Source organism: Heterodontus francisci, chromosome 35 (genome assembly GCF_036365525.1).
Source record: "Heterodontus francisci isolate sHetFra1 chromosome 35, sHetFra1.hap1, whole genome shotgun sequence".
Lineage (NCBI taxonomy): Eukaryota > Metazoa > Chordata > Chondrichthyes > Heterodontiformes > Heterodontidae > Heterodontus > Heterodontus francisci.
Genome location: NC_090405.1, coordinates 18779785 through 18851873, shown reverse-complemented (window position 1 = coordinate 18851873; position 72089 = coordinate 18779785). Strand labels below are relative to the sequence as shown.

Genomic DNA, 72089 nt, shown 5'->3' with positions numbered 1-72089 from the left:
GGAATAACAAATAGATTTGATTGGAATGTTGAAATTTTGATTGGAATGGATAAAACACCAGAAACAACAGATTAAAGTGGGATTCTCATCATTATATTGATCTGGGACAGAAAAGAGAAACTGATGGAAAGAAGAGAAGAAGGAAGAAAAGAAAGGATGGAACTGTTCAATTTTTTCAGTTTTTTCACTCGCCCATCAAAGCTGATAAAAAATGTTGCAAATAACAGAGAATTTCACCAAAAAGGGAGATTAAATGTTGCTGAAACCTTGGATCGAAGAATGCCCCAACAGATCACCTGTTTAACTGTCTCCTCACTGGGGGATTTCAATCAGTGAGCAATATTATTCTCTACTTTTTTTGTTAATTGGTCCCAGAACTGTCACTTGGAATTAATATCTGTGTTCCGACTCCTGAATAATAAAATTGTGAGTTTGTCGATATTTTCTGGACACAGTTCCTGCTGAAAGAACTAAGAACTCTTTTCTAATTTACTCAATACTCAATACACACTCATCAAGCCTGCTAAGCTAGCATCCTTGGTGCTGCTCTCTCTTCTCCCAAACTTCATCTCATGTGACTGTTCCATCATCACTCTGACAGTGGGAGGGGTTGATCCCACTATCTTCAGCATTAACCCTTTACATCCTTATACCACACTGTCTGTCCAAAAAAAATGGGTGGAGGGAACTTCCTTCATTTATCAAAACACCAACAGCAGCACAGTGGCGCAATGGTTAGCACCGCAGCCTCACAGCTCCAGCGACCAGGATTCAGTTCTGGGTACTGCCTGTGTGGAGTTTGCAAGTTCTCCCTGTGTCTGTGTGGGTTTCCGCCGGGTGCTCTGGTTTCCTCCCACCTCCAAAAGACTTGCAGGTTGGTAGGTAAATTGGCCATTGTACATTGTCCCGAGTGCAGGTACGTAGTAGGAGAATGGTGGGGATGTGGTAGAGAATATGGGATTAATGCAGGATTAGTATAAGTGGGTGGTTGCTGGTTGGCACAGACTCGGTGGGCCGAAGGGCCTGTTTCAGTGCTGTATCTCTGAATAAGAAAAGTAAAATAAAAGCTACCAGTCGTAAATCAACTCAAACCCATTAGAGAGATAGAGGGAGACTGTCAGAGAACTTCCTGCATCCAGTCCTGACCCTGTCACACTCAGCAGCTTCTCACCCAGACCCCACTCTCATCGACACTGAACATTGTTACCGAGACCCTTCAAATACTGTTTATAAAAGGTAGAAAAATTCAAACTTCATCACAGCTAGATTGAATAGAACAAAGTTTAATATCTTCTCGTCATCACTCGGTAACCACATGAGACAGTCCTTAAATCAGTAGCATAAATTATCAGCTGTAAGAATGTTTGTCATTGGGTTGAATCATTTCTGTGTGATGAATGTTCCAGCATCATAAACCAGGGGAACGTGTTGACTGAGCTGTGTCTTCATCTCTTCTGGACAGTTCACCCTTCATTCTGCTCTGATTCACTTTCCCAAAGCGGATCTACAGATTCTCAAATCCAGAGACTGGGTTTTCTTATTTTGTTCCTTTTGATTTTTCTTGCTCCTGAATGATAATATATTCCAACCTCGGATCAAACTTGGCCTGTCTCCCAGTCTCGGTTAAAAGCGACAAATAACGGCACCAACATTCTGAAACAAACAACACGGTCACATTCTGCTTCAGTGAGATTAATGCTGAGGCAGTTTCCGTGTCGAATGCGATTGTGAACAAATTTCTCTCAAGGAAATTGTGAGTGATCAAGTATTTGCACTGAATTTCTGTGCAAGAAGGGACAGTTTCAAACAGCCATTCCCAAATCACTTCCTTCACAAAGAAAAAGACTATGCTGTCTTAACGTGTGACTCAACTTCACAAACAAATTTGAACTCGAAGTTCAGGAGAAGACAGAGATGTGAATGATTGACAGTGTAATCTTTAAATCATAATTTTCCATTTCTTCGTTGAAGTGAGGCTCAACCCTAAGCCACTAGAGATCGCGGAAAGCTACAAACTTGGATCCAGAAATCAGAAAAGTAGTGAAACAGTTGGTGAGTACATTGTGACACTGAAGAATTTATCACTGCATTGCAACATTGGCACATTCTTAGACCGTACATTATGAGACAGATTTGTGCTTATATTGGTGGATGAGGAAAGATACTAAACACATAAAATCCCAATTTGAGCTAGTGTGTAAGATTGCTCTTTCCACGGAGATAGCATCAAAGAATGCTCGTGAATTTCGTCCTATGCCAGTGACAGTAACACACTTCAGAGGAACTTAAACACACTGGTAAAATGGGCTTTCACACAACAGATAAAATTTTACACAGAGAATTGTGAAGTGATACAGTTTGGGAGGAAGAATGAGACAATGTACACCAATCTTTTTTGATCAAGGTTTGAAAAGGTTGCTAAGAGCAAACAGGACACTTGGCTTTATTAATAGAGGCATAGAGTAAAAGCAAATAAGTTATGCTAAACCTTTATAAAACACTGGGGCTGAATGGCCTACTCCTGTACCTCCACAGAAAGCTTCCACTCCAGGCTCAGACACCCTTTTCAGGATCACTCTCCATACATCCCGCCACTCCACGCACGGATATCTCCCTCAGGATCAGATCACAGCTCCACAGTCCTGCCACATCCAGTCGTGAATGGTGGTGGATAATTAAATAACTAACAAGATGAGGAGGCTCCAAAACATTCACATCCTCAATGATGGTGGTGCTGAGCAAGTCAGTGCAAAAGGCAAAACTGAAGCATTTGCAACCATCTTCAGTCAGAAATATTAAGTGGATTTGATCTGTGCTAATTTCAGCTCCTCATGCTCGCTGGTGCCTTGGTTCTCTGGTGCTAATTTCAGAGTAAATCATGCAGCTTGACAATTGGAGCCAAAGAAAAAGACACAGGAGAGGTTGAAAGTGCCAAAACCTGGTATTGAACCAAGAACTGTTTAACTGTTAGTACAGCACGAACTCAACAAAGCTATTTCAACAACACACTAAAGCCACCATTCTGTCACTGCTTTGGGAGACAATATATACATTAAAGTGTTTGTAAAAAGTTACAGAACACAACATGTGAGTAATATTCCCCATTGTTTTCTCAGTACTGATGGACTGTGAAGTGGGAGACAGCCAGAAGTCCCACTGTGCCACACTGACCCTGAGCTGTGAGTGAAATGAGATAAAGTTCAATCTTTAGCAGAGAGATTCTGGAGAGAGGTAAGAGTCCTGAATCAAGGAAAGACTTTCTGACACAATAAAAGCAAAATACTGCAGATGCTGGAAATCTGAAATAAAAACAAAAAGTGCTGGAAATACTCAATAGCTCTGGCAGCATCTGTGGTGAGAGAAACGGAGTTAACATTTCTGGTCTGTGACCTTTCATCAGAACAGACACAGGTCAGAAAAGAATTAGGTTTTAAACAAGTGAAGGGGAGGGGCATGTGGGAGAGAACAAAGGGGAAGGTGTTTGATAGGGCAGAGGGCAGGAGAGATTAAATAACAAAGCTGTCCTGGGACAAAGTGTGTTAATGCTTGTGGTTGCCTGACACCAGTCATGCTCTGAAGTTATTGAACACAATGTTCAATCCACAAGGCTGTAGAGTGCCGAATCAAAAGGTCGGGTGCTGCACCTCGAGCTTGGGTCGATTTTCACTGGAACACTGGAGCAGGCCAAAGACAGAAATGTTGACATGAGAGCAGGGGGGAGTGTTGAAATGGCAAGCAACCAGAAGCTCAGGATCATGCTTTCGGCCTGAGCAGAGGTGTTCCACCTAATCTGCTTTTGGTCTCCCCAGTTTAGAGGAGCCCGCATTGTGAGTAGTGAATACAGTATACATAATTGAAAGAAGTACAAGTAAATTGCTGCTTCACCTAAAAGGAGTGTTTGGGGCTTTAGATAATGAGCAGAGAGGATGGAAAAGGGCAGGTATTATATCTCCTGCGATTGCATGGGAAGGTGCCTTGGGAAGGGGAAGAGGTGTTGGGGTAATGGAGGAGTGGTCCAGGGTGTTGTGGAAGGAACAATCCCTTCGGAACGCTGACAAGGGAGGGGAAGTTGCGTTTGGTGGTGGCATCACGCTGGAGGTGGCGGAAATGATGGAGGATGATCCTTTGGATGTGTTTATGTTTAGAGATACAGCACTGAAACAGGCCCTTCGGCCCACATGGTCTGTGCCGACGATCAACCACCCATTTATGATAATTCTATACTCCTACCACATCCCCACCTGTCCCTATATTTCCCTACGACCTACCTATACTAGGGGCAATTTATAATGGCCAATTTACCTACCAAACTGCAAGTCTTTTGGCTTGTGGGAGGAAACTGGAGCACCCGGAGGAAACCCACACAGACACAGGGAGAACTTGCAAACTTCACACAGACAGTACCCAGAATTGAACCCGGGTTGCTGGAACTGTGAGGCTGCAGTGCTAACCACTGCGCCACTATGCTGCTGTGGAGGCAGGTGGGGTGGAAAGTGAGGACAAGGGGATCCCTGTTGCAGTTCTGGGAGGGAGGGGAAGGGGGAGGGCAGAGGTTGAAGGTCCATTCAACTACACTGGCAGGGGGGCGGAGTTGAAATCTGGTGATGTTGTTGAATTTAATTTCAAACACCCCTTGAACTCTCTGCCGATGAAGTCTGAAAAAGGGAAGAACAACCACACAACATGGGTCTCAAATCCAAGACCCTGAGATTAAAAGTCTCATGCTCTACCAACTGAGCTAACAAGGCCTGATACAGTACTTCTACTCTGTCTGTTATTGGACGGATGCAGCTGTTGGCTCCACCCCAAGGGCGGGAGTTTGTTCCACCAACCATGAAGCAGCTTCCTATCAATTCCCAAAATTATCAGTAAATCCACTTACAGATGCCCCAAAGTGTGATATATTCCTCTCACTCATCGATAATAAAACTTATAAATCTTTTTACCTTCCAAATGCTGCCATCTATTTTGTCAGTATTTATTTCTCTCTCCTTTTTATTTAGTACATGCATTCCTTTGGAATTTTTTTCCAATTATATCTGAGGGAAGAAATGAACAGATCTGGCAACTCAAAACTGGGCATCCATGTGGCACTGTGGGCCATCTGCAGCAGCAGAATTGTATTTAAACACAATATGTTACCTCATGGCCTGACATATCCCTCACTCTACCATTACCATCAAGCCAAGGGAGCAATAGTGGTTCAATGAAGTGTGCAGGAGGGCATGTCAGGAGCAGCACCAAGCAGACCTAAAAATGAGTGAAGCTACAACACAGGATTACTTGCATGTCAAACAGTGGAAGCAGCATGCAATAGACAGAGCTGAGTGATCTCACAACCAATAGATCAGATCAAAGCTCTGCAGTCCTGCCACATCCAGTCCTGAATGGTGGTGGATAATTAAACAATCAACAGGAGGTTCCACAAATATCCCCATCCTTAATGATAGGGGAGACCAGCATATCAGTGCAAAATACAAGGTTGAATAATTTGCAACCATCTTCAGCCAGAAGTATCAACTAAATAATGCATCTCGACCTCCTCCTGATGTCCCCAGCATCGCAGATGCCAATCTTCAGCAAATCCACTTCACTCCACATGATATCAAGAAATGGCTGAAGGCACTCGATACTGACAACATCCCGGCTGTAGTGCTGATGACTTATGCTCCAGAACTAGCCGCGCCACTAGCCACTCTGTTCCAGTACAGCTACAACACTGGCATCTACCCAGCAACGTGGAAAATTACCCAGGTATGTCCTGCAAACAAAAAGCAGGACAAATCCAACCCTGTCAATTACTGCCCCATCAGTCTCCTCTTGATCATCAGTAAAGTGATGGAAGGTGTCATTGACAGTGCTATCAAGCAGCACTTACACAGCACTAACCTGCTCATCAATGCTCATTTTGGGTTCTGCCAGAGCCACTTGGTTCCTGACCTCGTTGCAGCCTTGACCCAAATTTGGACAAAAGAGCTGAACTCAAGAGGTGAGGTGAGGAGACAGTGACTGCTCTTGCCAAGGGCATCAAGGAGCCCTTGCAAAATTGAAGTCAATGGTCACCAGGGAGAAAACTCTCCACTAGAATTCTTTGAGGAAGTGACAAAGTTGATTGATGAGGGAAGGGCTGTAGATGTCATATACATGGACTTCAGTAAGGCGTTTGATAAGGTTCCCCATGGTAGGCTGATGGAGAAAGTGAAGTCGCATTGGGTCCAGGGTGTACTAGCTAGATGGATAAAGAACTGGCTGGGCAACAGGAGACAGAGAGTAGCAGTGGAAGGGAGTTTCTCAAAATGGAGACGTGTTCCACAGGGATCCGTGCTGGGACCACTGTTGTTTGTGATATACATAAATGATTTCGAGGAAAGTATAGGTGGTCTGATTAGCAAGTTTGCAGACGACACTAAGATTGGTGGAGTAGCATATAGTGAAGGGGACTGTCAGAGAATACAGCAGAATATAAATAGATTGGAGAGTTGGGCAGAGAAATGGCAGATGGAGTTCAATCAGGGTAAATGCGAGGTGATGCATTTTGGAAGATCCAATTCAAGAGTGAACTATACAGTAAATGGAAATGTCCTGGGGAAAATTGATGTACAGAGAGATTTGGGTGTTCAGGTCCATTGTTCCCTGAAGGTGGCAACGCAGGTCAATAGAGTGGTCAAGAAGGCATACGGCATGCTTTCCTTCATCGGACGGGGTATTGAGTACAAGAGTTGGCAGGTCATGTTACAGTTGTATGGGACTTTGGTTCGGCCACATTTGGAATATTGCATACAGTTCTGGTCGCCACATTACCAAAAGGATGTGGATGCTTTGGAGAGGGTGAAGAGGAGGTTCACCAGGATGTTGCCTGGTATGGAGGGTGCTAGCTATGAAGAGAGGTTGAGTAGATTAGGATTATTTTCATTAGAAAGCCGACGGTTGAGGGGGGACCTGATTGAGGTGTACAAAATCATGAGAGGTATAGACAGGGTGGATAGCAAGAAGCTTTTTCCCAGAGTGGGGGATTCAAATACTAGGGGTCACGAGTTCAAAGTGAGAGGGGAAAAGTTTAGGGGGGATATGCGTGGAAAGTTCTTTACGCAGAGGGTGGTGGGTGCCTGGAACGCGTTGCCAGCAGAGGTGGTAGACGCGGGCACGATAGCGTCTTTTAAGATGTATCTAGACAGATACATGAATGGGCAGGAAGCAAAGAGATACAGACCCTTAGAAAGTAGGCGACATGTTTAGGTAGAGGATCTGGATCGGCGCAGGCTTGGAGGGCCGAAGGGCCTGTTCCTGTGCTGTAATTTTCCTTGTTCTTTGTTCTTTAGTTGGAGTCATACCTAGCGCAAAGGAATATGGTGATAGTTGTGGGTGGCCAATCATCTCAGTCCCAGAACAGCACTCAGGAGTTCCTCAGGGTAGTGTCCTAGGCCCCAACCATCTTCCTTTGCTTCATCAATGACCTTCCCTCTATCATAAGGTCAGAAGTGGGGATGTTCGCTGATGATTGCAAAATGTTCAGTAGCATTAGCAACTCCTCAGCTACTGAAGCAGTCCATGTCCACATGTAGAGAGACCTGGACAACATTGGGCTTGGGCTGATAAGTGACAAGGAACATTCAACCCACAAAAGTGCCAGGCAATGAACATCTCCAACAAGAGAGAATCTAACCATCTGCCCTTGACATTCAATGGCATTACCATTGCTGAATCCCTCACTATCAACATTCTGGGGGTTACCGTTGAGCAGGAACTGAATTGGATCAGCCATATAAATACCGTCGCTACAAGAGTAGGTCAGAGGCTGGGAATTCTGCTGTGAATCACTCACCTCCTGTCCACCATCTACAAGGCACAAGTCAGGAGCGTGATGGAATACTCCCCATTTGCCTGGATGAGTGCAGCTCCAAAAACACTCAAGAAGCTCAACATCATCCAGGACAAAGCAGCTCGCTTGATCAGCACCCCATCCACCACCTTAAATATTCACTCCCTCCACCACCAGTGAACAGTGGTAGCAGTGCGTACCATCTACAAGATGCACTGCAATAACTCACCAAGCCTCCTTCGACAGCACCTTCCAAACCCATGACCTCGACCACCTAGAAGGACATTGGATGCATAGGAACACCACCATCTGCCAGTTCCCGTCCAAGCTACACACCATCCTGACTGGGAACTATATCACCATTCCTTCACTGTCACTGGATCAAAATCCTGGAACTCCCTTCCGAACAGCACTGTGGATTTACCTACACCACATGGACTGCAACAGCTCAAAAAGGCGGCTCACCACCACCTTCTCAAGGGAAGTTAGGAATGGGCAATAAATGCTGGCGTTGCCAGCGATGCCCACATTCCGTGAAAGAATAAAAAAGAGATTTGCCACAACGGTAGCAGGGTGAGGGACTTCAGTGATGTGGAGAGATTGGAGAAGCTGGGGTTGTTCTCCTTGCAGCAGAGAAAGTTCCGAAAAGATTTGACACATTTGTTCAAAATCATGGAGGTTTTCAATAGTTTAAATAAGGAGAAACTGTTTCCAGTGGTAAAAGGGTCAGTAAGCAGAGGACACAGATATCAGGTGATTGGCAGAAGAACCAGAGGTGACATGAAGAACCATTTTTTACACAGTAATGTGTTGTGATAAAGAAAGAAAAGACTTGCATTTATATAGCACCTTTCAAGACCACTGGACATATCAAAGCACTTTGGAGACAATGAAATACTTTTGAAGTGTAATCACTGTTGTAATGTCAGAAATGCAGCAGCTAATACCCACAAACAGCAATGTGATAATGACCAACCGATCTGATTGAGGGGCAAATATTGATCACAACACCAGGGAGAATTGCTCTTCACTTGTTTGAAATTGCAGCACGGGATCTTTTACATTCACCCAAACATGCAGACCAGGTCTTGGGTTAACATCACACCTGAAAGGCAGCACCTTCAACACCCTCAGTGCTGTACTGGAGTGTCAGCTGTGAAATCTGAACCCAGAAGCTTGTGATTTCGAGGTGAGTGTGACCAACTGAGCCACAGCTTTTACCTGAGTCTCAATCCTTCTACCAACAGTTTCTCTCTATCGGGTCTGTCACGACCCCTCATGATTGTGAACACCTCTATCAAATCTCCTCTCTAAGGAGAACAACCCCAGCTTCTCCAATCTATCCACATAACTGAAATCCTAACCACACGTTGCAGAAAGGAATTTTTCCTCAAGTTCTTTCCAGTTTTGTGAGTCACTTTAAATCTGTAACCTTTGGTTATTGACGGTTCAGCAGTTAGAAACAGTTCCTCAGTAATTACTCTACCTCAAACCTTCAAGGAAGCTCTGCAAAGTAACTGAAAATCAAGTTGTCAGAAGTGGGATTTAAACACATGCCTCCAGTGAAAGCTGCAATCTGAACAGAGAAGCTGAAACCGCTCAGTCACCTCAACTGTTCAGACATATTGCGAGTGTGGTTAGCAAAGCATGTGGGATCTTGGGCTTTATAAATAGAGACATTGAGTACAAAAGCAGGGTTGTTATGCTGAACTCTGGTTAGGCCCCAATTGGACTGTTGCATCCAGATCTGCTCACCAATCTTTAGAAAGGATGTGCGGATTCTTGAGAGGATGCAGAGGAGATTTACCAGAATAGTTCCAGGGATGGAGGGTTTTAGTTTCAAGGTTAGGTTAGAAAAACAGGGTTTTTTCTGCCTGTATCAAAGGAGATTGAGGGGAGAATTGATAGAGGTGTCGAAGGCTATGACAGTTTTAGATAAGTTGGCAAGGAAAAATTGTTCCCATTAACTATTGGTACAAGGACTAGGGGATTCAGATTGAAGGTTTTGGACAAGAGATGCAGGGGGAATGTGCGGAAGAGCTTTTTTACACAGTGATTGGTAATGATCTGTAACTCGCTGCCCCCGAGGGCGGAGGAAGTGGAGACAATCGTTGGTTACAAAAGGAATTTCGATGGGCATTTGAAGGAAATAAATTTACAGGGCTAGGGGGATCGAGCAGACGAGTGGGACTGACTGGATCGCTCCATGGAGAGCTGGCCTGTACTCGATGGGGCAAATGGCCTCCTTCTATACCACAAATGACCCAATGACTCGATGAGTCTATGTCACTCTCAGAATCAAGACAACAGAGTGACAGATTTAACTCAACATTATAACATATGTTTGGTTTGACAAATTCAATAATAACTCGTCTCAACTCCTAGTATTTCTAAATCCCACACATTCACTATAATGTGAACAATTATTTCCTGTTGTGTCTCTCTCAGATTTGTAAACTTCACTATATTGGAGTGAGGTGACATCTACTGGCGGGAAGCAAGAACTGCAATCAAGCAGCAGAAACTCCACAGTCTGTCAGGGTTAAAGAAACATTGCAATATGAGGAAATAGTGAAGGGGTTTGATCGGGTTGATGGAAACATGATTCCACTTGTGGTATCGTATGAAGCAAGGGCCGGAAATATAAAATTGTCATTAATAAAAGAAATGAGGAATTCATGAAAAATGCATTTGCTTAGAGAATGGTTATAGAGATATACAGCACTGATATAGGCCCTTTGGCCCACTGAGTCTGCACTGACCATCAACCACCCATTTATACTAATCCTATGTTAACCCAGAATTCCCTACCACATCCCCACATTTCTCCTATCACCTACCCTAGGGCCAATTTACAACAGTCAATTTATCTATCAACCCACAAGTCTTTCGTTGTGGGAGGAAACCAGAGTACCTTGTGGAAGCCCACATAAACAACTTGCAAACTCCACACAGGCAGTATACAGAACTGAATCGGGGTCATTGAAGTTGTGAAGCTACAGTGCTCACCACTGCACCACCCTTAGAATGTGGATAGAGTAAAAAGTGAGATTGGATGGACAGAAGCAGTCTGAAAAGATGGCTCAAACAAAAGGTGAAAACCCTGAAATGTTAACTCTGTTTCTCTCTCCACAGATGCTGTCAGAGGTGCTGAGTATTTCCAGCACTTTCTGTTTTTATTTCAGCTTTGTAGGATATTGTTTTGATCTGAAAAAAATGCATGATCGGCTGTGGGTGCCAGTGAAATTCCACAGGAGCGAATAACAACTATGCCAACGGTGGCTCGTTGGTCTTGGGGTATGATTCTCGCTTTGGGTATATAAGTGATTAATATGTGAGAGATCCTGGGTTCAAATCCCAGACGAGCCCTTCTCTGTTGCCATTTTTAGTTTAAGGTCATCGATTGCTTTCAGCCTTCCAGAAAGCGGAATCGATTTCCAAACTGAGCCTGCTTGAGGACCGGGGAACTGGATTCAAAGAGCTTGTCGACAAAATTGAAATGAACAAAATATACAGATTGTCAAGTGGGAATATAAGGTTGCAACAGTAACTAAAGGCCTGCTCGGGTCAGCAAATGAAACCCGACCCAAGCCTGACAGCACCGCATCCGACCTGGTCCGAGTCCTTTCATTTTTTTCCCGTGCCCGAGCTGACCACCAGAATGTTCAGTTAAACTTGCTTCCGTTTTTCACTTTTTAAGCTTGTGCAGGTAAGCAACAAAAACTGTAACTGGACTTGAAAGGTTGTTTAAATGTACATTAAGATTAGAGCTACGTACCGGAGGTGATGAGCTGAAGATTGTTACCATAGAAGTTAGTGATTGTGAGGTCACTAGTTAAAGAGAAACTCATGGAGTTGTGCCCAGACAGGTTGTCCCACACTGTATTGATTAAAATATTGCCCGAAGGCTAGAAAATATCATTATACATTCCCTAGACTCCTGCTTTACAGGTTGAAATACTTTCTGCAAGTTTATCCAGAGAGCAGCTGAGATGCAGAGACCAGGAAGGTCTTGAGTGATTAATTATTATAAAATATACATTCTTATATTAAAGAGATTGTGCTCTACCTTCGATGGAATCGCTCACTGCAGACTAGTGCGGAGTGTTTCCCACCTTGACGTCCTGGCTGTCACTGGATCTTGAGTCCAGGCCTCTGGATTACTGGTCCAGTAATCTTTGAAATTTCTCCCTTGATCTAATATTTTAATCTGGTAGGTCAGATTTTAAAAAAAAAAATTAAATGATTTAAGACTGCTTCATGTTCAGCAGTGCCAAATGAATAAAGAAATTCAAATATATTCAAAATTATATATCAACTATTAAATACTAATGCCCAGCTTTGAATACAAAAAATGCCTCTAATTGTGTTCTGGTCTGGAATGGAATTCTTCAGTGTTTCTGTTTAGCTTGGATTGACTCATCGATTTTCTTATTTTTCACTTTGTCGATGCCTTTGAATAATTGTGGATCCTTCTTCAGGGTGTCTTCTTTCACCAGGTAGTTCTGACCTCTGATGATGTTGATCGTAATCAGCTTCAATTTGCTGATAGTTTTGGAAGTGAGCAGATTTCCTTTGCTTGAGTTTACAACATGGAACTGAGTCTGACGTGTGGACCCATGGGAGGATTTGAAAGCTGCCCTTGCATTGGAGCATACAGTTGCATCCATCCAAACAGAGGTACAGTAGAAGTGACATATTCAGTTCAGTCTGTCGATCATGGGACTTTTAATCTCAGGGTTGTGAGTTTGAGCGCCATTTAGTTTTTCCACTTTTTAGGCTTCATTAGCGGAGAGTACAAGGAGTGTTTGAAATGAAATTCAACAACAGTATGAGAAACGCTCTCTTTCATTCGGGACTCTTAACTCTCTGCAGCATCTCGCTGTGAAAGATTGAACTTTACCTCATTTCTTTTTCAGCTGGGAGTCAGTGCGGCTCAGTGGGACTTCTGGCTGTCTCCCACCTCACAATTCATCAGTACTGAGAAAGCAATGGGAAATATTACTCATGGCTGAGTAAGCAGAGGACACCGATTTAAGGTGAATGGGAAAAGAACCAAAGGCAACATGAGGAAAAACCTTTTTTATGCAGCAAATGGTTAAGATCTGATATGTACTGCCTGAGAGTGTGACAGAGGAAGATTCAACCATAGCTTTCAAAAGGATATATGATAATTATCTGAAGGGAAAAAAAAATCAGCTTTTCATGGAATACATGAGGATGTGGCATGAGCTGAGTTGCTTGTGCAGAGAGGCAGCACAAGCACGATGAGCTGAATCCCTCCTTTTGTGCTGTAAGTATTCTGTGATCTATGATTCTATACAAAGTGAAACCAACACTCACATATGAGAAACTGACAGGTACAGTGTAAACCCCACACTAACAAACCAGCAAATGCCAGGGACAGAGTAAAACCAACAGTCCTAGACAAGAAACTGACAGATACTGTGTGAAACCCAAAAATCACTTATCAGGATTTGGCAGTTAATGTGTAAAAACCTCTCTTCAATATCCATACTGCAAGGTACAAAGAAACTTAGGTACAAACCCAGGCTCATACTTCGAAGACTGAGAGATAAAGAGCAAAACACAGACTCACCTACAAGAGGCTGACAAGTACAGAGAATAAAATAGAGGGGGTGCAAATTAAAAACACATGCATGTAACGGATACTGATAGGGATAGATTCAAACCCTTTCTCACACATGACACGAAAATTGGTGGTGTCGTAAATAGTGAGGAGGAAAGCCTTAGATTACAGGCCAATATAGATCATCCGAGGCAGAGAATATAAGAGCAGGGAGGTTATGACGGAGCTGTATAAAATGCTAGTTAGGCCACAGCTGGAGTACTGTGTACTGTTCTGGGCACCACACTATAGGAAGGATGTGATTGCACTGGAGAGGGTACAGAAGAGAGTCACCAGGATGTTGCCTGGGCTGGAGCATTTCAGCTATGAAGAGAGACTGAAAAGGCTAGCGTTGTTTTCCTTAGAGCAGAGAAGGCTGAGGGGAGAGAAGATTGAGGTTTACAAAATTATGAGGGGCATTGATGGGTTAGATAGGAAGAAACGTTTTACCTTAGCGGAGGGGTCAATAACCAGGTGGCATAGATTTAAGGTAAGGGGCAGGAGGTTTAGATGGGATTTGAGGAAAAAAATTTTACCCAGAGGGTGGTTGGAATCTGGAACGCACTCCCTGAAGAGGTGGTAGAGGCCGGAACCCTCACAACATTTAAGAAGTAACTGATTCGGATTTGGAATGAATTGTCTGACAGGGTGGTGGAAACAGATTTAATTATAACTTTCATAAAGGAATTGGACAAATATTTCAAAGTGAATTTCTCCAGGACTATGGGGAAATAGGCAGGGGGTTGGACTAATTGCATCATTTTTTTCACAGATTCAGCACAGGCACAAAAGACCGATTGGCCTCCTTCTGTGCTGTATGATTCTATGAAATAGTGACAGTCAGGGCAAGTCTGTATAAGAAGGAGAAATGGAGACAGGTCAGGGAGAGCACATCACCAAAACTGGAGATACTACATTGGACAGGGAGGGTCGGAGGGGGAGAGAGCATGTACATACAGTCAGAATCAGCACCTTCAGGGGAGGAGAGAGAGAGGAACCAGTGAGTGTAGAACTGAACCCAGCCAGAGTCAACCTGCTGAAACACCAGTGAGTTCACACTGGGGAGAGATCATTCACCTGCTCCGTGTGTGGGAAGGGGTTCACTCAGTCATCCAACCTCACTGAACATCAACTTGTTCACACTGATCAGAGACCTTTTCAATGTCCTGACTGTGAGAAGAGCTTGAAAAGCAGTAATGATCTGCTGAAACACCAACACATTCACTCTGGGGAGAGGCCGTTCCCCTGCCATGTGTGTGGGAAGGGATTCACTCAGTCATTCAATCTGCTGCAACATCAGCAAGTTCACATGTAACTGCAGAGGTTGGATTCTGCTGTTGTTGCTGCTGTTCATCACTTTCAGAGACAAAGTTGGGTCTTACTTTATAACCAGTGTAGTCCAGAGCAAAAGCGTCTTCTTAATGTTGAGATAAACAGGAGAAGAAACCGGGAAGTGGCGGCGAAGATGGGGGAGGTGCTGCACCATCACTTTAATGGTGCACCCTCCCTCCCCCGGGGTCCTCGCTGCACGTCCGCCAGGCCTGGTGGCTCTGATTGGGGTCCTGAGAGCCCCTGAGACTCGGTGCAGCTGAGGCTGCGCTCACCCCCGCTCAGCTCTGTTGTGATATTTAAAATATGAAAGGCCTGTTGGACTGAGAGCTGATCTGGAATTTAGAAAGCAGCATTACTGGAGGCTCATTGCTGCTCAGCACAATCTCACCCCCGATCCTGGGAATTGTTGATTCTGCACCCTGTAGTTCAGTTCTGCAATTAACTCGAGGGGGAGATGTGTGAGCAGAAAAACAGAGCGAAATGAAAACACAGCTGGACAGATGTGCAACAGGTCAATCCACTGTTACAATAACTCCATCTCTGACTCCCTCCTGACAGTAACCAGCCCTTTCACAGAGACTGTGGGTGGCTCTGAAAAGAGCCTTTGGTTTATTAGATGTCATTTTGGCCGCTTTACTTTTTCTGGGAGCTCTGAGCGCTGGTTTTCTTGGGCAGCAGCACGGCCTGGATATTAGGCAGCACCCCGCCCTGAGCGATGGTCACCCCTCCCAGCAGCTTGTTGAGCTCCTCGTTGTTGCGGACGGCCAGCTGCAGGTGTCTGGGGATGATGCGGGTCTTCTTGTTGTCCCGGGCCGCGTTACCGGCCAGCTCGAGGATTTCAGCGGTCAGGTACTCGAGCACAGCAGCAAGATAGACCGGGGCTCCAGCACCCACACGCTCAGCATAGTTGCCCTTTCTCAGGAGCCTGTGAACACGGCCCACCGGGAACTGCAGTCCAGCCTGGGAGGAGCGAGACTTGGCCTTGGACCGAGCTTTCCTGCTGGTCTTTCCTCTTCCAGACATTTCCACAATCTCACAAATACTTTCACAAAGAATGGATAATTTCTCAGCTTTTGTCATAAGCTTAAAACAGCCAGGATGGCTGAGTGGTCTAAGGGGCTGTGTTCAGGTCGTAGTGTTTTCTGGAGGCGTGTGTTCAAATCCCAAATCTACCAAGTTGTGTTTTGACTGAACTGGAGGGATTTGGGAGCAGCGGTGAAGGGAAAGCATAGAAGAATATTGACAAGGAAAATGAAAATGGACCCAAAGATGTTTCTTCAATACATTAAGGTAAGAGGCAACTAAAGAAAGAGGAGTGCACTGAAAAGACCAAAAAAATCACAGTGATTTTTGACATCTTGCCAGGATTGAGTGGCGCGTGCACGGGATGATGTCATTTTGCAGCGCCAACATCATCACATTTCCGCAACAAATCCATCTTCGTGCATGCGTGATAAAGCGTCATTGAGTATCTAGCCACCCCATCCCCCCACCACTTGGCTGGAGGAAGTGGCTGAATGGGAGATTTTGAAGCTGTAGCTCTCCCCCCTCGGCAACACACTCCAGGCCTCGACGATTCCCCCCCTCAGTCACTCGCTCCAGACCTCGCTGCTCCCCCACCCCCCCACTCCCCTGGCCAGTTGTTCCTCGCTTCGCACTACCCCACTCTCTGGCCACTCGCTCCAGGCCGCGCCGCTTCCCTCCTCTCAGCCACTCACTCCTCCGTCGCCCTGTCACCCCTTGCGGCCCTCCTGCTTCTACAGGTGGCGCCTGGTGAAGAAATGTGGGAGCGAGTGTCACGGCCAGAGCTAGCAGCTGTGGGCTGGGCTGGGACAGGGTGGGGGGTGGGGGTGCGGAGAGCGAACAGCCAGAGTGCGGAATTTCACCAGTAGGGAGGAGGGGGAGAAAGCGAGTTGCAGAGGGGGGAGAGCGGTCAGTGAGGTGGGAGCTAGTAGCTGCGTTCGGGTGAAGTCAGTCCTGGTCAGTTATATAAACAAATCACAATAACGAATTGGCAGCACATTTTATCCTCTGCCCGATTTTCCTTTCCATCGATCGGGGTGCTAATTCACTATCTTCCAATGGAAATTCAATCATAAAATTCCTTTTGTATTTAATAGGATTACTGAAATGTTAAATGGATCTGAGGATTACAGTTAGTATTAGCAAACGCACCCGAGTGAATTAGCACCCCAATCGATGGAAAGGAAAATCGGGGAAAGTATAAAATGTGCCGCCAATTTCGTTATTGAGATTCGTTGAGTAATTCGATTCTGCCCAGCACTGAAATTGGCGGCTTTTTTGAATTCAACCTTTCTGCCAGGACGACAATTTAAGCCAATGATTTGCTGTATTTTCTAATTCGAGGCTCGGCAACTGGTTAAGACATGCGAATGGGAAGAGGGTGACCAATCAGAAGTGGGCTCTGGATAGCGCGGGCTCAAACTGCGGGAATTCCAGGTCCCTGAATGACTGAGCTGAAACTGATCAGTTTCACAAACCCTGTCAGTTTCAGTGCAGGAAACACCGTCTCGGGGGAAATAACATCACAAGTGGGTCTGGTTCCAGTGACCGATTCAACGGCTGCTGCAAAACTCCCGGATTCCCTCATTGCAGCGAAATCATTTTGAAATTCTATGAAAACAATGAGTGATTCTGGAGGAGTGATGTGGCTTTTCACTGAGGGCATGTGTCGACTGGGGAAATAACTAACTGTAGAGCCTCGGGCACTGTTTACACAGCCCGTTTAGAAAATCAAATCCACTGCACATCCTTGCTACAAATGAAATGTCAAATTTGGGGATTCTAGTTTTGTATCTCGAACACAGCACAGATTTATTCCAGACAGTTCTAAACAGCCTATCCCAGCTCCCGTTTCCAGGTCACTGCTCTCTCTGTGAGGCGGTGGGTGGCTCTTAGAAGAGCCTTTGTTGTGTGTTTGCTGGAAAGGGTCGAGTTGTTCAGCCGCTGAATTCGTAGAGAGTGCGGCCCTGCCGTTTCAGAGCGCACACCACATCCATGGCAGTGACCGTCTTGCGCTTGGCGTGTTCAGTGTCGGTGACCGCATCCCTGATCACATTCTCCAGGAAAACCTTCAACACCCCGCGAGTCTCCTCATAGATCAAACCCGAGATTCGCTTGACCCCGCCACGGCGAGCCAGGCGGCGGATTGCTGGTTTGGTGATGTCCTGGATATTATCACGAAGCACTTTGCGGTGCCGCTTTGCTCCGCCTTTGCCCAGTAATTTCCCTCCTTTACCTCTGCCAGACTTTCTTTTATTAATTTCCAAAATATACTTTATTCATTAAAATCTGTAAAAAAAAAAATACATTACAAAACAGTTCCAAAAAGCACCAAGTCAAACAATACAAAGAGTGCAAAGGAGATCAGTTTCCTTCAATACAGGAGTGAGTTGCCTCACAACCCTTCCATTTCATTGTCATGCCATGTACATTTTACAGCAAACAAATATTTTCTGGCTACAGTTCGAGTGGTTTCCCATGGATCCAGCCCCTCAGTTCAGCTTGGTGAGGGGACCTTACACAGTGGTCTTTCCACATTGAGCCTTTGCTGCGGCTGCCCCAAGTTTTAGTGCGTCCCTCAGCACATAGTCCTGGACCTTGGAATGTGTCAGTCTGCAACATTCGGTCGTGGACAACTCTTTGCACTGGAAGACCAGCAGGTTTCGGGCAGACCAAAGGGCATCTTTCACCGAATTGATAGTCCTCCAGCAACAGTTGATGTTTATCTTGGTGTGCGTCCCTGGGAACAGCCCACAGAGCACAGACTCCTGTGCTACAGAGCTGCTTGGGATGAACCTCGACAAAAACCACTGCATCTCTTCCACACCTGCTTTGCAAAGACACATTCCAGAAAGAGGTGGGCAACGTCTCTTTTCCACCACAGCCACCTCGAGGGCCGCGTGTGGATGGGGTGAGACTTCGGGTGTGCAGGAAGGATCTGACAGGGAGGGCTCTTCTCATCGTCAGCCAGGCTACATTTTGGTGCTTATTTGAAAGTTCTGGTGATGAGGCATTCTGCCAAATGACTTTGGACTTCTGCTCAGGGGACCATCCGACAGGATCCACCATCTCCTTTTCCCGTAGGGCCTTGAGGATATTCCGTGCAGACCACTGCCTGATGGATTGGTGGTCAAAGGTGTTTTTCCACAGAAACTTTTCCATGAAGGATAGGCAGTACGGCACAGTCCAACTGGATGGAGCATTCCGCGGCAATATGACCAGGCCCATCCTTTGCAACACCGGGGACAGATAGAACCTCAGCACGTAGTGACACTTGAAGTTTGCAAACTGGGGATCTACACACAGCTTGATGCAGCCGCACACAAAGGTAGCCATAAGGATGAGGGCGACGTTAGGTACATTTTTCCCGCCCTTATCCAGAGGTTTGAACATCGTGTACCTCCGGACTCGGACCATTTTGGATCCCCAGATGAAGCGGAAAATGGCTCAGGTGATCGCCACAGCGCAGGAATGCGGTATGGGCCAGACCAGCACCACGTACAGCAATGTGAGCACCTCGCCCTTGATGACCAGGTTCTTACCCATAATGGAGAGAGATCGCTGCTCCCACATGCTCAGCTTATGTTGTACCCTGGCTACTCGCTCCTTCCAGGTTTTGGTGCACGTCCCAGCCCTTCCAAACCATATCCCCAGCACCTTCAGGTAGTCTGACCTAACGGTGAAGGGGACAAAGGATCGGTCAGCCCAGTTCCCAAAGAACATGGCCTCGCTCTTGCCGTGTTTAACATTGGCTCCCGAGGCCAGTTCGAGCTGGTCACAGATGCTCATCAGTCTGCGCACAGACAGTGGATCCGAGCATAAAATGGCGATGTCATCCATGTACAGGGAGGTTTTCACCTGAGTGCCTCCGCTGCCTGGGATTGTCACCCCTCTGATGCTCGCATTCTTCCTAATAGACTCAGCAAAGGGTTCAATACTGCAAACAAACAAGACAGGGGAGAGAGGACAGCCCTGTCTGACTCCAGATTGGATCGGGAAACTTTCTGATTCCCACCCATTGATTGAGACTGCACTACTGATGTTTGTGTAGAGTAGTTTGACCCAATTGCAGATTCCCTCCCCAAACCCCATTTTGGAATGCACATCCATCATGTAAGTGTGCGATATCCTGTCAAAAGCCTTCTCCTGGTCCAGGCTGATGAGGCAGGTGTCCACCCTCCTGTCCCGTACATAGGTGATCATATCCCTGAGTAGCGCAATGCTATCAGAGATTGTCCTGCCTGGTATAGTATAGGTCTGATCAGGGTGAATCACCAACTCCAGAGCAGACTTGAATCGACTGGCTATGACTTTTGACAGAATCTTGTAGTCAGCATTAAGCAGTGAAATGGGCCACCAATTTCTTATTTCTGTCCTCTCCCCCTTCCGCTTGTCGATGAGGGTGATGATGCCTTTCCTCATGGATTCTAACATACTGCCAGCCTGGAGCATACTCTTGTTTACTGCCAGACATGTTGATTCTTGCCTCAAATCAGTGCACAATAAAAGAGACTGATTCCGTCAGGCTCCTTTTTATACAGGCCACCCGGACCTGGCTGAGAAAGGTAGAGTGAGAGCAGGGAGGGGAGGAGACAAGAGTGAAGATTAAACAGAGAGCTAGATGGAGGAGACACCCAGAGTGACAGACAGAGAGAGAACGGCCCCTCATCTTTCAGCTCCACCTCCATTTTCCTCCGGGCTGCCAATTTCAAACCCTTTATTAACAGTAGAACCGAAACCCAGCTCTCCACACAAACCCTTCCAGACTCGGTCTTCATAGTCAAGGCTTTCCAGAAAGCCGGAGCTTTTAAATATGGTCCCGATGCAATTAACACTCAGTAATATTCCCACCTAAACACAGTCCATTCTTTAACAAGAAACCTCCTCAGTAACATCACCATTTCCACACACATCCGCTTCCAGCAGTTACAGCACCTTACTGCAGCTGTTTGGGGAATCTCCTGTGTTAAGATTGGAGTTGGAAAGCGGCCTTTACCCGGCAGTGTTATTGTCTCACACTGAATCTGCTAGATATCCTGTTCTCTTTATTGCGAGAGAGAAAGCACGGATTTAGGAAATGTTCATTTGAATGATCTCTATTGAGAACGAGCCCGGCTGTGGGACAGGTATTCCAGTGCAAAGAGCTGTCCATGACCGAGTGTTGCAGACTGGCACATTGCAACGTCCAAGACTATGTGCTGTGGGACGGCATTAAAGCTTGGGGAAGCCACCATGGAGACTCAATGGGGAAAGGCTGCAGTCTAAGGCCCTAGTAGGCCATAGTACAGTGAGGGGCTGGAACCCGTGTAAAACCCCTCGGGCTGTTTGCACCAGAGAATGTTTGATGTGTAATGTAAATACTGTAAATATAACCTGTGCAGGCAGGGATAGTGAGATACATCATGTACATTATTGAAGGAAACTGATCTGTATTGTACCTTATGTAATATTAAAATTGAACTGCTTTGCAATGTAATTGCACAAATTATACGAATAAAATACATATTGTGCAAAAGAAAGCAGCTTTCCTGTCAACACACACCTTGTCTCAGGGCACAACTTTCCTGTGATCTTGTCATACCCAACTTCGCTCTATATCTTCTGACACACACACTTTACAGTCTGTCATTTCCAAAAACAAGCATTCTAAAATCAAAAGACCTTTTGTTTATTTCTCCTTTCTTTTCATTTCTCCTCTATTCTTCTCAATCACTCCCTTCAACAGTCCTCTTCAGATCAAGGTGGAATGTGAATAGTGTCACAACTCACCTGACACTATTATTACCCTTCTTTTCTCTTGTCTCGTTCAATGGGAAAGTTTTATTCACCAGTCTGTTGCTGTTTTACACTCTTGCCATACCATCTGGTATTGCATCTATCTGAATTCTGTGCTTTCATGGCCTTACATATCTTTTCCTCTTCTGGATGATTTGTTTGCTTCAGTTCCATTCAACCAGGCTGGACCACAGGGAAGCTTAGAACCTTTGCCTTGGACGGGTCCACGTTGATCCATTACATTCAGAATCACCTCCTTGAAATAACTCCATAGTACAACTACAGTAACCACACAGCATCTGCTTCAAACACTCCTCCACATTTTATCTGTTCTGACCGTCAACACCTCCAGCTCTTTTGTTTAAGTGGAACCCATCAGGTGTGTATAGGCTCCTTCTATTCTGAAAGCTGTAGCACTGGTTCAGGGAATTCAGCCCTGTTTCTCTACTCGAAAGGATCAGCCATGCTTGATCTGCCTCGTATTTTGCTTTTATTGCAACGTTACAAGACCTCCAATCCTCTGGCACCACACCTGTATCCAGTGAGGGATTGGAAAATGATGGTCAGACCTTCCACTATTTCTTAAAAGCAAAATACTGCGGATGCTGGAAATCTGAAACAAAAACAAGAAATGCCGGATTCACTCAGCAGGTCTGGCAGCATCTGTGGAAAGAGAAGCAGAGTTAACGTTTCGGGTCAGTGACCCTTCTTCGGAACTTCGGAGTTCCGAAGAAGGGTCACTGACCCAAAACGTTAACTCTGCTTCTCTTTCCACAGATGCTGCCAGACCTGCTGAGTGAATCCGGCATTTCTTGTTTTTGTTCCACTATTTCTTCCCTGGCTTCTTTCAACAGCCTGGGGTACATTTCATCTGGTCCTGATGATTTATCCACATTCAAGGATGCTCATCCCATTAAGACTTCCTCTCTCCTTAAGTTATCACGTCCAATACTTCACACTCCTCCTCCTTAATAACAATATCTGCATCACCCTCTCATTCGGGAAAACAGTAAAGTATTCATTGAGGATATTGGCAACATCTTCCACCCCGATACAGAGGTTACATTTTTGATCTTTTATGTGCCCTGCTGTTTGTTTAGTTGCCTCTTACTCTAATGTTTTAATGCAACATCTTTGGGTCCATTGTTATTTTGTTTGTCCATGTTCTTTCCTGCTTTTTCTTTGCTTTTTGCCGCTGCTCCCAAATGCCTCCAGTTCAGTCAAAACACAATTTGTCAGAAGTGGGATTCGAACCCACATCTCCAGTGGAGACTGCGACCTGAACGCAGCACCTTAGACCGCTCAGCCATCCTGACTGCCTGCAATGTACTATCAATGCTAAGGAAATTATTCATTCTTTGTGAAAGTATTTGTGAGATTGTGGAAATGTCTGGAAGAGGAAAGACCGGCGGGAAAGCTCAGGCCAAGGCCAAGTCTCGCTCCTCCCGGGCTGGACTGCAGTTCCCGGTGGGCCGTGTTCACAGGCTCCTGAGAAAGGGTAACTATGCTGAGCGTGTGGGTGCCGGAGCCCCGGTCGATCTGGCTGCTGTGCTCGAGTATCTGACCGCTGAAATCCTCGAGCTGGCCGGTAACGCGGCCCGGGACAACAAGAAGACCCGCATCATCCCCAGACACCTGCAGCTGGCCGTCCACAACGACGAGGAGCTCAACAAGCTGCTGGGAGGGGTGACCATCGCTCAGGGCGGGGTGCTGCCTAATATCCAGGCCGTGCTGCTGCCTAAGAAAACCAGCACTCAAGAGCTCCCAGAAAAAGTAAAGCGGCCAAAATGTCATCTAATAAACCAAAGGCTCTTTTCAGAGCCACTCACAGTCTCTGTGAAAGGGCTGGTTACTGTCAGGAGGGAGTCAGTGATGGAGTTATTGGAACAGTGGATTGACCTGTTTCACATCTGTCCAGGTGTGTTTTCAGTTCCCTCTCTGGATTTCGCTCTGTTTCTCTGCTCACACATCTCCCCCTCTAGTTAAGTGAAGAAGTGAACTACAGGGTGTCAGAATCAACAATTTATTAAATCCCGCTGCCTTCGATTTGATAAATCCCGAGATTATCCCGGTACATTAACGGGAACTGGTTCGGAGCTGATTAATTAATTTAATAATGGAAGTGTCCGGGTTAATTCTCTGTTTTTCATTTGGACAGTTTGAATTGTGTTTTTTTTTTCTCTCTGGTGATCTGAGCGCCGCTTCTCAATGAGAATCTGCTCCCGGAACAGAGTAAATGCAGGAAGGAAGAGGCCATTCTCGGGCTGTGTGTTTCTCTCCTAACCTGATCTGTTTAGACCGCACTGTTCCCATAGGACGGAATCAGTGAGAGTTGTGCACACACAGGAGCTGAGTCCATTGCAGCGCTTTAATATGTGCCATCTCCCCGGCCCTCCCTATTCTCCGGACACAGAGCTGTCTGTTTCCCCCGGCGGCGGGATAGAGTCGGGGATTCTCTCCCCGCAGTGTCAGGGTCTGCAGCCCCGAGGAACTGGCGGTTTCAGTCAGAGTGACCGAGCTGCCTTACATATCCTGTGTACTAATCTCCAATGGATTCAAATATTAGTGAACTCATTGGGTAATGTTTGTAAATAACCCTCATGTGAACGGACCCGGCTCCATTAATGCCTTCCAAATAAAACTGGGATCCATTTCTTTTCCCCAAATGCCAGCTAACGGATCCCAGGAGCGGGGTTGAGATTGTGCTGAGCAGCAATGAGTCTCCGGTAATGCTGCTTTCTAAATTCCAGATCAGCTCTCAGTCCGACAGGCCTTTCGGGAAAGTGATGTGACAAAACAGAAACCATGTGGCCGCCCCTCCAATCTAATGGGTTTGATGATGAACAGAGATGGCAGCTCTTTCCTTTGCTGATTTGGTGGCTCTGAAAAGAGCCCTTGTTACACTTGTTACTGAAGCTGGGTTTTAGGTGCGTTCCCCGCGGATGCGGCGGGCCAGCTGGATGTCTTTGGCCATGATGGACCGGGATCATTCTGGTGAATCTGCTCATTTTCCGGCAGAAGCATCAGTCGCTGTTTGAACTGTTTAAAGTCAGGGGTGTATTAGCAGCCAGAAAGTGAAGGGCAGTTCATTGCTCCCTGCAGCATTATCCGCCTCTTTCAGGAGAAAAGATCAGAAACCGCTCGTTTCTGTCAGTCCCCGAGAAGCCTGTGAGAAGCGGTTCGTCGCTAATTTGTTCCTTTTACAGAGAGGAAGCTGATATTTGTCCCGTTTTAAATTGCTGAACCGGACCTTCCTCCCGTCGCTTACAGTTAACAGATTGACAAATGAAAACGATTCCTAAAATCGCGTCAGGATTTTGTGACGGTAAATACAGTAAAACAGAACATAAAATGAGAGGTTTTAAAATTGTTGCCTGAAAATTGAAATTTTCCATCACTTCAATTCCTTCCTGCTCTGGAATTGCCAGGCTTTTTCCAATTGGAAAATCTAAGCCAATGAGAACTTCTATTTACTTATATGTGATTCTCCTATTGGTTAAGAATTGGATTGAGAAGCGGGTGACCAATCAGAGACAGAGTCAAACTGCGGGGATTCCAGGCCCCCAGTAACTGAGCTGAAACTGTTCAGATTGACAAACCCTGGCAGTAGCTTCACACATTGGACACTTCACACTGAGTCATTCAAGGGCTGGTGTGAGAGAAGCTTCAGATCCTGTCATTACTCTCTGACTCATTATTCATCTCGAACCAAACAATTAGTAAATGTGAAGCAGTGAAGAGACTTTTCGTTCTCACTGCAGAATGTGTCATCTGGGGAAATAAGGAACTATTATTTTCGGAGATTCCAGGTACGTTCCTCCCTGAACAAATCCATTCCTAACATTCCCGATCACAGCCTATCCCAGCTCCTGTTGTCACCCGACTCCAGCTGAATTGGAGAAACTCATGTGTTGGGGTTTGAGTTGTGAGGTGGGGTTTCTCCGCCAGTGTTACTGTCTTACAAACTCTCCCCCTGAATTTGTGAACTGAGACTGCACCGAACACATCCCCAGTTAGAGTGAGGGCCGGACATCCCTTTGTTTTATGACAGAGAGTGGGGAAAGGGCTGGGTGGAGGGGAGTCACCAGGGATCCTGGATTTACTCCAAATCATTTCCATGTGGAATCTGCAGGCGGGGCCTGGACAGGGATCATTTGATCAGGGGATCAGCTCTTTCCTGAGAGATGTGGGTGGCTCTGAGAAGAGCCTTTGTGTTCAGATGTTTACAAGTTTCCCGCGCTTTCACTTCTTTCCAGACCCTGCTTTCTGAGACTTCGCTGCTTTCGGCTTGACCTTGCTCTTCCATGTCTGCACTTTCTTCAGCGCCTTTCCGCCCGCCGCACTCTTGCCTTTTTTGACCTTCTTCGCAGGAGACTTTTTCTGAAGCGCTGCTTTCTTCACCGCCTTATTTGGCGTTGCCGCCGCCTTGCTGCTCGTTTTCTTGGCTGTTACTTTCTTTGTTGTCACTTTCTTGTCTGCTGGTTTCTTCACTAAAGATTTCTTGTCTGCTGGTTTCTTCACTGAAGATTTCTTGTCTGCTGGTTTCTTCACTAAAGATTTCTTGGCTGCTGGTTTCTTCACCTTCTTTCCCACTTTTCCCTGGGTTTTCCTTCTTGCTGATTTTGAAGGAGCCGGAGGCGCCCTGTCCCTTGCTCTGCACCAGGGAGCCTTTGTTCACATTCCTCTTGATACTTTGCTTGATCTGGGTCTTGAGCTTCTCCTGAGCGGTGGCAGACCTGCAAGGAATCAACTACCAGCTAGCGTATAAAGTGAGACCAAGGCTCAGGGCCTTCAGTGACCTGGAGGGGAGTCGGAGAGGCAGCGGATCCTGTGAGGAACCACAATCCAGGAAGGATGAGAAGGTCATTGTCAGGGTACAGAGGAGATTAAGTTAAAGATTTACCAGTTTATAAGCAAGCGCAGAGCCAAGGAACGGTGCTGGGGCAGATCAAATAATAGGAAGCTGTCATCAGTTGGAAGGCAAGAGTGATTAAATGACAGAAGAGATGATGGTGCAAGGCAAAAGTCAGGGAAAGAATAAATAACATTTTGCAAGCACAGATACCAGGAGTGGGGTTTGAACCCACGCAGACACATGTCTATTGGATCTTAAGTCCAACACCTTAACCACTCGGCCATCCTGGTACATTAACTCGCCACTAAAAATGAAATTTAATGTGATCCGGGTGCCATCTGGCCTTTTCCAATATAAAGTTATGACTCCTCTCCCATGCTGAATTGGACCCTTCATTATTTATGAACCTCAATCGGATCACCCCTCAGTCTAGGTTTCTCTAAGGTGTAGGGTCCCAACTCTTTTAGTCTAACTTGATAACCAAGATGTCTTATACTGGGAATTCGTCGAATGTCTCTCCTCTGTACCCTTTCCAAAGCTTCAATATCACCCATCATGTGAGGAGACCAAGACTGGATACAATATTCCAAGTGAGTCCTGACCAAGGTTTCATAAAAGGACAAATTCGGGATATCTCAGATACTGAAGGAGTCCGTGTCCAGAAGCAGCAAGACCTGGACAACATTCAGACTTGGGCTGCTAAGTGGCAAGTAACATTCACACCACATAAGTACCAGGCAATGACCATCTCCAACAAGAGAGAATGTAACCATCTCCCTTTGACGATCAACAGCATTACCATCGCTGAATCCCCCCCACCATCAACATCCTGGGGGTTACCATTGACAAAAGCTTAACTGGACCATTCATATACATACTCTGGCTACAAGAGTAAATCAGATAGTGGGAATTCTGTGATGAGTAACTCAGCTCAAGGCACGTGGTGAAATGCTCATTAGGAGAGCTGGAGAAATGGACTGGTCAGGTGGGCAGAAAAGTGGCAAATGGAACTCAACTTGGAGAAGTGTGAGGTGATGCCTTTGGTGAGGTCAAACACAGCAAAGGAATACACAATTAATGGGTGAATGCTGAGAGGTGTAGAGGAAGTGAGGGACCTTGAAGTGAATGTCCACAAATCCCTGAAAGTAGCAGGACAGGTTGATAAGTTGGTTGAGAAGGCTTATGGAATCCTTTCCTTTATTAGCCAATGTATAGAATATAAGAGCAGGGAGGTTATGCTGGAACTGTATCAATCATTAGTTAGGCCACAACTTGAGTTCTGTGTGCAGTTCTGGTCACCTCATTCCAGAAAGGATGTAATTGCACTAGAGAGGTTACAGAGGAGATTTACGAGGATGTTGCCAGCTCTGGAAAAATGCAGCGATGAGGAAAGATTGGATCAGCTGGGGTTGAATAGAGGAGGCTGAGGGGAGATTTGATTGAAATGTACAAAATTGTGAGGGGTCTGGATAGAATGGATGGGAAGGGTCTATTTACCTTAGTAGGGAGGTCAGTGACTAGGGGGCATAGATTTAAAGTGATGTGTTGAACAATTAGAGGGGAGATGAGGAAAGGTTTTTTCACCCAGAGGGCTGTGGGAGTCTGGAACTCACTGCCTGTAAGGGTAGCTGAGGCAGAAACCCTCAACTCATTTAAAAGGTGTCTGGATGTGCACCTCAAGTACCTGAACCTGCAGGGCTACGGTCCAAATGCTGGGCAATGGGATTCAGCTGGGTGGCTCGTTTTTTGGCCTGCCTGTGCTGTAAACTTTCTATGTTCTATGATTCTATGCAGACACAATGGGCCGAATGGCCTCCTTCTGCACTGCAATAATTTTGTGATTTTTGACTCTCCAAAACTTGTCAACCATCTACAAGGCACAAACCAGGATGAGTGCAGCACCAACAATACTCTAGAAACTCGACACTGTCCAGGACAAAGCAGCCGCCTTGATTGTCACCCCATTCACCACCTTAAACATTCACTCCCTTCACCACTGATGCACAGTGGCAGTAGTGTGTACCATCTACCAGATGCACTGCTGCAACTCACCAAGGCTCCGCAGACAGCACCTTCCAAACCGAAGACCTCCACCACCTTGAAGGACAAGGGCTGCAGATGCATGGAAACACCACCATGTGCAAGCTCCCCTCCAAGTCACACACCATCTGATCTGCAAATATATCGCTGTTCATTCACTGATGCTGGGTCAAAATTCTGGATCTCCCTTCCTAACAGCACTGTGGGTGTACCTACACCACATGGAGTGCAGCAATTCAAGAAGGGAGCTCACCGCCACCTTGTCAAGGACAATTAGGGATGGGTAACAAATTCTGGACTTGTCAGTGTCGCTCACATCCCATGAAAGAATATGCCTCATCTTATACTCAATTGTCCTCTGAATGCAGCCCAACCCTCTATTTGCTCCAACTATCACTTCACAGCATTGCTGCTGTAACTTTCGAGATCTGTGCACGAGAACATCCAGATCTCTGCTCAAAATTATTTTCTTTTTTCCACCTACTTTAATGTTTTTCCCTGAAGGGTGTATGAATGTTGAGCATTCGCCCTGTCCACATGAATAACACTGCACTTACCCAAATTAAACATCATTTACCAGTCATGAACCCAATCTCCCAACACATTAAGATCAGCCTGAAACAGTCGAGTATCGTCTACAGTCTAAACACTCGCACAGATCTTCAAATCATCTGTAAATTTACAGATGGTGCCCCCTACACCTACATCCAGATCATTAATAAAAATAATAAAGAGCAACAGTCCCAACACCGATCCCTGTGAGATACCATTGGTAACTGGTCTCCAAACAGATCCAGATCCATCTGTAACTACTTTCTGCCTACGTCGTGCCAGTCAGTTCCCAATCCAGATCAATATATTACCACTGATACCAGGGACTTTAATCTTATAGAGAAGCCTCTTGTGTGGAACCTTATCAAAATCTTTTGGATGAGATCAGCTAATTGAACACAGGCTGAGGATTAGGCCTAGGCCTGTCCTGCTCTGTGTATGGGTCGCAGGACCAAACAAGGTGAGATCAGCTCACTGAGCACAGGCCCATCCTGCTCTGTATGGTGCTCAGTACCTCACCAAATGAGAATAACTAACACACCACAGGCATGGAGCCTCGGCCCATCCTTCTCTGATTGTGGTTCAGTGCCAACCAGGTAAGATCAGCTAATTCAGCACAGGCCGGAGATGGAAGCTGGACCTTTCCTGCTCTGGGGACTCCGTACCATACCAGGTGCGATGAAGTAAAATACCACAGGCCGGGGATGGAGCCTGAGATTTCCCTGTTCTGTGTGGGGCTCTGCACAACAACGTGTGAGAAGAACTATCATCCCTCAGGCTGAGGAAGGAGCCTGGGCCCATTCTGTTCTGTGTGGATCCTACCACACTGAGTGGGATCAGTTAACTCAACACAGGCCATGAATATAACCAGGCCCTTTCCTGCTCCGTGTGGCTCAGTATCACACCAGGTGGCATCAGCTAACACAGCACAGGCTGGGGCTGGAGCCTGGGCCCGTCCTGCTCTGTGGGTTCAGTAACAACCCGTAAGATGAACTTTTTTCAAAAGACTTCAGTGTATTTAACTCTGTCCAACACTCTGAGGCAGCTTTCTGTGTTTATAAAGAGTGTAATTTATTGACTGGTCTCTTGGATCAAACAGGGTAACAGACAGAGGTCTGTGTGCAGAGGGTTTGCAGGTGAGCTCTGATTCCTAACCCTTTCTGGATTGTGAGGAATAAAGAATGAATGAGAGAGAGAGAATGTGGGATAAGGGATGATGGAAGAATTTGTCCGTGAACCTGATTAAAAGTGGCTCAAACTCAAGATAATATTAAGATATCAAGAGCAGAACATTAACATAATCTGAGTTCCGCGATCTGGTCGGGTCCCATTCCCCTGAAGTGAGGAATGAACGCGTGGGGAAATTCCGCCTGGAGTTATATTTGTCTCCAATGAAGATGAGTTCACAGTGAGGATGGAATAGCTCAGTTGGGAGAACACTAGATTGAAGAACCAGGATACAATCCCTGGTTTCATCAGTTTTAATTTGGTGTCTCCATCAGTTTAAGTAGAGAGAATCAGAGGGGAGATTTTCCACTCTTGATCCCATGGGCTGAATTTTAAACTAACGGTGCGGCTCTCGGCAGAGGCACCGGAAGCGGGTGTCATCACCACACGAGTGAAATGTGGCCGACCGACCCCGATCACGGAGCAGCCGACCAATTAATGAAGGGGAGGCGTGGGGCCCATGTAAACAAGGACCAGAGGCAGGGAACGAGGCACCGATGGCACCGACATCTGACACAACGGCAGGTGCTGGCACCATATTGAAAGGGCTGCCAGACCTGCATTCACTGCTGCCTGGTTTAAAGGAGTGTCTTCCTGAGAGCCCTCTGCTGTCCCAGAACCCGTTCTGCTGCCTCTGCTGCCCCAGGACCCGTTCTGCTGCCTCTGCTGCCCCAGGATCCGTTCTGCTGCCTCTGCTACCCCAGGATCTGTTCTGCTGCCTCTGCTGCCCCAGGACCCGTTCTGCTGCCCCAGGACCCGTTCTGCTGCCTCTGCTGCCCCAGGACCCATTCTGCTGCCTCTGCTGCCCCAGGATCCGTTCTGCTGCCTCTGCTGCCCCAGGACCCGTTCTGCTGCCTCTGCTGCCCCAGGATCCGTTCTGCTGCCTCTGCTACCCCAGGATCTGTTCTGCTGCCTCTGCTGCCCCAGGACCCGTTCTGCTGCCCCAGGACCCGTTCTGCTGCCTCTGCTGCCCCAGGACCCATTCTGCTGCCCCAGGATCCGTTGTGCTGCCTCTGCTGCCCCAGGACCCATTCTGCTGTCTCTGCTGCCCCAGGATCCGTTCTGCTGCCCCAGGACCCATTCTGCTGCCCCAGGATCCGTTCTGCTGCCTCTGATGCCCCAAGACCTATTCTGCTGCCTCTGCTGCCCCAGGACCTGTTCTGCTGCATCTGCTGCCCCAGGACCCGTTCTGCTGCCTCTGCTGCCTGATAGGTAAGGAGCTGAATGCGAGCCTGCAGTGACCATGGTCCCACAGTTTAGCGATGCCTTCCTGCAGGTTCGCCTCCAGGTGGCAAGAGATAGGTGGAAGATCCTCTTTCCCAGGGATGGGAGGTGAAGACCTGCCCACCTGACCAAGTAAAGCTGGCTGGAGATAGTAGGTGAAGTCAGCAGCTGTGGGGTCACCCCCAGGACATGGATCCAGTGCAGGAAGTGGGTCAATGACCTGATCCAGGCTGCTCAGGTGAGAACTCCAAACACTTTGGACCCTTTGGACATTGCATGTGGCAGAGTGAGAGGGAGTGTTTGGTGGAAAGGGAGTGACCACTAAGTCATGTGTATTGGGGAAGGGCAGCAGGACATGCTGCCTGAGGCTTGGCTGCATCTCGGTGAGAGGTGCACGTCAGTCATTGTATAAACTCACACAGTCCCTCGAGAGGGGGCCACATGCAGGAGGAATACGTGTGTCCCCATCATGGACTGCTGGACTATCACCATCAGAGATGTTGGGCTTGTCCCCGCTGGGAGACTAACTTTGTTCATCATAGTGGCTGCAGGAGAAGACAGCCCACAATCGGAAAGAGCGTGTCAAGACTGGCGGTGGAGTGCCTTATCTCCGTGTCCTCATCCCGATGGAGGAGGAGGCCATGGAACAGGCCGGGCAGCAAGGCAGCTGCTCCATAGCTGATGGAGAGACAGGGTCACCTACCCAAGAGAGTGACTGAACATCTCCTGGGGCACAAGGGAGCATCCGCTGCAAAGGAACCACACTGCACATCTGTTCACCACTGCATCAATGGAGCTGCACAGTAGGGGTGGTTGGAATGTCGCGATGGGCAGACCCTAACCCTTCAATGTCACTGTTTTTTCATGCAGGCTAGGATGAACGACAAGCATGAAGAGCTGGAGAGACTGGGGGACAGCCGGACACCTCTGAGGAGGAGGTGGGAGCCTCAGAGGGTGCACCGTCACATCATTCCCCTGCACCCTCCACCAGCACAGAAACCCTCACTCGGTGGGAATCCACTCGCTGTTAGATTTGGTCACACAAGCTGGTGAGCACGTCACAGACAGGCCCGGGCAGCTGACGGAGGCTGTGACAGCCGAGGCCACTGGCAGTTGGGAGTCTGTGGGAGGCCAGGCCCATGCTGAGTCCCAGGCTGATGACGTGCCTCTGGTGTCACCAGCAACACGGGAAATGCTGCAGCTGCAGCAAGAGGTCAGGCAACATCTGGCAGAGTTGCCGGAGGTTATGTGTACCCAAGCTCGGATGATGGAGGAGTCCATCCAGGCCTTGCATGCTGTACTGTCTCCGATGGGGGTGTGTCTGGCTTCCTTCCTTGAGAGATTGGTGACTCTGATGGAGAGCCAGATCCAGCCGACCAATCAGTGGCTGCCGGAGATGTGCGCAGACCTGCACTCCATCACTTTGTCCATGAGCTCCATCCAGTGGTGACAAGGCGAGAGGGGGGACGAGGCACCTGAACTCTCCACCAGGTCCACGTCCCTCTCAGGTCAGCAGGGAGGTACAAGTGTGTCTTATAACTGGGGAGGAGCAGCTGGCTGCTACATCTGGGGTCTCCTCTCTGGGTGCTCCTGGTGTGGACAGTAGCTCTAAAGCCCCTCTGCCAGTGACACCAGTGATGCCAGTGCCTGCCTCCATCACCCTCGATGACAGAGGGGGGTCTCTGTACCTGTGCAGGAGGCCCTCAGTGTGCCGGGGCCCTCCAGGCCTCAGGCAGCAAGAGGACGGCCACCAATGTCATCCCAAGCAAGGTCAGCAGCCTGTCTCCATCTCAGCTGACAGAGCAGGGGGAGCACCACGTAGGAGCACCTGGAAAAGATTTCAGAAGAGCACCTAGATTCACTTAGGGTTCATGGTGAATGTGCATTCCAGATGGATAGGGTTGCGTTTGGTGTCACACGGAAGAAAGAAATGATGTTCTCTCACTATGTCTCCTTCCTATTGTTGATGCCCTTTGGGACTTCATTTAAACCCTTCCTCCCAAGGGGCTGGAAGTGAGGGACCAAGCCCTGAGTTCACAAAGCTTCGGCCTTGTCACTGTGCGATGTGTACCTGGACTCTGCAGTGCAGAAGGAAGGAGGCGACAACAGGGCTGCTTAAAGCTAAGACTTTATTGCTGTGGTTCCAGAAGGTGGTAAGGCTCAAAGGAAACTTGAATGTATAAGGGTGTCTCATGTCTCCCTTGTGTGTATCTCATGGCCCCTTTCCTGCTGTGCGTGAGGTTCTTCATCTGGCACTGCTTGGGCAGCATCCTCCTCCACATCCTCATCATCAGAGGAGACATCACACTCCACGATATCCTCACTAGTCAACACCTCACCCCTCTGTAATGCCAGATTGTGCTGTGCACAGCAAACCACCACGATATGCGAGACCCTCGCCGGGACATACTGAAGGGCTCCACTGGATCGATCTAGGCACCTGAATCTCATCTTCAGGAGACCAATGGCCTCCTTGATGGTCGCTCGGGTTGACCCGCAGCAGGTGTTGTACCTCTCCTCTGCATCCGTGCGTGGGTTCCTCACAGACGTCAGTAGTCACGTCCTCAGTGGGTAGCCCTTGTCTCCAAGGATCCATCTCTGAAAGCGGATGGGGCCGCGGAAAGGTTCTGGCACCTGGGAGTGCCTTGGTATGCAGGCGTTGTGGCTGCTTCCCGGGATTTGTGCACACACCTATGGGATCCATTTGCAGTGGTCGCAGACCAATTGCACACTGAGCAAGTGGAAGCCCTTCCTGTTGAAGGCTGCTGGCTGGTCTGCAGGAGCCTTGATGGTCACATGGGTGCAGTCAATGACACCCTACACCTGGTGGAATCCAGCGATGGCCCCAAATCCTATAGCTCTCTCAGCTTGACTGTTTGGATCAATGTGCACATAGTCACCGGCCCTCCTGAACAGGACATTGGTGACCTCCTTGATGCACTGAATCTCACAGACTGTGAGATTCCACACATATCTCCAGTGGATCCCCACAATGATCTGGTGGTGCAGAAGTTCAGTGGCACGGTGACCTTCAGTGACACTGGCATCAGGTGCCCACCAAGTCGCATGGGGCACAGCTGCATCATGGCAGAGAGATCAGTGACGACCTCCGTGGAGAGGTGCAGTCTGCGGAGACACTGTCACTCAGACATCTGCAGGTAGTTGAACCTCGGCTGACGTGTTCCTCTGCCTCCTTCTCCAGCCTCCTGTTCGAGGCTGGCCTTCCTGTGGGCCCCCAAGCTGCTGTGGTGCCCCTGCTGGTGCCTGCGCCTCCCTCCCTTCCTCTCGACTCCTCCTCCTCCTCCTCAATGGGAGCCTTTAATGAGGCCCATGACAGGTTGCCCCTCCCTGAGTGCAAGGCCTTCACAGTAAACAACACCCAGCCACATTTACCTCATTTGTCATCCTCAATGAAGTGGCACTGCCCCAATGGCACCCTGGTGTTGTTCCCTCTGCAGAGCTGGCACATTGGCCCCCACTCCTGACAGTGTTTCCCGATGCCCTTTCCCCCTCCACCCTTGCTGCCAAGTGACGCTGCCTCACCCGATAGCTTCCCAGTGAAGACAACACTCAGCTCCCACCTCCCAGTCACCTCCTTTAACCAGGCGAGGCTCTGAAGCCCCGTGGTTCCCGTGTTCTATTAGTTCAATTGGATCCAGTGAATAAAATTGCTGACAATTGGATTCATAAATACTTTAAATGCCTTCTTGCCGTGTGGATGTGCGAAGTCTGCCCTCCATGTCAGCCGCCGACAGAAAAATCCGGTCCAACGTCTTCCATTCCTATTTTATACACCCCCCCGCTCCTCCTCCCCGGCCTCCATTCCCGTCTCCAACGGTCCCTTAAAATTCTGGTGCATGTCTCTAAGACTAATGGGAGTGAAACCAGATCTGCTCCTTAGACTGAACAGGGAGAGCTGCTCTCTCTGTGTTTAAAGTGAATGAATCTGATCTTTACCTTGTCTTACTGGAACGTTCACTGTCTGGAAATGTCTGTTTGAAAATGTTTTCCTGTTATATTAATGGAGCAGAGGAGCAGATCTGAGGTACTGTTGAACAGAGAGGTTTGGAAGTGGGTGAAGGGGTGGAGTGACGGTGTGAGTGAGAGTTGCAGTGAGTTGGCCATTCTCAATAGAGTGTCAGGAATGAAGGTTAGAGGAACAGACCAGGCAGGAAACACAGAAAGAGCGAGGAGAAGCTGGTGTGAAAAACAGAGATTAAACAACGGGCTTGTTCATTTGGTTTGGGTCTGGTGTTTAGAATACCCGGAATCTGGGTTCACTTCCCTTCCAACTCAGCGAATTGTACCAACATTATGTTCATAAAACCATAGAATGATACCCAAAGAAGGAGACCATTTGGTCCATTGTGTCAGTGCTGTCTCCTGTAATCTGTACATTTTTCCTTCCAGTATTTATCCCAATTGCTTTTCAAAGTTACTACTGAATCTGCTTTCAAGTCCCGATCAGACAGTGCATTCCAGATCACAACACATCACTGTATAAAAAATCATACCTCATTTCGCCTCTGGTTCTTTTCTCAATCACCTGATAAATACATCCTCTGGTTACTGACCTTTTTGCCACTGGAAACAATTTCTCCTTATTTAACTTATTAAAAACCTTCTTGATGATGTCACATACTAGACTGCCAGTAAAACTGAAGCCCATGGAATAAAAGGGACAATGACAGCATGCATATGAAGTTTGCAGACTGATAGGAACATAGGAGCAGGAGTCGGCCATTCAGCCCGTCGAGCCCACCCTGCCATTCAATATGATGATGACTGATCGTCCACTTCAATGCCTTTTTCCCACACTATCTCCATATCCCCTATGTCATTTGCATTTAGAAATCTGTCAATCTCTGCTTTAAACATACTCAATGACTGAGCTTCCACAGCCCTCTGAGGTAGAGAATTCCAAAGATTCACAACCCACTGAGTAAAGAAATTTCTCCTCATCTCTGTCCTAAGTGGCTTTCCCCTTACGTTGAAATTGTGTCCCCTGGTTCTAGACTCCTCAACCAGGGGAAACATCTTAGCTTCATCTACCTGTCTATCCCTTTAAATATTTTGTAAGTTTCAATGAGATCACCTCTCATTCTTCAAAACTCTAGAGAATACAGGCCCAGTTTCCCCAATCTCTCTTCATTTGACAGTCCCGCCATCCCGGGAACAAGTCTGGTGAACCTTCGTTGCACTCCCTCTATGGCAATGATATCCTTCCTAAGGTAAGGGGAACAAAACTTCACACAGTATTCCAAAGTGCAGACCAACCAAGGTTATATACAATTGAAGCAAGGCTTCACTACTCCTGTACTCAAATCCTCTTGCGATAGAGGCTAACATATCATTAGCCTTCCTAATTGCTTGCTGCACCTGCATGTTAGCTTTCAGTCACTTATTGACAAGGACACCCAGGCCCCTTTGTACATTCACACTCTTACCATTTAACAAATAATCTGCACATCTGTTTCTCCTACCAAAGTGGATAACCTCACATTTTTACACATTATATTTCATGTGCCACTTTCTTGTCCACTCACTAAGTCTGTCCAAATTCCCTTGAAGCCGCTTTGCAACTTCCTCACAACACACATTCCCACCTAGTTTTGTGTCATCTGCAAACTTGGAAATACTACATTTGGTCCCCGCATCCAAATCATGTGAACAGCTGGGTCACAGTGTGGTGGTGAACAGTTGTATTTCTGTCTGGAGGAAGGTTTACAGTGGGTTCCCCATGGTTCCTCATAACTTCAGTTATGTGCAGACACTGGAAAAGCTGGGGTTGTTCTCCTTGGAGCAGAGCAAGTTCAGAACAACTTTGACAGAGTTAGAATCAAGGAATCAAATGGTTACAGTACAGAAGGAGACCATTCAGTCCATCATGTCCTTGACAGCTCTTTGCAAGAGCAGATCAGCTAATTCCACTCCTCTGCCCTTTCATTGTCGCCCTGCAAATTTTCTCTATTCAGGTGTTTATCCAATTCCCTTTTGAAAGCCACGATTGAATCTGCCTCCAGCACACTCTCAGGCAGTGTATTCCAGATCCGAACCACTCACTCTGTCCCACACCCCGGGACCATTGCAGAAAATCTTTTCTGTTCATTTCATCCCTCATAAATAATTGAAATGAAATGTTTATTAGGAAATGCACAACATAAAAAGGAGAGAGAAATAAATGCTGAGTAAAATAGAAGTCAATGTTTGGAAGGTAGAAAGAGCAAAAGATGTAACTTTTATTCTGGATGAGTGAGAGGAATATATCACACTTTGGGGCTTTTGTAAGAGGATTTACTGATAAACCTGGGATTTGAGAGGAAGCTGGTTCATGGTTTACAGAACAAATTCAGCCCCTGGGGTGGAGCCAACAGCTGCACCGTCCAATAACAGACAGGACGGGGACACTGTCTCAGGCCTGGTGAGCTCAGTCGATGAAAGCATGAAACTCTGAATCTCAAGTTTTTGAGTTTGAGCCCACGGTGGGTGTTTTCTATTTCCTTTTTAGGCTGATTTTACAGGCGTTATCCAGCTCTGAATTCCTCGGCAGAGAGTTCAAGGAGTGTTTGAAATGAGATTCAACAGCAGGATGAGAAAGTCTCTCCTTGATTCAGGACTCTTACCTCTCTGCAGCATCTCGCTGCTGAAGATTGAACTTTTTCTCATTTCATTCTCAGCTCAGGGTCAGTGTGGATCACTGGGACTTCTGGCTGTCTCCCACTTCACAATCCATCAGTGCTGAGAAATCAATGGGGAATATTACTCACATGTTGTAATGTTTTATAAATACTTGAATGTATTTCACACTGTGTCCAACAGTGTGAATCTCCCCTGGTATATCAGCTCACCAACACTTCAACAGAACATTCACATAATGTGAGCTCTGAGATCTGTTCAGATCCCATTCCCAAGACCTGGAAAGTGGGATTGGGCTGGATCGCTCTTTTTCAGCTGGCACAGACACGATTGCTAAATGGTCTCATTCTGTGCCATAAATGTTCTCCATTTTCTATGTTCTATGAAGTGAGGTGTGATTGGGAGGGGCAATTCCACCAGGGTTATATTTTCTACCAAAACAATGACACAAGGGATACTTCACTTTTTTATTCATTCATTCATGCGATGTGGGCATCGCTGGCTAGGCCAGCATTTACTGCCCATGAGAAGGTGGTGGTGAACTGCCTTCTTGAACCGCTGCAGTCCATGTGGGGTAGGTACACCCACAGTGCTGTGAGAAAGGGAGTACCAGGATTTTGACCCAGCGACAGTGAAGGAACGGCGATATAGTTCCAAGTCAGAATGGTGTGTGGCTTGGAGGGGAACTTGCAGGTGGTGGTATCCCCTGCATTTGCTGCCCTTGCCCTTCTCGGTGGTAAAGGTCGCTGGGTTTGGAAGGTGCTGTCTAAGGAGTCTTGGTGCATTGCTGCAGTGCATCTTGTAGACGGTACACACTGCTGCCACTGTGTGCCGATGGTGGAGGGAGAGAATGTTTGTAGATGGGGTGCCAATCAAGTGGGCTGCTTTGTCCTGGACGGTGTTGAGATTCTTGAGTTGGAATTGCACCCATCCAGGCAAGTGGAGAGTATTCCATCACACTCTTGACTTGTGAATTGCAGATGGTGGACAGGCTTTGGGGAGTCAGGAGTCATGGATGAGTGAGAGGAATATATCACACTTTGGGGCTTTTGTAAGAGGATTTATTGATAAACCTGGGATTTGAGAGGAAGCTGCTTCATGGTTTACAGAACAAATTCAGCCCCTGGGGTGGAGCCAACAGCTGCACTGTAATTACTCATCTCAGGATTCCAAGCCTCTGACCTGCTCTTCTAGTCACGTTATTTGTATGGCTACCCATGGTAACCTCCATGATGTTGATGGTGGGGGATTCAGTGATTGTAATGGTATTGAATGTCAAGGGGAGATAGTTAGATTCTCTCTTGTTGGAGATGGTCATTGCCTGGCACTTGTGTGGTGCGAATGTTACTTGCCACTTATCATCCCAAGCCTATGAGACTGAAATAGCTCAGTTGGGAGTGTGTTGGACTGAAGATCCCTGGTTCAATCTGGGGTTTTGGCAGTTCTCCTTTATTCTGCATCGCCCTTTGGTTTTGACTCTTGAGCTGCACAATTTACACTGAAATTATTTACCCAACTCTGAAGGTTGGATTGGAATAGAGAGATATCAAGGATGGGAAATATTTACATTGTCTGCTTTAGCTTATTCTCTATCTCCTTGTGTCCTTTTCCCCAGTTTTTGAATCTTTCGGGGCCGGGTGAACATTTGATTTGCTGCATATGTCCCAAACTGAAGCCTTTTCCACATCTCTGGGCGGTCAGACTCGCTCTGTCTGTTTTTGCTGCTCGTGACCATTAACGAGAACAGGCCACGAGTTCAACGTTTATCAGCAAACGGAAGATAATTGGAAAGAATTCTGTGTTACTCCAGACCAGTGACAAAGATACAATGGATGTTATTCAAAATAAATTCCCTTTGACATTTGATGTAAACTTGTTTGCATCTAAAAGTTGGATTTTAAGTGTTACAAAAATGTGTCAAATTAATGACTGACCATGTGACAGCACACATGGGGATCAAATCCACAGCCTTGTTGTTATCAACACTGCGTCCTAACCAACTGAACTAAGTGGCCGATAGACAGAGCCAGGTATGGGTTTGAGCCGCACGCTGTGCGGTTTGTGTTTTATTTCTCACACTGGGTGACAGAGCGATTGTACAAACAATGGACACATCACATCCCTGAAACATTGTTCTGATATAAAACAGTGTGAAATAAGAACTGAGCATGGAAATGGAACGGAACCAGAAATCAGGACTTTAATCTATTAAAGTTGATCTTGAAATTCAACCATGCACGAACATTCCAAGAGAACGAACTCTCTTCTGATATAAAATCCAGGAACTTGAACTGCTGTAAAATATAACTGAGCCTGACGTGATTTGAACACACAACCTTCTGATCTGGAGTCAGACGCGCTACCGTTGCGCCACAAGCTCACAGATAAAGCAAAGTCTTCCATTCCTGGCAGATTTAGTTCTTGTTTAGATTCAGTGATTGAAATTAATTCAATCCTCATCTGACCTCCGCTCTGTAAAGGCCTGCCACCCGACCTGAACCCAACGGGTCCCGACGACCTGTGTCGGGTCCGGGTCGTGTTGGGTCACTCTTCCGGGTCTGGCTTTCGGGCTCGGGTCAGGTCGGGCCAGGTTCGGGTCGGGCTGGGTCCAGGTCGGGCTGAGTCCGTGTCGGACACACACAGTAAGTATTACATTTAACTCTGCTGGGAAGTTGAGTTTAATAAGTGTCAAAAGTTGAAAAGCCAACCTAAGCTGGGAGTCCGGGTCATCAAGGAGGGAAACTCTGAGTCTGCTCAGTGAGCAAGTGAGCATCTCTATGACGTCATTGCGCTCATGCTGCAGCTTCCTGTAGATTCGGAATCAGGAGGTAGATAAAGTGAACATTCCGGTGGTCGGGTAAGGCTCGGGTCGGTTCGGGCGCGGGAATAAATGGAGATACTCGGGTCGGGTCGGGCTTGGGTCCAATGTGGTTCTGTCAGGTTCGTGTCGGGTTTTTTTTCCTGACCTGAGCAGGCCTTTACCGCTCTGTCAGTTCAGTGCCTTATTTAAACTATTACTTGGAGTTCTGTTTTACAGGGTCTCGGCTGTTTAAGTGTTTCCCAGACCCACTACTCTGATTAATCAGACATTTTGCTGCTAACTGCTGCTGCTACAATTGAAATGTAAAAAAGAATTTCCAGTGACCTGCAACCAATGGACAAATACATTTCAGAAAGATAAAGCTCATTCACCAATCCACAAATGTGTCTTTCTGCTTATATTTATAAACAACTCCTTCTCTCCACTATGGGAACTATACAATCACTACAGTTATTTGAAAGCTAGTATAAGATGTTCCAGTTCATCAATTTTAAAACTGCAGCAGGTATTTTCCAGAAAACTTCTCTGTTGGAACCTCAGTCCCATTTAGATTGAAAGTGGACAATTAATGTATTCACTTGTTCATTGTGGACAGGTGTCTGACTTAGAATAAATCTCATTAACTTTCAATGAGGTGGCAGTATTTCTGTGCTCCCATTTTACACAGTCTGTCCTGTTCATGCACCATGTTTTTATTCTCCTCTCCCATTCTCCACAGGATACAGATTACAAGCATCATCAATCGAGCTGTTGAAAAGCATTGGAAGAATCTGGTCACACAGGTATTGAAACATTCATTATCTTCCATTTTACAAGTTGGTTGCTTTAAACACAGTACGATGTGTAATCATCTTGAAAAGAGATTCTCTTCAATATCCAATACAAATTGAATTACAAACCTGACAGACAAACACAGGAGAACAAGTGACTAGTGAACACAAACCTCGTGGTGCTCATTTTCAGATTTATTGCAGTCATCCGACAAAACAAGTGAAAGAATATTCCAATGAAATGATTTGGAAAGTAGGTGTGACTTTTGTTGGTGCCTTTCTTTGCTCTGTTGGTGAAACTTTCTTGCACCTGACTCCTGTTCATGTCTCTGTTTCCTCTATTGAATGAGGAAGGAGGTATTTGATCAGAAATCAACTGGATTGTGTACCTTTGAGAGGGGATTTCTGCACCATCAGGGCTGGAAACAGGAGTGAGTGAAAGACAATGTGTGGAGTTTGATTTTGTACAGAGGGAGAGCAAATCTAACAGGACTGTGAGATATCGGCCTGGATTTTACAGCCCCAATAGCGGTGAATTCTGAGACTTTCACTGCTATTGAGGGTCTGAACAGCACTGCAACTGCTGGTACATGCACACACTAACACCAGCATCTGGAAGTTGTGGTGGTGAGAAATGTGCTTAGAAGGAGCCTCTGATCATAATCGCACCAGCCCACTCTTTAAAGTGACAGGGACCTGTAGTTCAGCAATTTGGGCTCATTGCCCACAATGTACCCTGATTTTTACCTGGGTTGGATTAAAGCCTGTACCAACAGGCTCAGGGCTGCTCGGGAAAGACTTTTCTGTTGACACAACAGCTCCACTATTCCAGGAAGACACCGGCAGCAGCAGGGGTCAACTTTCAGAGGGAGTTCAGACATTTTAAATGTTGTATTTTATTTCTTAATTGCATGTAACTTTTTAGCATAGCCTGATCAGAGTTCTTAAATTTACATCTGACTTTTTATTAACAAGATTGAAGTGCTTTTAAAAGATCTCTAAATGTATATGACTTTTTATCAAGATTTACTTGGCTTCTTTGTAAAGACTCTTGAGCAAGATTGAAGTGACTTTTAAAAACTACATCTTATCCTTTAAAATCCTGCTTCCATGTAGATGACATTGGAAGATGACTTCAGAATAGCTTAGACTATCTTTCTAACAGGTACTGCAACAGCTTAAGACCGACTTTTCTGCAAAAGCTGGTGAATTACCTTCCGGGAGCGGAGAGGAGCGGAGCGGAGCAGACCTATATGGACCGATATGAGGAGAACGTTGAGAGCGGAGTCTATAAATCCAATCCGAGGATCGAGGCCCAGTCTCTTACCTTCCAGGAGTGGAGTGGAGATCTTCCAGTGTGCTGGAGTTTTGAAAAAAAAAGAAGCCAACTGTGATGTCAGAGGAGAGCTGCAAGGTGATTGGTTGGTGAGTCACTGCTGTTAGTGTATTTAAATATCTTAAAGAAAAGGGCAAAGTTTTTTTACTTGAAAAAAAAACCTCTGCTGATAAGATGAGTACTACTAAAGTGTTTTTTTTATTCAGTGTAGCTTATGAAGGACTTTAGATTGTAGTGGGTAGAACAATGCCCCTAGTGTCATTAGTATTTTTTAATTAAGGGAGTAACTAATTAATCTAAGGGTAAGTCATGGCAGGAGAGCTCAGCCCCGTGATATGCTCCTCCTGCGCTATGTGGGGATTCAGGAACCCTCCCAGTCTCCATGATGACCATGTGTGCAGGAAGTGTATCCAGCTGCAGCTACTGGCTACTCGCATTATGGAGCTGGACCTGCGGGTGGTTTCACTGTGGAGCGTCCACGAAGCTGAGGGCGTCATGGATAGCATGTTTAGTGAGGTGGTCGCACCGCAGGTAATGGATGCACAGGCAGAAAAGGGATGGGTGACCACCAGATGGAATAGTAGGAGCAGGCAGGTAGTGCAGGAGTCCCCTGTGGCCATCCCCCTCTCAAACAGATACACCGCTTTGGTTACTGTTGGGGGGAAGACCTCCCAGGGGAAAAGAGCAACAGCGCGGTCCGTGGCACCACGGAGGGCTCTGCTGCACAGCAGGGGAGGAAAAGGGGTGGAAGAGCTATTGTGATAGGGGATTCTATCATAAGTGGTGCAGATAGACGTTTCTGTGGCCGCAAACGAGACTCCAGGATGGTATGTTGCCTCCCTAATACTAGGGTCAAGGATGTTTCGGAGCAGCTGCCGGAAATTCTGAAAGGGGAGGGTGTGCAGCCAGAGATCGTGGTCCATATTGGTACGAACGACATAGGCAGGAAGAGAGATGAGGTTCTGCAAAGTGAATATAGGGAGTTAGGCAGAAGGTTAAAGAGCAGGACCTCTAGGGTTGTAATCTCAGGATTACTCCCTGTGACACGTGCTAGTGCGGGTAGGAATAGGAGGATTAGGCAAATGAATGCATTGCTGAAGACTGGCGAAGGCGGGAGGGCTTCAGGTACTTGGATCATTGGGATCTCTTCTGGTGCAGAGGTGACCTGTACAAGAGGGACGGGTTGCATCTGAACTGGAAGGGGACCAATATCCTTGTAGGGAGATTTTATAGCAATACACTGGAGGGTTTAAACTAGTCTTGCAGCGGGGGTGGGTCCCAAAGTAGTAGTCTCTCCGATGAGATAGTTGAGGCAAATGGAGAGGTTAAAGCAAGCAAGTCCAGTAGGCAGGCCAGGCAGGGGCAGGACAGGGAGCGTGGAAGGTGTGGTGGGCTAAACTGCATTTACTTTAATGCAAGTATCCTTACAGGTAAGGCAGATGAACTCAGAGCATGGATCGGTACATGGGATTGTGGTATTGTAGCTATTACGGAAATGTGGTTGAGGGATGGGCAGGACTGGCAGCTCAATGTTCCGCGGTACCGATCCTTCCGGCGTGACAGAGGTGGAGGTAAGAGAGGAGGGGGAGTTGCACTATTGATTAGGGAGGACATCACGGCAGTACTTAGAGAGGATATCCCGGGGTGAATGTCCAGTGAGGCCATACTGGTAGAACTTAGAAATAATAAAAGGGTGATCCCTTTGATGGGATTATACTATAGGCCCCCCAATAGTCAGGGGGAAGTGGAGGAGCATATATGTAGGGAAATCACAGATAGGTATAGGAATTATAGGGTTGTAATAGTAGGTGATTTTAACTTCCCTAATATTGACTGGGACTGCCTTAGTGCTAAGGGATCAGATGGGGAAGAATTTGTTAAGTGAATCCAGGATAGTTTTCTGAAGCAGTACGTGGATGGCCCGACTAGAGAAGGGGCTACACTCGATCTCCTCTTAGGAAATGAGGATGGGCAGGTGGTTGATATGGCAGTAGGGGAGCACTTTGGGACCAGTGACCATAACTCTATTAGCTTCAAGATAGTTATGAAAAAGAATAGGACTGGTCCTCAGGTTGAAGTCCTAAATTGGGGGAAGGCTAATTTCCATGGCATCAGACAGGAACTCTCAAAAGTTGAATGGGAGAGGCTGTTTACAGGTAAAGGGACGTCTGGCAAGTGGGAGGCTTTTAAAAGTGAGATAGGAAGAGTTCAGGGCCAGCATGTTCCTGTTAGATGGAAGGGCAAGGCTGGCAAGTTTAGGGAACCTTGGTTGACGAGGGATATTGAGGGTCTGGTCAGGACAAAGAAGGAGGCATACGTCAGGTATAGGCAGCTGGGATCGAGCGAGTCCCTCGAGAAGTATAGGGGATATAGGAGTATACTTAAGAAGGAAATTAGGAGGGCGAAAAGGGGCCATGAGATTTCCCTGGCAGATAAGATAAAGGAGAATCCTAAAAGATTCTATAAGTGTATTAAGAGTAAAAGGGTAGCTAGGGAGAGAGTAGGTCCCCTTAAGGATCAGTGTGGCAATCTATGTGTGAAGCCACGCGAAATGGGTGAGGTCTTAAATGAATATTTCTCGTCTGTATTTACCGTGGAGAAGGTCATGGAAGCTAGTGAGTTCAAGGGAGGGAACAGCGATATCCTGCAGCATATCAACATTACAAAGGAGGAGGTGTTGGAGGTTTTGAAGCGCATTAAGGTGGATAAATCCCCAGGGCCTGATCAGATGTATCCTAGGATGCTATGGGAAGCAAGGGAGGAGATTGCTGGCGCGCTGGCAGAGATTTTTGTATCATCGTTAGCCACGGGTGAGGTACCGGAAGACTGGAGGATAGCTAATTTGTTAATTAATAAATTAAATAACAAATCATGTCGCCTCTTTCTCTTCTAAACTCTGGCGGAGACAAGCCTAGCTTGTCCAATCTTTCCTCGTAAGACAGCCCACCCATTCCATGTATTAGTCTCGTAAACTTTCTCTGTACTACCTCCAATGCATTTACATCCTTCCGCAAATAAGGAGACCAGTACAGTACTCAGTACTGCAGAAGAGGTCTCACCAATGTCCTGTATAGCTGAAGCATAACCTCCCTACTATTGTATTCAATTCCCATGGTGATAAATGATAACATTCTATTAGCTTTCCTAATTACGTGCTGGACCTGCATACTAACCTTTTGCAATTCATGCCCTCGGACACCCAGATCCCTCTGCATCTCAGAGCTCTGCAATCTCTCACCATTTAGATAATATGCTTTTTTAGTCTTCCTGCCATAGTGGACAATTTCCGACTTTCCCACATTATACTCCATTTGCCAGGTCTTTGCCCAATCACTTAACCTATCTATATCCCTTTGTAGCCCCCTTATGTCCTCTTCACAACCTACTTTCCTACCTATCTTTGTGATCAGCAAATTTAGCAACAATACCTTCGGTCCCTTCATCTAAGTCATTTATATAAATTGTAAAAAGTTGAGGCCCCAGCACAGATCCCTGTGGCACACCACTCATTACTTCTTGCCAACCAGAAAATGACCCATTTATGCTGACTATCTGTTTCCTGTCAGCTAGCCAATCTTCTATCCATGCCAATATGTTACCCCCAACACCATGAGCTTTTATTTTCTGCAATAACCTTTGATATGGCACCTTATCCTTCTGGAAATCGAAATACAATACATCCACTGGTTCCCCTTTATCCACAGCACATGTAACTCCCTCAAAGAACTCCAATAAATTGGTTAAACATGATTTCCCTTTCAAAAAACCATGTTGACTCTGCCTGATTACCTTAATTTTTTCTAAATGCCCTGCTATAACATCCTCTGTAATAGCTCCAAACATTTTCCCTAAGACAAATGTTAAGCTAACTGGCCTGTCGTTTCCTGCTTTCTGTCTCCCTCCCTTTTTGAATAAATGAGTTACATTCACTCTTTTCCAATCTAACGGAACCTTCTCGAATCTAGGGAATTTTGGAATATTAAAACCAGCGCATCAACTATCTCACTAGTCAATTCAGGACCTGGCGACTTGTCAACCCGCAGCTCCAACAATTTGTTTAGTACCACTTCCCTGTTGATTGTAATTTTCTTGAGTTCCTCCATCCCTTCAATTTCCTGATATACGGCTAATACTGGGATGTTATTTGTATACTCAATAGTGAAGACCGATGCAAAGTATCTGTTCAATTCATCTGCCATCTCTTAATTATCCATTATTAATTCCCCAGACACACTTTCTATAGGACCAACAGTCGCTTTGTTAACTCTTTTCTTTTTAAAATATCTATCGAAACTCTTACTAGTTGTCTTGAAATTCCTTGCGAGCTTTCTCTCATACTCTAATTTTACCTTCCTTATCAATCTTTTAGTCATTCTTTGCTGTTTTTTATATTCTGTCCAATCTTCTGACCTGCCTCCCACCTTTGCACAATTATAGGCTTTTTCTTTAAGTTTGATAGTATCTTTAACTGTTTTCGTGAACCATGGATGGTGAGTCCCACCTTTGGAACTTTTCTTTCTCGTTGAAATGTATCTATTCTGTGTATTCTGAAATATCCCCTTAAATGTCTGCCACTGCATCTCTATTGACTTATCCCTTAACCTAATTTGCCAGTTCACTTTAGCTAGCTCTGCTTTCATGACCTTATAATTGCCCTTATTTAAATTTAAAATACTAGTCTGGGACCCACTCTCCTCTCCCTCAAACTGAATGTAAAATTCAATCATATTATAATCGCTACTACCTAGGGGCACCTTAACTATGAGGTCATTAATTAATCCTATCTCGTTGCACAATGCCAGGTCTAGTATAGCCTGCTCTCTGGTTGGCTCCAGAATGTATTGTTCCAAGAAATTATCCCCAAAACATTCTATGTACTCCTCATCTAGGCTACCTCTGCCCATCTGAATTTTCCAATCTATATGTAGATTAAAATCCCCCATAATTATCACAGTACCTTTCTGACAAGCTGCCATTATTTCTTCCTTTATATCCCATCCGACAGTGTGGTTAATGTTAGGTGGCCTGTACACCACTCCCACAAGTGACTTCTTGCCTTTATGATTTCTCATTTGTACCCAAACTGCTTCTGCATCCTGATCTCCAGAACTCAGGTCATCCCTCTCTATTACGCTAATACCATCATTAATTAACAGAGCTACCCCGCCACCTTTTCCTAGCTTCCTGTCCTTCCAAAATGCCATGTCACCTCCAATATTCACATCCCAATCTATGTCGCCCTGCAGCCATGTCTCTGTAATGACTATCAGATCGTACTTATTTATTCTATTTGTGCTCCCAGTTCATCTGTTTTGTTTCAAATGCTCCATGCATTCAGATACAGAGCATTTAGTTTTGTCCTTTTATTATTTTTGTCACCTCTAGCCTTATCTGTCGATTTACTCTTAGATTTGTACATTCTGTCCCTTCCTGTCACAGTCTGTTTATCATTTCCCATATTTATACCTTTCTCTCTTGCCTTGTCTCTCCTCCTTGATTCACCATATCTTCCCAAATTTGATCCCTTGCCCCCACTATTCAGTTTAAAACCGTCTCTACTTCCCTCGTTATGTGGCTCGCTAGAACACCGGCACCAGCACGGTTCAGGTGTAGACCGTCCCAACGGTACAGCCACCTCTTTCCCCAGTACTGGTGCCAATGCCCCACGAACCAGAACCCACTACTACCACACCAGTCTTTCAGCCGCACATTACTTTCTCTAATCTTATTTGTCCTATGCCAATTTGCACATGGCTCAGGTAATAATCCAGAGATGATTAACTTTGAGGTTCTGCTTCTTAATTTGGTGCCTAGTTCCTCATACTGACTTTACAGAACCTCTATCCTTGTCCTGCCTATGTCGTTGGTACCGACATGGACCACGACGACTGGATCCTCCCCCTCCCATTGTATGTTTCGCTCCAGCCCTGAGCAGATGTCCTGAATCCTGGCACCGGCAGGCAACACAGCCGTCTGGACTCTTGCTTTTGCTGCAGAGAACAGAGTCAATCCACCTTACTATACTGTCCCCTACTACCACTACATTCCTTTTTTCTCCCTCTCTGAGCCGCAAACACTTACTGCAGACGTGTTTGCCCTGGATCACACTGGCATCCAGGAACTCCCACATGCTGCAGCTGTGACACATCACCTGTCCTGTCATCCTTAACGTGTTTCAATTAACTACTTAAATATTTTATTCAATTATTCATTTTATTGCATATTTTATTAAACATACCACTAGTTTGTTTACTATTTTAAATGTTAGGACTAAAATGGATCTTAATCACTTAACAGATGCGCATCAAGCAGGTCGGTTCTTCCAAACCAATCAACTACCTGCTTGCCTGTGATGTCACAGCTTACCAGATCCTCACCAAACAGCTCCTTCCACTGCACCGAAGAAAGAACCAAATCCTGTATCCTCACCCCAGCGGCTCTCTGTTTCCCTGTTCTCACTCTCCATTGTGACGTCACTCCTCGATTTTTTTCCCCTGCTCTGCTCCTCTCTCTCTCGCTCTGTCTCCCAGTCTGTGCTTTTGGCGCATTTCTTCATTTGTTGTTCCGTTGTGCTCCTCTGTTTCTGGTCCAAAATCTGACTCTGGTGGGACTTGAACCCACAACCTTTGAATATCGTCTTAATCATTATTTAGAAGTCCAACACGCTATCCATTGCGCCACACAGCCTCACACATTTTTATTAACCTCACTAAGGCCTTTGATCTTGTCAGCAGAGACGGCCTCTTCAAACTGCAATGGAACATAGGCTGCCCTCCTGACCTCTTGGGCATCATCTCTTCTTTCCACGAGAACATGCACAGTTCCATCAGTTACAATGGAGCAACATCAGACGCTTTCAAGATCAGCAGTGGGGTAAAGCAGGGCTGCGCGCTGGCGCCAACTCTCTTAGGAACAGAGGAACATAGGAGTAAGCTATTCAGCCCGTCGAGCCTGCTCTGTCATTCAATTCGATCATGGCTGATCACCTACCTCAAAGCCCCTTTCCCATGCTATCCCCATATCCCTTGATGTCATGAGTATCAAGATTTCTATCAATTTCTGTCTTGAACATGCTCAATGATTGAGCTGCCACAGCCCTCTGGGGCACAGTATTCCAATGATTCACCACCGTCTGAGTGAAGAAATTCCACCCATCTCAGTTTTAAATGGCCTACTCCTTATTCTGAGACGATGTCCTTTGGTTTTAGACTCACCAACCAGGGCAAACATCCTGTCTACATCCACACTGTCACGCCCTGTAAGAATTTTGTCAGTTTCAATCAGATCACCTCTCATTCTTCGAAACTTTAAGGAATACAGGCCCAGTTTCCTCATAAGACAATCCCACCATCCCAGGGATTAGTCTGGTGACATAAAAACAAGAAATGCTGGAACCACTCAGCAGGTCTGGCAGCATCTGTGAAAAGAGAAGCAGAGTTAACGTTTCAGGTCAGTGACCCATCTTCGGAACTGACATATATTAGAAAAGTCACAGGTTATAAGCAAGTGAGGTGGGGGTGGGGCAAGAGATAACAAAGGAGAAGGTGTAGATTGGACAAGACCACATAGCTGACCAAAAGGTCATGCAGCAAAGGCAAACAATATGTTAATGGTGTGTTGAAAGACAAAGCATTAGTACAGATTAGGTGTTAATGGACTGAATATTGAACAGCAGGAAGTACAAACCTGAAAAAAAACAGTAGGTAAGCAAACTGAACAAACTGAGATGAAATGAAATAAATGCAAAAAAAAGATTAGTCTGTTGACCCTCTGTTTCACCCACTCTATGGCAAGTGTATCCTTCATAAGATGAGGAGACTAAACTGTACACAATACTCCAGTGCGGATTCACCAAGGCTCTATACAATTGCAGCAAGACATCTTTACTCCTGTACTCATGACCCCTCGTGTGGGTACAACATACCATTTGCCTTCCTAATTGATTGCTGCACCTGCACAAGAGCTTTTAGTGTCTCAGGAACAAGGACACCCAGGTCCCTTTGGACATCGACACTTCCCAACCTCTCACCATTTAAGAAATACTCTGTCTTTCTGTTTATTCTACCAAAGTGAATAACTTCACACTTATTCACATTATATTCCATGTTCTTGCCCATTCACTTAGCCTCTCCAGGTCCCCTGGAAGCCTCTCTGCATCCTCCTCACAACTCATACTTCACCGAGCTTTGTGTCATCTGCAAACTTGGAAATATTACATTTAATTCCCATATCCAAATCATTTATATAGGTTGTTAACAGCTGTGGCTCCAACACTGATCCTTGCAGTACCCCAATAGTAACAGCCTGCCATCCTGAGAAGGACCCGTTATTCCTGCTCTCTGTTTTCGGTCTGTTAACCAATTCTCAATCCATATCAGTATATTATCCCCAAGCCTATGTGCTCTGATATTGTTTACTCACCTCCTGTGTGGGATCTTACCAAAGGAAAATACAAATACCACACATCCACTGGTTCTCCTTTATCTGTTCTATAGGTAACATCCTCAAAAATCTCAACAGGTTTTTCAAACCTGTTTTCCTTTTCATAAATCTATGTTGACTCTGCCCAATCATGTCATCATTTTCGAACTGTCTAGTTATCACATCCTTTATAATTGGCATATTCTTCTCCATGCTGCTATTGTACACTTTCAATGACTCAGATGGGGGTGTTCACCTGCACATCAGAGCTGACGACAAGCTGTTCAACTTGGCAAGACTGTGCGCCAAGACCAAAGTGGGTAAATTCCTAGTCTGTGAGTTGCTATTTGCTGATGATGCTGTGCTGACATCCCATAATGAAGTTCAGTCACAGCAGCTTGTAGATCGGTTCTCCCTGACCTGCAAAGAATTTGGACTGACAATCAGCATCAGGAAGATGAAAGTTATGGGCCAGGACGTAGAGACTCCACTTTCCATCAACATCGACAACCTCACTTTGGAGGTTGTCAACAGCTTCACATACCTTCTATCAACAATCACCAGCAATCTGGCCCTTGATGCTGAAATCAGCACCAGGATTGCCAATGCTGCAGCTGTCATGTCAAAGTTGAGAAGACAAGTGTGAACCGACAGCAAACTGACCGAAAATACAAAGCTCCACGTGTACCAGGCTTGTGTTCTCAGCACCCTCCTTTATAGTAGAGAAGCATCAACAACTTATACAAGCCAAAAAAAGCGGCTGAACAGCTTCCACCTCCACTGCCTCAGATGGATACTGGGCATCTCCTGGCAGGACAGAGTGCCGAATGCGGAAGTACACCAGCGTGCAGGGATCCGCAGCATGTTTGCCCTCTTGAGTCAGCGGTGACTCTGTTGACTGGGCCAAATGGATGACGGTCACATTGCCAAATACATGCTCGATGGTGAGCTTGCTATCAGCACGAGATCAACAGGTCAGGGAAAAAAATCAAGTCCTTTGGAGAGGTTTGAGTTAATTCAGGAGAGTGGGCATGGATTTATAAATGGGAGTTCATGCTTGACAAATCTAACTGCATTTGTTGATAAACTATCTGAGAATGCTGATGAAGGGAATGCAGTGGATGTTGTTTATATGGATGTTACGAAAGCATTTTATAAAGTACCACATAAAAGGGTGGTTAACAAAATTGGTGTTCATGGATTGGGAGGGTCAGTGTCCATTTGGATAGTAAATTGTTTTAAAGACTGAAAACAGCGAGTCATATTAAATGGTTCTTGGTCAGACCGGAGGATAGTTGACAGTGGTGTTCCCCAAGGGTCAGTGCTAGAACCACTGCTTTTTTTGCTAAAGATAAGTGACTTGGATCTTGGAATACAGAGTAGAATCTCAAAATATGCCGATGACACCAAACTTGGAGGAGTGGCAAACAGTGAGGATGATATGAACTGCCTGCAACAGGACAGTGATAGGCTAGCAGAATGGGCAGACAGGTGGCAGATGGAATTTAATAGTGACAAGTGTGAGGTGATGTATTTTGGCATAAGGAATAGGGAGAGGCAATATATACTTAATGGCACAGTTGTAAAGAGTGTGCTGGAATAGAGGGACTTGGGGTTCATGTGCACCGATCTTTGAAGGTGGCAAGACATATTGCGAGAGTGGTTAGCAAAGCATATGGGATCTTGGGCTTTATAAATAGAGGCATTGAGTACAAAAGCAGGGAAGTTATGCTGAACCATTATAAAACTCTGGTTAGGCCCCAATTGGAGTGTTGCTTCCAGTTCTGCTCAGCAGACTTTAGAAAGAATGTGAGGGTCCTTGAGAGGACGCAGAGGCGATTTACCAGAATGGATCCAGGGATGGGGGATTTTAGTTACAAGGTTAGGTTGGAAAAGCTAGGATTATTCTGCCTATATCAAGGGAGATTGAGTGGAGAATTGATAGAGGTGTATAACACCTCTAGAGAACAGACCATCCTAGACTGGGTATTGTGTAATGAGAAAGGATTAGTTAACAATCTTGTTGTGTGGGGTCCCTTGGGGAAGTGCACCCATAATATGATAAAATTCTTCATTAAGATGGAGAGTGAGAGAGTTGATTCCGAGACTCGGGTCCTGAATCTAAACAAAGGAAAGTATGAAGGTATGAGGCGGGAGTTGGCGATGATAGATTGGGGAACGTTACTTAAAGGGTTGACAGTGGATAGGCAATGGCTAGCATTTAAAGAGCGCATGGATGAATTACAACAATTGTTCATTCCTGTCTGTGCAAAAGTAAAACAGGAAGGGTGGCTCAACTGTGGCTTACAAAAGAAATTAAGGAAAGTATTAGATCCAAGGAGGAGAAATATAAAATGGTCAGAACAAGCAGCAAACCTGAAGATTGTGAGCAGTTTGGAATTTAGCAGAGGAGGACAAAAGGATTGATTAAGAAGGGGGAAATAGAGTATGAGAGTAAGCTAGCAGAGAACATAAAAACTAACTGTAAAAGCTTCTATAGATATGTGTAGAGAAAAAGATTAGTGAAGACAAATGTGGGCCCCTTACAGTCAGAAACGGGGGAATTTATAATGGGGAACAAAGAAATGGCAGACCACTTAAATACATACTTTGGTTCTGTCTTCACAAAGGAGGATACAAATTATCTCCCAGAAATGTTGGGGAACATAGTGTCTAGTGAGAAGGAGGAACTGTATGAAATCAGTATTAGTAGGGAATGTTTGGGAAATTGATGGGATTGAAGGCCGATAAATCCCCAGGGCCTGATAATCTACATCCCAGAGTACTTAAGGAGGTGGCCCTTGAAATAGCAGATGCATTTCTGGTCTTTTTTCAAAATTCTATCGACTCTGGAACAGTTCCAATGGATTGGACGGTAGTTAATGTAACTCCGCTATTTAAAAAAAGAGGCAGAAAGAAAACAGCCAATTATATACCGGTTAGCCTGACATCAGTCGTGGGGAAAATGCTGGAGTCCATTATAAAAGATGTAATAGCAGAGTGCAATAATAACTCGTCTCCACTCCGAGTATTTCTAAATCCCACACATTCACTATAATGTGAACAATTATTTCCTGTTGTGTCTCTCTCAGATTTGTAAACTTCACTGTATTGGAGTGAGGTGACATCTAATGGCGGGAAGCAAGAACTGCAATCAAGCAGCAGAAACTCCACAGTCTGTCAGGGTTAAAGAAACATTGCAATGTGAGGATACAGCGAAGTGGTTTGATTGGGTAGATGGAGACATGATTCCACTTGTGGTGGTGTCTGAAGCAAAGGCCAGAAATACAAAATTGTCATTAATAAAAGAAATGAGGAATTCATGAAAAATGTAGTAACGTAGTGAATGGTTAGAATGTGAATAGAATAGAAAGTGAGATTGGATGGACAGAAGCAGTCTGAAAGGATGGCTGAAACAAAAGGTGAGTGCCCTGAAACGTTAACTGTGTTTCTCTCAGCACAGATGCTGCCAGAGCTGCTGAACATTTCCAGCACTTTCTGTTTTTATTTCAGCATTTGCAGGATGTTGCTTTGATCTGAAAAAAAAATGGATGATTGGCTGGGGGGTACCAGTGAAATTCCACAGCAGCTAAAGAAACCTGACTGGTCAGTGGCTCGTTGGTCTAGGGGTATGCTTCTTGCGTAGGGAATGTGGTTGATTAACATGCAAGAAATCCAGGGTTCTAATCCCAGATGAGCCTTGGCCTGCTGGCATTTTTAGATTAAGGTTATCTATTGGTTTCAGCCTTGCAGAAGGTGGAATTGACTTCCATACGGAGCTGGCTTGAGGACCAGACAACTGGATTCAAAGAGCTTGTCGACAAAATTGTAATTAACTAAATGTACAGATAGCCAAGTGGGAATATAAAGTTGTTGCAGTAATTGAGACCTGACTCCAAAAACAACTGGACTGGGTTCTGGAATGGAATGGAATTCTTCAGTGTTTCTGTTGTTTGGCTTGCATTGACTCATCGATTTTCTTGTTTTTCACTTCGTCGATGCCTTTGAATAATTGTGGATCCTTCTTCAGAGTGTCTTCTTTCACCAGGTAGTTCTGACCTCTGATGATGTTGATCGTAATCAGCTTCAATTCACTGATAGTTTTGGACCTGAGCAGATTTCCTTTGCTTGAGTCTACAACATGGAACTCAGTCTGACATGTGGACCCATGGGAGGATTTGAATGCCACCCCTGCGTTGGAGTTGCATCCATCCAATAAGAGACCGAGTAGAAGTGACAGTTCTGTCAGTCGAACATGAGACTTTTAATGGCAGGGTTGTGAGTTTGAGTGCCATTCTGTTTTTCCCTTTTTTAAGGCTTCATGAGCAGAGAGTACAGGGAGTGTTTGAAATGAGCAAGTCTCGCTTTGATTCAGGACTCTTACCTCTCTGCAGCATCTCACTATGAAAGATTGAATTTGATCTCATTTCATTCTCAGCTCGGGGTCTGTGCGGCTCAGTGGCACTTCTGGCTGTCTCCCGCTTCACAATCCATCAGTACTGAGAAAGCAATGGGGAATATTACTCACATGTTGTGTTCTTGAATTTTTTGGAAAACTTGAATGTATGTATTTTCCACCAAAACAAGGACACCAAGAAACTGCTAATATAGGGTTGAAATAGCTCAGTTGGGAGAGCGTTAGACTGAAGATCTAAAGGTCCTTGGTTTAATCCCGGGTTTCAGCAATTTCGCTTCCTTATCCGTCCCTTGTCTTGGTTCTGATTTTCCAGTTGCACAATTTCCTTTGAAATTATTTACCAAGCACCAGTGGATTGAATTTGAGAAACAACACAGAGTCATTTACAGCACAGAAGGTGGTCGTTTGGCCTATCACATCCATGCTGGCTCTCCCCGGAGCAATCTAGTCAGTTCCACTCACCAGCTCGATCCCTTTCCTCCTGCAAGTTTCTTTCCTTCAAGTATCCATCCAATTTCCTTTTCAAATCATTGATTGTCTCTGCTTCCACCACACTCGTGGGCCAAGTCATTACCACCCACAACATAAAAAAGTTCCACCTCATCAAGGATGGGAAATACTTATATCTTCTATATTTGCTTATTCTCTATTTCTATGAGAATAGACTGGCAGTCAACATGAAAGGGAACCCAAAAATCTTCGAGCAGCATGTAAATGATAAGTGGGTAGTAAGAGGTTGAGTAGGGCCTATTAGGGACAAAAAGGATAATATAAGCTTAGAGGTGCAGGGCAATGTTAATCTACTTAATGAGTACTTTGTATCAGTGATCACTAAGGAAGTGGAATTTGACAAAATATCAGTCAAAGTGAAGAGAGTAGAGGCAATGGAGAGAGTACAAATTGAGAGAGGGAGGTACTAAAAAGGCTGGCTGTGCTTCGGGTAGATAAATCACCTGGTCCGGATGGCTCACATCCCAGGTTGCGAAAGGAAATGCGGATGCAGATAACGGAAGGGCTTGCTATAATCTTCCAATCTTCCCTGGATACGGGGGAGGTGCCAGAGGATTAAACAGTGGCAAATGCAACACCCTTATTCATGAAAGGGTGTAAGGACAGTCTGGGTAACTACAGGCCAGTTAGATTAACAGCAGTGGTGGGTAAGGTTTTAGAAAGAATAATCAGGGTAAAAAATCAACAGTCACTTGGAGAGGTTCGAGTTAATTAAGGAGAGTGAGCATGGATTTATAAATGGGAGTTCATGCTTGACTAATCTAACTGCATTTTTTGATGAACTAACAGAGCAGCTTGATGAAGGGAATGCAGTGGATGTTGTTTATATGGATTTTAAGGAAGCGTTTGACAAAATACCACATAAAACGGCGGTTAACAAAATTAAGGTTGTGGTATAGGAGGGTCAGTGTCCAATTGGATGGAAAATTGGTTTAAGGACAGAAAACAGCGAGTCTTATTAAATGGTTCTTTGTCAGACTGGAGGATAGTCGACAGTGGTGTTCCCCAAGGGTCAGTGCCAGAAACACTGCTTTTTTTGCTAAAGGTAAGTGACTTGGATCTGGGAATACAGAGTAGAATCTCAAAATATGCCGATGAGACCAAACCTGGAGGAGTGGCAAACAGGACAGTGATAGGCTAGCAGAATGGGCAGACAGGTGGCAGATGGAATTTAATAGTGACAAGTGTGAGGTGATGTATTTTGGCATAAGGAATAGGGAGAGGCAATATATACTTAATGGCACAGTTCTAAAGAGTGTACTGGAATAGAGGGACTTGGGGTTCATGTGCATCAATCTTTGAAGGTGGCAAGACATATTGCGAGAGTGGTTCGCAAAGCATATGGGATCTTGGGCTTTATAAATAGAGGCATTGAGTACAAAAGCAGGGAAGTTATGCTGAACCATTATAAAACTCTGGTTAGGCCCCAATTGGAGTGTTGCTTCCAGTTCTGCTCAGCAGACTTTAGAAAGAATGTGAGGGTCCTTGAGAGGACGCAGAGGCGATTTACCAGAATGGATCCAGGGATGGGGGATTTTAGTTACAAGGTTAGGTTGGAAAAGCTAGGATTATTCTGCTTATATCAAAGGAGATTGAGTGGCGAATTGATAGAGGTGTATAACACCTCTAGAGAACAGGCTATCCTAGACTGGGTATTGTGTAATGAGAAAGGATTAGTTAACAATCTTGTTGTGTGGGGTCCCTTGGGGAAGTGCGCCCATAATATAATAAAATTCTTCATTAAGATGGAGAGTGAGAGAGTTGATTCCGAGACTCGGGTCCTGAATCTAAACAAAGGAAACTATGAAGGTATGAGGCGGGAGTTGGCTATGATAGATTGGGGAACGTTACTTAAAGGGTTGACAGTGGATAGGCAATGGCTAGCATTTAAAGAGCGCATGGATGAATTACAACAATTGTTCATTCCTGTCTGTGCAAAAGTAAACCAGGAAGGGTGGCTCAACTGTGGCTCACAAAAGAAATTAAGGAAAGTATTAGATCCAAGGAGGAGAAATATAAAATGGCCAGAACAAGCAGCAAACCTGAAGATTGTGAGCAGTTTGGAATTTAGCAGAGGAGGACAAAAGGATTGATTAAGAAGGGGGAAATAGAGTATGAGAGTAAGCTAGCAGAGAACATAAAAACTGACTGTAAAAGCTTCTATAGATATGTGTAGAGAAAAAGATTAGTGAAGACAAATGTGGGCCCCTTACAGTCAGAAACGGGGGAATTTATAATGGGGAACAAAGAAATGGCAGACCAATTAAATACATACTTTGGATCTGTCTTCACAAAGGAGGATACAAATTATCTCCCAGAAATGTTGGGGAACATAGGGTCTAGTGAGCAGGAGGAACTGTATGAAATCAGTATTAGTTGGGAATGTTTGGGAAATTGATGGGATTGAAGGCCGATAAATCCCCAGGGCCTGATAATCTACATCCCAGAGTACTTAAGGAAGTGGCCCTTGAAATAGCAGATGCATTTCTGGTCTTTTTTCAAAATTCTATCGACTCTGGAACAGTTCCAATGGATTGGACGGTAGTTAGTGTAACTCCGCTATTTAAAAAAAGAGGCAGAAATAAAACAGCGAATTATATACCGGTTAGCCTGACATCAGTCGTGGGGAAAATGCTGGAGTCCATTATAAAAGATGTAATAGCAGAGTGCAATAATAACTCGTCTCCACTCCTAGTATTTCTAAATCCCACACATTCACTATAATGTGAACAATTATTTCCTGTTGTGTCTCTCTCAGATTTGTAAACTTCATTGTATTGGAGTGAGGTGACATCTACTGGCGGGAAGCAAGAACTGCAATCAAGCAGCAGAAACTCCACAGTCTGTCAGGGTTAAAGAAACATTGCAATGTGAGGATACAGCGAAGTGGTTTGATTGGGTAGATGGAGACATGATTCCACTTGTGGTGGTGTCTGAAGCAAAGGCCAGAAATACAAAATTGTCATTAATAAAAGAAATGAGGAATTCATGAAAAATGTAGTAACGTAGTGAATGGTTAGAATGTGGATAGAATAGAAAGTGAGATTGGATGGACAGAAGCAGTCTGAAAGGATGGCTGAAACAAAAGGTGAGTGCCCTGAAACGTTAACTGTGTTTCTCTCAGCACAGATGCTGCCAGAGCTGCTGAACATTTCCAGCACTTTCTGTTTTTATTTCAGCATTTGCAGGATGTTGCTTTGATCTGAAAAAAAATGGATGATTGGCTGGGGGGTTCCAGTGAAATTCCACAGCAGCTAATAAAACCTGACTTGTCAGTGGCTTGTTGGTCTAGGGGTATGATTCTCGCTTTGGGAGTATGGTTAATTAACATGCGAGAGATCCCGGGTTCAAGTCCCGGACGAGCCCTGGTCTGCTGGCATTTTTAGATTAAGGTTATCTATTGGTTTCAGCCTTGCAGAAGGTGCAATTGACTTCCATATGGAGCTGGCTTGAGGACCAGACAACTGGATTCAAAGAGCTTGTCGACAAAATTGCAATTAACTAAATGTACAGATAGCCAAGTGGGAATATAAAGTTGTTGCTGTAATTGTGACCTGACTCCAAAAACAACAGGACTGGAATGGAATGGAGTTCTTCAGTGTTTCTGTTGTTTGGCTTGCATTGACTCGTCGATTTTCTTGTTTTTCACTTTGTCGATGCCTTTGAATAATTGTGGATCCTTCTTCAGAGTGTCTTCTTTCACCAAGTAGTTCTGACCTCTGATGATGTTGATTGTAATCAGCTTCAATTCGCTGATAGTTTTGGAAGTGAGCAGATTTCCTTTGCTTGAGTCTACAACATGGAACTCAGTCTGACATGTGGACCCATGGGAGGATTTGAATGCCATCCCTGCGTTGGAGTTGCATCCATCCAATAAGAGACCGAGTAGAAGTGACAGTTCTGTCAGTCGAATATGAGACTTTTAATGGCAGGGTTGTGAGTTTGAGTGCCATTCTGTTTTTCCCTTTTGTAAGGCTTCATGAGCAGAGAGTACAGGGAGTGTTTGAAATGAGCAAGTCTCGCTTTGATTCAGGCCTCTTACCTCTCAGCAGCATCTCACTATGAAAGATTGAATTTGATCTCATTTCATTCTCAGCTCGGGGTCTGTGCGGCTCAGTGGCACTTCTGGCTGTCTCCCGCTTCACAATCCATCAGTACTGAGTAAGCAATGGGGAATATTACTCACATGTTGTGTTCTTTAATTTTTTGGAAAACTTGAATGTATGTATTTTCTTCCAAAACAAGGACACCAAGCCAGTGTTAATGTAGAGCTGAAGTAGCTCAGTTGGGAGAGCGTTAGACTGAAGATCTAAAGGTCCCTGGTTCAATCCCGGGTTTCAGCAATTTTGCTTCCTTATGCGTCCCTTGCCTTGGTTCTGATTTTCCGGTTGCACAATTTACTTTGAAATTATTTACCAAGCACCAGTGGATTGAATTTGAGAAACAACACAGAGTCATTTACAGCACAGAAGGTGGTCGTTTGGCCTATCACGTCCATGCTGGCTCTCCCCGGAGCAATCTCGTCAGTTCCACTCACCAACTCGATCCCTTTCCTCCTGCAAGTTTCTTTCCTTCAAGTATCCATCCAATTTCCTTTTCAAATCATTGATTGTCTCTGCTTCCACCACACTCGTGGGCCAAGACATTACCACCCACAACATAAAAAATTCCACCTCATCAAGGATGGGAAATACTTATATCTTCTACATTTGCTTATTCTCTATTTCTATGAGAATAGACTGACAGTCAACATGAAAGGGAACCCAAAAATCTTCGAGCAGCATGTAAATGATAAGTGGGTCGTAAGAGGTTGAGTCGCGCCTATTAGGGACAAAAAGGATAATATAAGCTTAGAGGTGCAGGGCAATGTTAATCTACTTAATGAGTACTTTGTATCAGTGATCACTAAGGAAGTGGAATTTGACAAAATATCAGTCGAAGTGAAGAGAGTAGAGTCAATGGAGAGGGTACAAATTGAGAGAGGGAGGTACTAAAAAGGCTGGCTGTGCTTAGGGTAGATAAATCACCTGGTCTGGATGGCTGGCATCCCAGGTTGCGAAAGGAAATGCTGATGCAGATAATGGAAGAGTTTGCCATAATCTTCCAATCTTCCCTGGATACGGGGGAGGTGCCAGGAGTAAACAGAGGCAAATGCGACGCCCTTATTCAAGAAAGGGTGTAAGGACAGTCCGGCTAACTACAGGCTAGTTAGATTAACAGCAGCGGTGGGTAAGGTTTTAGAAAGATTAATCAGGGTAAAAAATCAACAGTCACTTGGAGAGGTTTGAGTTAATTAAGTAGAGTGAGCATGGATTTATAAATGGGAGTTCATGCTTGACTAATCTAACTGCATTTTTTGATGAAATAACAGAGCAGCTTGATGAAGGGAATGCAGTGGATGTTGTTTATATGGATTTTAAGGAAGCGTTTGACAAGGTACCACATAAAAGTGGGGTTTACAAAATTGAGGTTCGTGGTATAAGAGGGTCAGTGTCCAATTGGATAGAAATTTGGTTTAAGGACAGAAAACAAGGAGTCTTATGAAATGGTTCTTGGTCAGACTGGAGGATAGTCGACAGAGGTGTTCCCCAAGGGTCAGTGCTAGAAACACTGCTTTTTTTGCTAAAGATAAATGACTTGGATCTTGGAATATTGAGTAGAATCTCAAAATATCCCGATGACAACAAACTTGGAGGAGTGGCAAACAGTGAGGATGATATGAACTGCCTGCAACAGGACAATGATAGGCTAGCAGAATGGGCAGACAGGTGGCAGATGGAATTTAATAGTGACAAGTGTGAGGTGATGTATTTTGGCATAAGGAATAGGGAGAGGCAATATTTACTTAATGGCACAGTTCTAAAGAGTGTACTGGAATAGAGGGACTTGGGGTTCATGTGCATCAATCTTTGAAGGTGGGAAGACATATTGCGAGAGTGGTTAGCAAAGCATATGGGATCTTGGGCTTGAAAAAAAGAGGCATTGAGTACAAAGCAGGGAAGTTATGCTGAACCATTATAAAGCTCTGGTTAGGCCCCAATTGGAGTGTTGCTTCCAGTTTTGCTTACCACACTTAAGAAAGAATGTGAGTGTCCTTGAGAGGATGCAGAGGAAATTAACCAGAATGGATCCAGGGATGGAGGATTTTAGTTACAAGGTTAGGTTGGAAAAGCTAGGGCTGTTCTGCCTGTATCAAAGGAGAGTGAGGGGAGAATTGATAGATGTGTTTTCGGCTATGACAGTTTTAAATAAGTTGGCAAGGAAACATTGTTCCCGTTAACTATTGGTACAAGGACTAGGGGACACAGATTGAAGGTTTTGGACAGGAGGTACAGGGGGAATGTGCGCAAGAACTTTCTTACACTGATTGGTGATGATCTGTAACTCGCTGCCCACGAGGGCGGTGGAAATGGAGACAATCGAGGATTACAAAAGGAATTTGAATGGGCACTTGAAGGAAATAATTTTACAGGGCTATGGGGATCGAGCAGACAAGTAATAACTCATCTCCACTCCTAGTATTTCTAAATCCCACACATTCACTATAATGTGAACAATTATTTCCTGTTGTGTCTCTCTCAGATTTGTAAACTTCACTGTATTGGAGTGAAGTGACATATACTGGCAAGAAACAAGAACTGCCGTGATGAGATCAGCCATGATTGTATTGAATGGCAGAGCAGGCTCGAGTGGCTGACTTGCCGACTCCGGCTCCTCGTTCTTATGTTCATAGAATCATACAGCACAGAAGGAGGCCATTCGGCCCCATTGTGCCTCTGCTGACTCTCTGACAAAAAGATGCAATTAGTCCAACCCCCTGCCTATTTCCCCATAATCCTGGAGAATTTCACTTTGAAATATTTGTGCAATTCCTTTATGAAAGTTATAATTGAATCTGTTTCCACCACCCTGTCAGACAATTCATTCCAAATCCGAATCAGTTACTGGGTTAAAAGATCTCTCCTCACCTCCCCTTGACATTTTTGGCCAATTATTTTAAATCTGTGTCCTCTGGTTACTGACCCCAGGACAGTGGAAACAGTTTCTCCCTCTCTACCCTATGAAAATCCTTCATGATTCTGAACACCTCTATTAAATCTTCCCTTAACATTCTCTACTCTGAGGAGAACAATCCCAGCTTCACCAGCCTGTCCAGAGAACTGACACCCCTCATCTCTGGTATCATTCTAGTAAATCTCCTCTGAACTGTCTCAGAAGCTTTGATGTCCTTTCTAAAGCCTGGTGCCCAGAACTGGACACATTACTCGAGCTGAGATCGAGCCAGCGACGCCCACATCCCACGAACGAATAAAAAAACGCTCCCGAACCAGTCCCCAATTCTTAAGCATTTATCGACGCTCCCTGCCCAGTCCCCAAATGAGTTCCGAAGAAGGGTCACTGACCCGAAACGTTAACTCTGCTTCTCTTTCCACAGATGCTGCCAGACCTGCTGAGTGAATCCAGCATTTCTTGTTTTTGTTACAGACGCTTCCTGACCAGTATCCAAATCTTATTCATTTAGAGACCCTCCTGCCCAGTCCCCCAATTCTTATCCATTTGCAGACGCTCCCTGCCCAGTCCCCAACTCTTATCCATTTACAGACGCTCCCTGACCAGTACCCAAATTTTATTCATTTAGAGACGCTCCCTGCCCAGTCCCCAATTCTTATCCATTTCTCGACGCCGTTTCGGGAAGCCTCACTGGGAAAAGCTTCACCACCGCCATCCGCAGGGATACAGATGGGATTGTTCCATCTTATTGTGGCCCTGAGGCCCTGCTCCAACTGTGTGAGCCCGCAAAGTCTTCTCGCACTTTGTGAATATCCCGCTCCAACTCCGAACCCGCAGCTCCAGCTGCTGACAGAGCTGTCTCTACCGCGCCTGCGCGCCCCGCTCCTGTCACAGATAGGGCGGATTCCAGGCCGCTGAGCATTCTGGGTATCACACCTGTCATTAATGCTATTCTTTCAGCTGAAAGATTTTATTACGTACATTTCATGACCTGGAATCGTCGTGAGTGTTTTCTTTTGCAGCTGTCAATGCCTGGGAGGATAGAGTCAGCTTCACTTTGTAGCCATGAGTTTCTGGTGTGAGAAAGTGGTGTTTAACTCAGTATATTTCAGTTTTTGGTCTGTGACTGTGGGTATTATTCAGTACTTGTTTGTTTCTGCTATTGCTCTGTGTGTTTCACCACATATCTTTCAACAACTTGTATGTGAGCATCAGTTTTTGTCTATATCTATCAATTTCTGAGAAGTGAGAAAGGGTTTGATTCTATCCCTATCAGTTTCTGTTACATGCATGTGTCTTTAATCTGCACCTCCTCTGAGTGTGTCTTCGTCTCTGTACTTGTAGGTGAATATGTGTTTTGCTTTGTATCTCTCAGTCTTTGAAGTGTGAGCCTGGGTTTGTACCTAATTTTCTTTGTACCTTGCAGTTGGGATATGAAAGAAAGATTTTTACACGTTACCTGCCAACTGCTGCTACGTGACTGTGGGTTTCACACTGTATCTGTCAATTTCTTGTCTGGTAATGCAAAGTTTACAGTGTACCTGTCAGTTTCTTGTATGTGAGTGTTGATTTCACTCTGAAAAGAATCATAGATCATAGAATAGTTACAGAACAAAAGGAAGCCATTCAGCTCATTGTGCTTGTGCTGCTTCTATGCACGAGCAACTCAGCTCATGCCACAGACTCATATATTTCATGAAAACATGCAATTTTTCCACTTCAGATAATTATCTTATACCATTTTGAAAGCCATGGTTGAATCAGCCTCCATCACACTCTCAAGCAGTGCATATCAGATCTTAACCACTCGCTGTGCAAAAGAAGTTTTTCCTCATGTTGCCTTTGGTTCTTTTGCCATTCACCTTAAATCGGTGTCCTCAGGTTACAGAGCCGTGAATAATATTCCCCATTGCTTTCTCAGCACTGATGGATTGTGAAGCAGGAGACAGCCAGAAGTCCCACTGAGCCGCACTGACCCCGAGCTGGGAATGAAATGAGATGAAGTTCAATCTTTCACAGCGAGATGCTGCAGAGAGATGAGTCCCGAATCAAAGTGAGACTTTCTCATACTTTTGCTGAATTTCATTTCAAACACTCCTTGTACTCTCTGCTAATGAAGCCTTAAAAAAGGGAAAAACAAAATGGCACTCAAACTCACCACCCTGAAATTAAAAGTTTAATGTTTGACTGACTGAACTGTCACTTCTACTCGGTCTCTTATTGGATGGATGCAACTGTATTCTTCAACGCAGGGGTGGCATTCAAATCCTCCCATGGGTCCACATGTCAGACTGAGTTCCATGTTGTAGACTCAAGCAAAGGAAATCTGTTCAGTTCCAAAACTATCAGCGAATTGAAGCTCATTACGATCATCATCATCAGAGGTCAGAACTACCTGGTGAAAGAAGACACTCTGAAGAAGGATCCACAATTATTCAAAGGCATCGACAAAGTGAAAAACAAGAAAATCGATGAGTCAATGCAAGCCAAACAGCAGAAACACTGAAGAATTCCATTCCATTCCATTCCAGTCCAGAACCCAGTCCTGTTGTTTTTGGAGTCAGGTCACAATTACTGCAACAACTTTATATTCCCACTTGGCTATCTGTACATTTAGTTAATCAAGCTCTTTGAATCCAGCTCTCTGGTCCTCAAGCAGGCTCCATATGGAAATCAATTCCGACTTCTGCAAGGCTGAAACCAATCAATGACCTTAAACTAAAAATGCCAAAGAAGAAGGGCTTGTCCAGGATTTGAACCCAGGATCTCTCACACATTAATTAATCACTCACCCTAAGCAAGAATCATACCCCTAGATCAACATGCCACTGATATCTGAGCTTCCTTTTAGCTCCTGTGGAATTTCACTGGCAGCCAAAGCCGATCATCCATTTTTTTTTCAGAGCAAAGCAACATCTTGCAAATTCTGAAATAAAAACAGAAAGTGTTGGAAATGTTCAGAAACTCTGGCAGCATCTGTGGAGAGAGAAACAGAGTTCACCTTTCAGGGCGTTTACCTTTTGTTTGAGCCATCCTTTCACACTGCTTCTGTCCACCCAATCTCACTTTCTATTCTATCTAGATTCCACCCACTCACTACCTAAATACATTTATCATGAATTCCTCATATCTTTTAATAATGACAATTTTATATTTCTGGCCTTTGCTTTGGACTCCACCACAAGTGGAATCATGTCTCCATCAACCCAATCAAACCCATTGACTATTTCCTCACATTGCAATGCTTCTTTCACCCTGACAGACGATGGAATTTCTGCTGCTTGATTGCAGTTCTTGCTTCCTGCCAGTAGATGTCACCTCACTCCAGTACAGTGAAGGTGACAAATCTGAGAGCACACAACAAGAAGTAATTGTTCACGTTGTTCATTGTTCAGTGAACAGGTCCCTCTATTCCTGCACACTCTTTAGAACTGTGCCATTAAGTATATATTGCCTCTCCCTATTCCTTCTGCTAAAATGCATCACCTCACACTAGTCACTATTAAAATCCATCTGCACCTGTCTGCCCATTCTGCTAGCCTATCACTGTCTTGTTGCAGGTGGTTCATTTCATCCTCACTGTTTGCCACTTCTCCAAGTTTGGTGTTATCGGCATATTTTGAGATTCTACTCTATATTCCAAGATCCAAGTCATTTATCTGTCGCAAGTAAAAAGCAGTGGTTCCAGCAGTGACCCTTGGGGAACAGCACTGTCGACAACCTTCCAGTCTGAGAATGAATCATTTATTACGACTTGCTGTTTTCTGTCCTTCAGCCAATTTTCTATCCAATTGGACACTGACCCTCCTATTCCATGAACCTCAATGTTGTTAATCACCCTTTTATGTGTCGTTTCTTAAAATCCATATAAACAACATCCACTGCATGCCCTTCATAAACCTTCTCTGTTAGTTCATCAAAAAATGCAGTTAGATTAGTCAAGCATGAACTCCCATGTATAAATCCATGCTCACTCTCCTTAATTAACTCAAACCTCTACAAGTGACTGTTGATTTTTTTCCCTTATTGTTCTTTCTGAAACCTTACCCACCACTGCTGTTAATCTAACTGGCCTGTAGTTAGCCGGACTGTCCTTACACCCTTTCTTGAATAAGGGTGTCACATTTGCAACTGTTTAATCCTCTGACACCTCCCCCGTATCCAGGGAAGATTGGAAGATTATAGCAAGCCTTTCTGTTATCTGCATCCACATTTCCTTTCGCAATCTGGGATGAAAGCCATCCGGACCAGGTAATTTATCTTCCTGAAGCATAACCAGCCTTTTCAGTACCTCCCTCTCTCAATTTGTACCCTCTCCATTGCCTCTACACTCTCCACTTCTCCTGATATTTTGTCAAATTCCACTTCCTTAGTGATCATTGATACAAGGTACTTATTAACTAGATTAACATTGCCCTGCAGCTCTAAGTATATATTACCCTCTTTGTCCCTAATGGGGCCCACTTCACCGCTGACTACCTGCTTATTATTTATATACTGCTCGAAGATTTTTGGGTTCCCTTTCATGTTGACTGCCATTCTATTCTCGTAGAGATAGGGAATAAGCTAAATATAGAAGATATAAATATTTCCCATCCTTGGGTGAGGTGGAATTTTTTTATGCTGTGAGTGGTAATGTCCTGACCCACGAGTGTGGTGGAAGTAGAGACAATCAATGATTTGAAAAGGAAATTGGATGGATACCTGAAGCAAAGGAACTTGCAGGAGGAAAGGGATCGAGCAGGTGAGTGAAACTGAGTATCTGGCTCCGATAATTGCTGCAGTCACTGCGATCCCCCTTAATTTTGTACAAGGTGACAATGTTTGCATCACACATGTTTTGAGCCCTTGTTGAGCTCGACTATGGAGGGCTCACTGTCCAGTTCCTCCATGACAGGGAAGTCTGGAATGGCACTGAGAGCTACTTCAATGACAATGTTCTCCGTTATGTAGAGTTCAAGATAATGCTCCACTCACCTTTCCATCTGCTTGTTAGGTTCAGTGATGATCACCCCTGTCTTTGTCTTCAAAAGGTGCTGATTTAGTTACTACTGGGCCCATTGCTTTCTTAATTCCTTCATACATCCCTCTAGCATCCCCGGATTCATCAGCAGAGTTTTAACCAGTATTGATTGGTGCAGTGCCGAGCAGTCTGCAGAGACTTGTTTCTGGCAGCTCTGAGAGCATTTAGATGTTGTTTGCTGGGGACTTGTTTGTAGTTCATGAGGGCTCTCTTCTTAGTTACAGTAACTGACTCCATTTCAGTCCAATAAACCTCAAACCAGTCAGCATTCCTCCCATCTCTTTTCCTATACACAGTGAGTGCAGAGTTATAGATGGTGGTGTGCAGATGATTCCACTTTGACACTGCACTGAGGCCTTGAGCATTGTTGTCTGAAAGAGCCTGATCGAGGATGTTGAGGAACTCCTGGGTCCTTTCTGGATCAGTGGTTCGGCAAGTGTTGATCAGAAGACGAGCTTTCATCATGGATGGATGAAGCTTCCTTGTCTGAAGCCTGACCTTGTTACACACCAGGGAGTGATCAGTGTCACAGTCAGCGCTGTGATAGCTGCGAGTGATGAGGACACTGCTGAGGGTGTTATGTCTGGTGATGATAAGGTCTAGCTGGTGCCAATGGCATGATCTCGGATGTCTCCAGGACACCTTGTAGCACAGCTTGACCTGGAAGTAGCTGTTCATCACACAGAATCCATGGTGACAGCATAGCTCCAGCAACCTCTGTCCATTTTCGTTCATCTTGCCAATCCCCTGGTGCTCTATGCACATTGGCAAAGCTGTGTAGTCAGTACCCAAGCTTGTGTTGAAGTCTCCTAGAAGGTACAGTCCCTCAGTGCTGGGAATTCTACTGATGGCAGTGTCAAGTGTCACATAGAATTGATCCTTGACATCTGGGGTGGAGGTGAGTGTCGGGACATAGATGCACATGAGATTAACTGGGCCCACGCTTGTTGACAAGTGAAGAGTAAGAAGTCTCTCTGAGCCTACTGTGGGTGGTTCACTCATCTCAAGTGGCGTGTATTTTACTGTGAAACCCACTCCATGCTCACGAGTTGCCTCTTGGGCTTTCCCCTGCCAGAAGAAGGTGTAGTGTTTCTCTTTGAGGGATCCACTTTGAACGAGTCTAGTTTCTTGCAGCACAGCAATGTCCACATTGAGCATTGTGAGTTCCTTGTCAATCACAGCTGTCTTGTGTGTGTCATCAACCTGCAGAAGGTTGTCGGTAAGGCCAGGACACATGGTCCTTACATTCCAGCTTGTGATGCGAAGGACTGGTGTCTTCTTTGTTGAGCTTGTTTTTCTTGGTGCATAGATTATCAATCCGTCTGTTGAGAGATGACTCTCTAAGCTCCAAGCACCCATTGAAGCAAGCAGGTCGTGGCAGGACAGCACCTAACTGACTGGGGGCTGCCCAGCTTGGAGTGAATGGTAGCTATCCAATGAGACACTAAGAGCTCTCCCACTGTCCGAAGTAACCCCTGGCGCTCATACTCTACACCAATTGAATGAGAGCTTATAATCAGTAACTGTTTATTCCCGGGTTGTGCTCATGTTTAACCACGAAGCTGGAGTGTCCTCTCTCGGGCACAGGCCTGGGCAAACAGTATGGAGACCCTGAGCATCAGGACCCCCTCTCAGCATTGCTCGTATTGTCCAAAGGAAAGGGAAAACCAGTACTGTTTGTTACCAGTTCTGTTGTAGGAGTTGCTGGAAAACTGCCTGATAAGTCACAGGTAACAGCCTCCAGGACTCCACTCCGGATTTACTGTCCAGGTTTACTGCCTCAGCCTTCTTATTTATTTATTTAGAGATACAGTACTGAAACAGGCCCTTCCAGCCCACCGAGTCTGTGCCGACCATCAACCACCCATTTATACTAATCCTACATTAATCCCGTATTCCTACCACATCCCCTCAATTCCCCTACCACCTACCTACACTAGGGGCAATTTACAATGGCCAATTTACCTATCAACCTGCAAGTCTTTGGCTGTGGGAGGAAACCAGAGCACCCGGCAGAAACCCACGCAGTCACAGGGAGAACTTGTAAACTCTGCACAGGCAGTACCCAGAATAGAACGTGGGTCACTAGAGGTGTGAGGCTGCGGTGCTAACCACTGCGCCACTGTGTCTTCTCGAGACACCCCTTGAGAAGTGAGACTTTTTGCCCAGAGATGGGGCTCTGTTTCTTGGCATCAGGATGGAACCACACACTAGTGGGCCTGCATGACATGCACAAGGATATGAAGCAGCCTCACAGCTCCAGGGACCCGGGTTCGATTCCGGGTACTGCCTGTGTGGAGTTTGCAAGTTCTCCCTGTGTCTGCGTGGGTTTTCTCCGGGTGCTCCGGTTTCCTCCCACAAGCCAAAAGACTTGCAGGTTGATAGGTAAATTGGCCATTATAAATTGTCACTAGTATAGGTAGGTGGTAGGGAAATATAGGAACAGGTGGGGATGTTTGGTAGGAATATGGGATTACTGTAGGATTAGTATAAATGGGTGGTTGATGTTCGGCACAGACTCGGTGGGCCGAAGGGCCTGTTTCAGTGCTGTATCTCTAATCTAATCTAATCTAATCTAATATCACACACTGCCCCATCTCTGGTACAGATCAGAGTCAGACACTGAACAGATTGCAACCCACAAAGACATCACAACCTTCCCGCTCTCTGGGACAGGTCAGTGTGATACACCAAACAAACAGCACCCCACAGGGACCTCATAAACGCCACGTCCCTGTGACAGATCAAGGTCAGACACTGCAAATATTGCAACCACAGGAACATCACAAATTGCCCCATCCCTCGGACAGCTCGGGGTCTGACATTGAACATATTACAACAACAAGGACATTACTGTATTACTCCCTCCATTCTGAAAAACAAGCATTCACCCTACTTTTTACCCTGCAGCCAATTTTGGATCCACACTGCCACTGCCCCTTTAATCCCATCTGCTTGAATTTTGTTAGCAAGTCATAGAGAGATGCAAAACTGAAACAGGCCCTACGGCCCACTGAGTCTGTGCTGACCAACCACCACCCATTTATAGTAATCCTACACCATAATCCCATATTCCCTACCACATCCCCACCATTCTCTTACCTACACTAGGAGCAATTTACAACAGCCAATTTACCTATCAACCTGCAGTCTTTGCTTGTGGGAGGAAACCGGAGCACCCAGCAGAAACACACACAGTCACAGGGAGAACTTGCAAACTCTGCACAGGCAGTACCCAGAACTGAACCTGGGTTGCGAGAGCTGTGAGGTTGCAGTGCCAACCACTGTGCCATTGTGCTGCCCCAAGTCTAGTTTATGGTACCTTTTCAAACACAATTTTGACGTCCAGACACGTACCATTAACCTCACCACCCTCGTCAACTCTCTCTGAAACTTCATCAAAGAAATTAATTCATTAATTATTTCAGACACAATCTTCTGTTAACCAATCTGTACTGGCTGTCATTTATTAGCCCATGTTCTACCAAGTGACAGTTAATTTCCTCCTGGATAATTGTCTCTAAAAGTTTCCCCACCACCGACATTAGACTAATTGGTCTGTAGTTCCTGGGTTTATCTCTCTTTTTAAACAGGGCTGTAATATTCACAACCCTTGCAGACTTATCTTTTAATTCTGGAAAGTCTATTGCAGACAATCACTTTGGGCA

The 72089-nt window shown here is 45.4% G+C and overlaps 7 non-coding genes across 7 annotated transcripts; 3 read left to right on the top strand and 4 right to left on the bottom strand.

The window, feature by feature from the left end:
- Window positions 1–22811: 22811 nt before the first annotated feature.
- trnal-cag (transfer RNA leucine (anticodon CAG)) lies at window positions 22812–22894 on the bottom strand. The gene has a single exon. It is a non-coding gene; the product is annotated as a tRNA-Leu (tRNA).
- A 3746-nt stretch (window positions 22895–26640) lies between these two features.
- Window positions 26641–26723, bottom strand: trnal-uaa (transfer RNA leucine (anticodon UAA)). Its single transcript has one exon. It is a non-coding gene; the product is annotated as a tRNA-Leu (tRNA).
- Window positions 26724–40420: 13697 nt separating this feature from the next.
- On the bottom strand, window positions 40421–40492 carry trnaw-cca (transfer RNA tryptophan (anticodon CCA)). Its single transcript has one exon. It is a non-coding gene; the product is annotated as a tRNA-Trp (tRNA).
- Window positions 40493–49635: 9143 nt separating this feature from the next.
- Window positions 49636–49726, bottom strand: trnar-ucu (transfer RNA arginine (anticodon UCU)). Its single transcript is given in 2 exon segments — window positions 49636–49671; window positions 49690–49726. It is a non-coding gene; the product is annotated as a tRNA-Arg (tRNA).
- A 6346-nt stretch (window positions 49727–56072) lies between these two features.
- Window positions 56073–56145, top strand: trnaf-gaa (transfer RNA phenylalanine (anticodon GAA)). The gene has a single exon. It is a non-coding gene; the product is annotated as a tRNA-Phe (tRNA).
- A 3519-nt stretch (window positions 56146–59664) lies between these two features.
- Window positions 59665–59753, top strand: trnap-ugg (transfer RNA proline (anticodon UGG)). The gene is given in 2 exon segments: window positions 59665–59700; window positions 59718–59753. It is a non-coding gene; the product is annotated as a tRNA-Pro (tRNA).
- A 904-nt stretch (window positions 59754–60657) lies between these two features.
- On the top strand, window positions 60658–60730 carry trnaf-gaa (transfer RNA phenylalanine (anticodon GAA)). The gene has a single exon. It is a non-coding gene; the product is annotated as a tRNA-Phe (tRNA).
- The last annotated feature ends 11359 nt before the right edge of the window (window positions 60731–72089 follow it).